The following is a 56331-nucleotide window of genomic DNA, read 5'->3' as shown; positions in this document are numbered from 1 at the left end:
AAACAATAAACAACTCAATATGTGGAAACTCAGGTTGAAAAGAAACTCCATGCAGTATTTTCCCGGTTCAGAATGGAACCTGTGTGCCTAGTTCAGCATATGTGAGTACTCATGTAATGTAATAACATTATGAACTGGGGTGCATGAAGGAAACAGTTACAAACACAGTTAGAACATACAAACTCTATATGTATGGTGTCCGTGGTAGAATAGAAAAGATGTCCCTAGTGGTTATAGTGTCATAAAAAGTGTTTTATAGTTGGAATTACTGTGAGAATGGCAGCTTTTTACATCCTTTCCATTGACATGAATGGGTGAAATATGATTTTCTGTTTGTAGCTCCGCCCACGTGTGCAGGTGGGCCGCGAGACCCCCAGAACATATCACCCCAGGTAGTGAGGGATCAGCATACCAAGTTTAGTTCAAATCGGTCCCACAGCTTTTTACATTTTTCCCATTGACTTGAATGGGTGAAATCTGAAGTTCTGTTTGTAGCTCCACCCACGTGTGCAGTTGGGCCGCGAGACTCCCAGAACATATCATCCCGGGTAGTGAGGGATCCGCATACCAAGTTTCGTTCAAATCGGGCAAGCCGGTTTTGCGGAGGCAGGTTTTACATTTTTTCCATTGACATGAATGGGTGAAATCTGATTTTCTGTTTGTAGCTCCGCCCACGTGTGCAGGTGGGCCGCGAGACCCCCAGAACATATCACCCCAGGTAGTGAGGGATCAGCATACCAAGTTTCGTTCAAATCGGTCAAGCCGTTTTTGAATTACTGTGAGAATGGCAGCTTTTTACATTTTTTCCATTGATATGAATGGGTGAAATCTGATGTTCTGTTTGTAGCTCCGCCCACGTGTGCAGGTGGGCCGCGAGACCCCAGAACATATCACCCCAGGTAGTTGGAATTACTGTGAGAATGGCAGATTTTTACATTTTTTCCATTGACATGAATGGGTGAAATCTGATTTTCTGTTTGTAGCTCCGCCCATGTGTGCAGGTTGGCCGCGATACCCCCAGAACATATCACCCCAGGTAGTGAGGGATCTGCATACCAAGTTTCGTTCAAATCGGGCAAGCCGTTTTTGCGTTGGCAGCTGTTTTACATTTTTTCCATTGACATGAATGGGTGAAATCTGATTTTATGTTTGTAGCTCCGCCCACATGTGCAGGTGGGCCGTGAGACCCCCAGAACATATCACCCCAGGTAGTGAGGGATCCGCATACCAAGTTTCGTTCAAATCGGGCAAGCAGGTTATGCGGAGGCAGTTTTTACATTTTTTCCATTGACATGAATGGGTGAAATCTGATTTTATGTTTGTAGCTCCGCCCACATGTGCAGGTGGGCCGTGAGACCCCCAGAACATATCACCCCAGGTAGTGAGGGATCGGCATACCAAGTTTCGTTCAAATCGGGCAAGCCGTTTTTGCGTTGGCAGCTCTTTACATTTTTTCCATTGACATGAATGGATGAAATCCGATTATCTGTTTGTAGCTCCGCCCACGTGTGCAGGTGGGCCGCGAGACCCCCAGAACATATCATCCCGGGTAGTGAGGGATCTGCATACCAAGTTTCGTTCAAATCGGTCAAGCCGTTTTTGCGTGATCGCGGCACATACATACATACATCCGATTTTATATATATAGATTAGGCTACTCCTCCTTTAATTATATTTCTTTTTCTTCTTTTATATGTACTGGTTCACTGCTGGAGTGCCCATTAACTTTTATTTTCAAGGCAAGGACTGTCTCCAGTACTTTTTTTTTTTTGCCTATTTCATTATTAAGCCTAATAGATAATATCCTATCTAAAAGGATTAAGCCTAATAGTTAATATCCCATCTAAAAGGATTAAGCCTAATGGAGGGGGACCCTTTACAATCTGTGTGCCATGAATTAAAGTTAAGAGGAGTGCAAATTTGGCCACAGGTGTTGCGCCTCTGAGGTAAACTTGCAGCTCCAAAACACCAGGGGCTGCTACATTTGGAGCTTAGATATTGGCTGCAATTCAAATTCCTGATTTTCTGCTGAAACTCCTGGGTTGTTCCTTTGGCCAGGGTTACGTAGAAATGTCTGGTGCACTTGAACCCTTCAAGAATGCATTTGAAGGTTAAGTAACAGTAGATCTCAGCTAATCCCATGTAATCTGCTATTACTAAATGAATGTCTGCAGTCTTCTCCCAGCACAAGGTGCCAGAGGGCCTGGGAATACAAGATGTGATATTTTTTGCTGAAATAAAATACATGATGCATTTATTTACTTTTTTATATGTCATAATTAGCCTTGCTGGTAAACTTTACAGTTTCTGTCCTTCGCAATGCACCTGCATTTACCATGGAAGAAGTGATGGCACAGGGACCAGGTATGTGATTTTCAGTTTATATACAGTAGGTACAGGCACCAAATACAATACAAATTTCTCCTCCCTGGATACAATGAAGGAGCTTGTTCGATATTAGGAATGCTGAGCACCCACTGCACTCACATATCTAGGTCCTTGGTACTATTACTTCTGCTTATCATTTCTATAGCGCTGCCAGACCTACGCAGCACTGCACATTAAACATGTAAGAGACAATCCCTCTCGATAGAGCTTACAATCTAATCAGAACAGATAGGGGGTTAGGAATAGTGTTACCATATGACTCCAGAAAAAGGAGGACGGATTAAGACATCTGGGTTTTACTTCTACTGAAAGCAATGGAAATAAGGAGGATAGAGACATCTGGGCTTTACTTCTGTTGAAAACAATGGAAGTAAAACCCGGATGTCTCAATCCGTCCTCCTTTTTCTGGAGCCATATGGTAACCCTATTTAGGGAATCCCCCTCCAGCCATTAAAGTGGAGGGGACCAGAGCCCCACTGGCAACATCCCTGATCCCTGGGCTCCATTGGTGCCACAATAGGTGACTGTTATTCACTTTGTGCGCTGCCTTTCAAAGACTATTTCTGCAGGCACAGCAAGGGAGAGTGTTTCTATGGATTTTCCATGCCAGTCAACTCTGGAGAGCAGCAAAGTTCTTTAGACTTAGGTAAACAATGTTTTCACAATGTTACCAGACCATTTTACTATCTCCATCTGTTAGAATGAAGAGCCCAAACACGAGACTAGGGTTACCAGACGTCCGGATTTAGACTTGTCCAAATGGCTTTCTAAATTGTCAGTGTTTGGGGTATGGCTCTCCCCTCCTACCTCCTCCACCAAAACTTAATCTTCAGGCTGGCCTCAGCAAGGTGAGCCTGCTGCCATCAGCCTGCCCTGGAAGCCTTCTCTTGGCAGTGTTGCACCTAGGCAAGAATAAGAAGTTGCTGCAGGGGGGAGGGGGTTGGAGGGAGAAAGAGAAGCACTGAAAGGGTGGGTGGGAAGGGAGACTATGGAAATGAGTGAAAAGTGGGGTGCAGGGCAGGGGCAAAACTGGTGAGAGGCAGAGGTGGGGGGTGGGGAAGGGGTCATGTGTCCTTTTTTTGACTTCACAAATATGATAACTCTACAAGAGACAAATGAGAAAAACATACAATGCCTGTCTTTCCACTACTTGTTTTCACACCCCAGAGCCAGAGAAACAGGGGTGTTTTGCTGAAGGCAGTCTGCAGGGAAGAAAGGGAGGTAATGAACCTAAAGCAGAGCAGCCCCCTCTTCTGTTGCTCATGTCTGCTCCCCTCCCTCCACAAGCCCACCCACTTCCTTTTTGGCTACAAATTAAGCCCTAATTAATCATCCAGGGCACTTATGGTTGGGTTAAACAAGCTCTTTGATTTTTCTCTTTCTGATCCCTATAGCAGAGTTAATCAGGTACTAAATGTTTGTACACATTAAGCAAAGAACTGGGTACTTCCAAAATATTTTCTTGAATGGTGCTTGTTTAATGGATCGCCTCCATGCTGATGACTTGCAGATCCATCTCTCTACACCTGAAATCTCAGCAGACATTCAGTCCTAGGTTTCAACCTTGTTTGACATCGCTACCTGGATGTCTCGCCGCCATCTAATATTAAACTGAGCTCCGATACATAGATGAAAGCGCACGGGACAATTGCTAGAGGACAAAGGAGCTCAGACAAATGTGCGCAGGACAACAGCGTGCCGGATTAAAAGTTAAATTTAAAGCGCTCCAAGGGTGTGTGTGGGGGGACCCCCTCAGTTTACCTAGAAGTGTTGGCGCTGCCGTTGGGTGGTTCGGCGCAGAACCCCCTCATTACAGAAGAAAGTATAATTTTTCCCTGTTTTAGGGAAAAAATAGTTTCTTCTCTAAGTGTGTGTGTGTGGGGGGGTTCCCCCCACCCCCAACCTCAGTGCCAACACTTCTAAGTAAACTAGGGAGTTTCCCCCCACACCCCCTCGGAGCGCTTTAAATTTAACTTTTAATCCGCCGCGCTGACGTCCTGCACATATTTGTCTGAGCTCCTTTGTCTGCGTGCGCGCTTTAGTCCCGTCACCCTAAGCTCCTTATCTTTCCACCTAAACCTGTCTCTCCTCTTCCCCTGACACACCCAGAGTGCTTGCTTAATCCTGGGGGTGCTCAGAACCCACAGAACTCAGCTCAATCAAAACAATGAAAGTTGTATTTATTTCTGCTTTTTGCCACGCACAACAGGTCTGTCCTCTGTAATGATCCAGATATGTATGAAATCCCTGTTAATGTACCTGTTGACACTTGGAAGCTCCGAGTAGAAAAAACTGTAATCCGAAGGATCCCCACAGAGGTGTTTTACTATCTGACAGAGCTGAAGTACCTGTGGCTGACCTACAACTCCATTAGCAGCGTTGATTCCAGCAGTTTTTATAACTTAAAAGTACTTCATGAGTTGCGTTTGGCTGGAAATTTGCTCTCAGTCTTCCCATGGGAGTCTCTGGCTGAAATGCCTAGTTTACGAACCCTTGACTTGCACAACAACAAGTTGACAAGTATCGCTCCAGAGGCTGCCCGGTTCCTGAGAAACATCAGGTTCCTGGACATATCCAGCAATAAGCTGGCCACATTACCATCAGACGTTATGGATATTTGGATCCCTATTTTGGAGACTACAATATCCAAAGGCACAGATTCAATCACACAAAGTATCGTATTAGGTAAGTTTGTTTATACTGTATATTTATATCACTTATAGCAAGTACTCAAACATTTTTCCCTGTCTGTCCTGGTGGGCTCACACTCTATCTAATGTACCTAGGGTAATGGGGGATTAAGTGACATGCCCGGGGTCACAGGGAGCAGTGTGGGATTTGAACCCCCCAACTAGAGAATGACACGGGGACAAATTTTTCTCCGTCCCCGTAGGAACTAATTTCCCTGTCCCGTCCCAGTGAGTTCTTTTCCTGGTTCCATTCCTGCAAGCTCTGTCCTCATCTGTACAAGTTTCAAACACTTTATAATCATAAGTGTCCAAGGCTTGGCAGTTAAGGCAGAGCTTACAGGAATGGGACAGGGCCAGTGACAAAACACGCGGGGATGGGAACAAATTTGTCCACGTGTCATTCTCGACCCCCAAACTCTAACCACTGCGCCAAACTTTTATTTTTCTATTAATATTTATTAACTGCCTTTATGAAGAGATATCCAGGGCAGTGGGTTATGAGGGTATTGACATCCCTGAAGGTTTTAATTATTGTCCTTTTTCTTAAAGTAATTTTTGCACTTTTTTTTTTTTGTCACAGATGCCTTACGAAGAACCTAAGAACATAGAACATAAGAATGGGTCAGACCAATGGTCCATCAAGCCCAGTAGCCCATTCTCACGGTGGCCAATCCAGGTCACTAGCACCTGGCCAAAACCCAAGGAGTAGCAATATTCCATGCTACTGATACAGGGCAATAAGTGGCTTTCCCCATGTCTTTCTCACTAACAGACTATGGACTTTTCCTTCAGGAAATTGTCCAGACCCTTCTTAAAACAAGCTACGCTATCTGCTTTTACCACATCCTCTGGCAACGCGTTTCAGAGCTTAACTATTCTCCGAGTGAAAAAAAAATTCATCCTATTGGTTTTAAAAGTATTTCCCTGTAACTTCATCGAGTGTCCCCTAGTCTTTGTAATTTTTGATGAAGTGAAAAATCGATCCACTTGTACCTGTTCTACTCCACTCAGAAATAGTAGGAATGAAAATAATGGCACTGTCTAGTCTAGTGTGTAGCGTCAAACAGATGCATCATCCAGCGCAAAAATGTGTTACTATTAAAAGTATAATCCAAAGCTCTACAGTCAGTGACGAGCTCTAATAATAGCACCAGGAAAGTATTAAGCCATCATATGACAGAGCTTATGAAAAGGAGGCAGTTGAGCAGATGACAGGCTGGTAAGAATATACTCAGTCACAAAGCGTTTCTTTAGGTTGAATCAGTCCTCACAGATTCAGCCTACAGAAACACTGTTCCCCCCCCCCAATATTTAAACAGCATCTGGAAGTTTCACCCTCCAAATTTCACCCCAGGTACTTTTTTTTTTTTTTTTGGGGGGAGAGGGGGGTTGAAACTGCCTATAACCATTTACTCAACACACTCAGGACTGACTTCAAACACTGACTGTGGTGTTTAAATTCATACCAAATATTCAGTGCTGGGCCATATAAGACAGCCTGGGAAGAAGTAGAGGTGGATGATACCACTAGCAAAATAGACGAATAAAGAATCTACACAGCACACCTGCTCGAGTCCCTAGAAAATGCTTCTTTCTTTATACAGAAAGCAATAATTGAGTAAGAGAAGAAAAGGATCTCAGAAACCTGCTCAGCACTAGTAGAAAATATAATAGTCTGAGACTTTTCAATTCCAGATTTCAATCATCGATCCTAAAAAAAAAAAACCTCTTGCATCAAGTCCAAAATATTACAAACTTTAGGTGCACTTGCTTATTTATAATTAAAGGTATTCCACCTTCCACCCAACCTTTTTTTTTAATAGAATCATTTTAATTTTGAAAATTTTTACAGTGCAGTAAATCATACAATGAGCACAACAATACTCAACGTACCACAAGACCAAACAGACAAGAAAGTCTACCATGTGGTTTCTTCACGGAGGCTCAAAGATTTCAACAATAGCAAACCAAGAATCCACCTCCCTTCCACCCACCCACCCCCTCCCAAGCAATCCAGTGCCAAAAATTCAATAGAGCACTTTGAGCTCTAGGGGTCAAGGTGTTCCATACTGGAGCCCAAATAGCCCTAAATTTACACCACCGTCACCCAAACTTTTAACACACCTTAGTAAAACAGGGGGTTAGTAAAAGACCCCCTTAGTTTTCTTGGTGAGAGAGTATTGATTTTTCCTGATGTAGCAAGGTCTACTCAGACCAGACGTAAGCAGGTCCTAAGCCTTCAACATTGAGGTGCTAAATTTCAATTAAGATATCCTTGTAAATGTGTTATTCAACTTGATAACCATAAATTTCTTTTATTTATTTAGATTTAGGCCCTCTTTTACAAAGGCGCGCTAAGCGTTTTAGCACGGATTTAGCGCGCGCTAAATTAACACGTGCACTAACCGCTAACGAACCCATAGAATAACATGCACGTGTTAGCGTTTAGCGTGCGCTAAAAAGCTTAGTGCACCTTTGTAAACGAAGGGGTTAGATTTATATCCCGCCCTCCCCAAAGAGCTCAGAATGGGTTACAGTTTATATTCACGGTGTTACAATATAGGGTTGCGATATATCTTCGTATAGGATTACTTACTGATGCTGGTGAAGGGTTGAGGGAGTGACTAGGCAGAAAGGTTTGTACAGCTTTTCTTGTATATCTTTTATGATGTTTCTCAATTGCAGTTTTTCCTGGAGGTCAAGGGAGTTGCTGCTAAAGATAAATGAGTTATCTCTAAGTTGATCTAATGTTTAGATGACCCTCTAATCTTGCTGTTCTTAATTTCCTTTTATTATCTGCTTTCTCAAGACTGTTTAGATTTTTGACTCTCCCCGTTTGGGGATTATATAGATTCAAAGACTACTTTTTCTTTTGTTAACTATAATTAATAGGACATTTGTGCATTTGTCTATTCTGTATCAAAGGTTTTTTTAAAACGTATAAATATAACTGCAATTAAAAAATTTAATCATGATTAATAACACAATTAAAGGTATTTTATTTATATATTTCTCACTGCGGCATCTTGTGATTCTGTGTAGTCACAACCAATGTTCCCTCTAAGCTGTGCGCGCACACACAACTTGCCAAACCCGCGCACACAAATTAAAATAGCGCGCTCAAAAAAAAAAGTTTTTCCCTAAAATGATTTTCACTGCTAAAATGAAATGTTGCAGAAGACCAGCTCTTCCGATTTCCCATTTATCACATTTATTGAAGCACTATAATATAAATTTTAAGTGATTCACTTGATTCCGTTATCTTTGGCAGTTGAACTTGGCACGTCACGTGCCCCATAGGGCCATAGCCTATGGCCCATAGGATATGAAACACTTCCGATTCTTTGACTTCCTGAAGTTCCGCCATATTGTTTATTTCGTGGAATCGTAGTGTGCAGCGTGATACTGCGGTTGTATAACTGTATTCGTTTATTAAATTGCAACCAGATATAAGCCAGCTAAGAAGCCAACCCGGGGAGGTGGGTGGGACGCAAGAATATCTGCCTGGTGTCCCTGGATAACACCTGTTATGGTAAGTAACTGTGCTTTATCCCAGGACAAGCAGGCAGCATATTCTTGACTGATGGGTGACCTCCAAGCTAACAAAAAGAGGGATGGAGGGAAGGTTGGCCATTAGGAAAACAAATTTTGTAAAACAGATTGGCCGAAGTGTCCATCCCGTCTAGAGAATGCATCCAGACAATAATGAGATGTAAAAGTATGAACTGAGGACCAAGTAGCAGCCTTGTAGATTTCCTCAATAGGAGTGGAACGGAGGAAAGCCATAGCTCGAACTCTATGGGCCGTGACAGAACCTTCCAGTGCAGTGGCGTACCTAGGGGGGGGCGGGGGGGGGCGGGCCGCCCCGGGTACCAGCCCTAAGGGGGTGTTCCCGGCCTTGCCGTTCAGTCCCCCGCCACCCCCGAAGGACCGCTCGCCCCCCTGGCCTCCCCGCACCCCCTATGAACCGCCGCAGCAGGATCGCGAAGTCAGCGTCAGCATCCCTGCGCTGCTTCCTACGACGCGATCCCGCCCCTCCTCTGACGTCAGAGGAGGGGCGGGACCGTGGCGCAGGAAGCAGCAGGGATCGCTGACGCTGACTTCGCGATCCTGCTGCGGCTGTTCATAGGTGGTGCGGGGAGGCCAGGGGGGCGAGCGGTCCTTCGGGGGTGGCGGGGGACTGAACGGCAAGGCCGGGAACACCCCCTTAGGGCTGGTACCCGACGCTGACTTCGCGATCCTGCTGCGGCTGTTCATAGGTGGTGCGGGGAGGCCAGGGGGGCGAGCGGTCCTTCGGGGTGGGTCGGGGCATCAGGCCTTCAGGGTGGGGCGGGCGGGCAGGCAAGCAGGCTTTCAAGGGGGAGGGGGTGACAGGCAGGCAGGCAGGCCTTCAAGGGGGGACAGGCCTTCGTGGGGGGGTGCAGACATTCAAGGGGTGCAGGCCTTCAAGGGGGGCAGGCAGGCCTTCAGGGGGGTGCAGACCTTCGGGGGGGGGGTGTAGGCCTTGGGGGGGGTGCAGACCTTCAAGGGGTGCAGGCCTTCAAGGGGGGCAGGCAGGCCTTCAGGGGGGTGCAGACCTTCGGGGGGGGGTGTAGGCCTTTGGGGGGGTGCAGACCTTCAAGGGGGTGCAGGCCTTCAAGGGGGGAAAGGCAGGCAGGCCTTCAAGGGGGGGACAGGCCTACAAGGGGGGGGGACAGGCCTACAAGGGGGGGGGACAGGCCTTCAAGGGGGGGTGCAGGCCTTCAAGGGGGGGTGCAGGCCTTCAAGGGGGGTGCAGGCCTTCAAGGGGGGAAAGGCAGGCAGGCCTTCAAGGGGGGGACAGGCCTTCAAGGGGGGGTGCAGGCCTTCAAGGGGGGGTGCAGGCCTTCAAGGGGGAGACAGGCCTTCAAGGGGGGGAAAGGCAGGCAGGCAGGCCTTAAAGGGGGGACAGGCCTACAAGGGGGTGGGACAGGCCTTCAAGGGGGGGACAGGCCTTCGGGGGGGTGCAGACCTTCAAGGGAGTGCAGGCCTTCGGGGGGGGGTGCAGTCCTTCAGGGGTGGGGTTTAGGCCTTCAGAGGGGGACAGACCTTCGGGTGGGAGGTAAAGTCCTTCGGGGGGTGCAGGTCTTCAGGGGTGGGGTGTAGCCCTTCGGAGGGGGGACAGACCTTCGGGGGAGGGGGGGTCCTGGTGTAAAAGTACACAGAGGGAGAGAGGGAAGGGGGGGTTCAAAGATACATGCATATGCCAGACTTTGGGGGTTAGAAATAATGGGTCTAAAAACAGAGGAGTGGGAGAGAGATGGTGCATAATGGGATTTAGGGAGGGAAGGAACAGAAAGGGAGAGAACTTGGAAACAGGGGATGGTGTGGAGGGGGGATAGAGATACTGGATAGGAGGATAGTTGGGAACAGAAAGGGAGAGATGGTGGATCCTGGGGTGGTGGGGAGTTGAGAAAAGGTGAATCTGTGGATGGAGACAAAAAAAAGGAAAGATGCCAGATCTCCGGGAGAGGGAAGGGAAACGGAAGGGGAGAACAGAGATGGCAGACGGATGGTTAGCACGGAGAAAGGAGACCCTGGCAAGCAAGACAACAAGAGCCTGGGACCAACAAGATTTGAATATTGATCAGAGAACAAAAGGTAGAAAAAATAATTTTATTTTCTGTTTTGTGATTACAATATGTTAGATTTGAAAAGTGTACATGAGACAGCTTGAAATGGGAACTTTTCTATTTTTGTGAATGGCAAGGCTGAGTTCAGTTAAAATATATGCTTTATAAGAAAATATAATAATGTGTTTTATAAAGTTTATAAGCATTGCTGGCATACTCGGTGAGGTGTTCCTAGTGTTGGTGGTGGTGGTAGCATGTCAGTGTGTTGAGAGGAAGAGGTAGTCTGGGAAATTCTGCTGAGCAAACTCTGGGCCCATTTCCACCCCCAGTTAGTCCACTCCACTCAACTGGTTCACACACTGAGTGGGTCTTTGGGTGTTATTTCTGGGTAGTTGTTTTAGAATCTCTTCCAGTGGTTTGTCAGTATCTCCTTCTGGTCCAAGGAAGGAAACTTTGTCAACCTTAGCATTGACCTTCAGAATATGTTTGTAACAGCGCTGCTTGTGTGGCATTAGGCTATGTAGTGATCGAAAAAAAAAAACAGACCTTTGCACATTTTTGCACTATATGGTGGGTGTATGAGGAGATTCATTTCCTGCACAGTTAAGTCCATTTTTTCTACTGAATAATAGTATAGGTACAATGAAAGTAAATAGCAAAAATGTTTGAGTAGATAATTAAGGAAATCTTTTTCATATTGCTTGCTTATGGACTGGGAAAAAAGACTGTTCAAGCAAATGTCTCCAGAACTGCTTTAATGGAAAAATGTGATTTTTTTTTTTTTTAAGTACTTTGTGAAATTTATTGTTGTTGTGAAATTTATTGTTATACTTTGTTTAAACTTAAAAAGCGGTGTCATTAACAGTGAATCTAATCGAAAAATCGATTCAACAGGGTGAATCGGATCGAATGAAATATTTTTCTCTGAATCGGGCAGCACTATTGGCTACCATGAGAATGGGCTACTGGGCATGATGGACCATTGGTGTGACCCAGTTAGGCTATTCTTATGTTATGTTCTCATCTGTAGGGGCCTTTGTTTTCACTTCTTATTTTAATGTATTTTTTTCCTGGGAACTTATCAGTGTTTTTTTATAATGGGAACAAAAATGGAAGAGAATTAATGTGTGTGGAATGGGGGGGGTAACTAATTTCTTCAGCTAAATAATTCAATCCACTTCAAACAGACATAGGAGAACTCACGCACCATTCACACACCCTCCAACCAAAAACGTCAAAAGAAAAAAACTGTTCGACAACCTCCTAGCCATTCGAGCTGCAACACTTGACCCCCAACTCTACAACCTATTGACCTCGACCACAAACTACAAAACCTTAAAAAAAGAAATAAAAACCCTTCTATTAAAAAAACACATAAAACCAAACTAACATAATCAGAACTGTCCCAAGCATCACCTGCAACTACTCCATATGTACTTCTGATGTCATGACAATTCAGACATAATTTATGTTATGTTATGTTTGGAATAATGGTTACATAAATGAGGTTCAATAAAAGAAAATTTTCTGTGGGAGCATTTGTTGGAACTTCTGTTATCCTGATTTCTTCTATCTGTGGGCTTTCTTTAGCTAACCTACTTATCTGGGGCTTTCCACTTCTGCAGCTGCCCTTTTCACGGTCCACTTTGCGCTTGCACTCTCTGGGGAGGGGGGGTTGGGTCTGGGCTTGGTGGGGTAGGTGTGTCTGGTAGTTTTGTCTGGGTGGTGGCTGGGTGTTTCTTGGGTGCTTGTTGTGCGGATTGGTGTGTCTGGTGAGCGGTCTGGGTGTTGTTGCTTGTGGGGATTTTTTTCATTATAAAATATGGCTGAGGGTCTAGTCCAGCTTATTATTCTTGTGGGTTCTGGGGTGGGATTTGTTTGCTTGCCCCAAGTTTTGGCCTTTTGTTGTGTATTGCTATGCCTCTCATTGGCAATTTTCTCTTGGGAGAGGCTTGTTCATGCTTGTTGTTGCTGTTACTCTCATTCTGTGTTCTTTTTGATAATGTATAAGTTTCTGTACAGACCATGGTTGCTTGTCTGGACCTTTTGCCATTCTCAATAAAAATACTTTGGAAAAAAAAAAAAAGAAAATTTTCACTGCCTGTTTCTATTCTGACCATTTATTCCATTTCATGGTTATTGCAAAAAAAAAAAAAAAAAAAAAAAAAAAAATTTTACATGAGGGGGGGGGGGTGTCAAAAAATGATGGGCCCCGGGTGCCACATACCCTAGGTACGCCACTGTTCCAGTGTCAGTCCGGACTGAGCATAACAGAATGAAATGCACGCTGCAAGCCAATTGGACAACGTACGTTTAGAAACAGGACGTCCCAATTTATTCGGATCAAAGGACAGAAAGAGTTGGGGAGATGATCTGTGGGGCTTAGTACGGTCTAAATAATAATAATAATAATAATAATAACTTTATTTTTCTATACCGCCATAGTCAGGCGACTTCTAGGCGGTTAACATGGTAAGAAGGCTGGACATTCAGCGAATTACAAGAGGTCTTAATGCAATACAATAATTCTGCATACTATACAATACAATGAGTCTGAATACAGTACAATACAATACAATGAGTCTAAATACAATACAATGAGTCTAAGTACAATACCATTCAATGAGTCTAAATATTTTACAATAAACTAAATGGGAAACTTACGTTCTACGGGTTAGGAATACCTGAATACTTTAGTATTAACATATTAATTGGAGTTCTATGGGTAGAGAGTACCTAATACGTGGAAGGGAACTTCTTAAGAGAAAGAAAGGTGGTTACAGGGGGGAAGTTCTAGAGAGGAAGGGGACTGTTTTAGTCAATGAATTTGGCGTAAAGGGCGGCTTTGATCGATTTTCGGAATGCACTGTACGTCAGATTGGGTTCGTTTATGTAATTTTTCAGTCAAGCTTGCTGTCTGTTCGCTTGGAACTTAAAGGTTCTGTCCAGGAATGATTTATATCTGCAGCCTGTAATTTTTGGGTAAGTAAAGAAGTATTTGTTTCTGGTTGCTCGCGTGGGGTTATGTAGGATGAAGTGAGTTTGCAGGTAAGAAGGTGCTGGTCCCCAGACTTGCCTGAAACAGGTGCACGCAAATTTGAATAATATCCGCGCTTCCATTGGCAGCCAATGCAGCTTTTTATAGTAGGGGCTGATGTGGTCATTTTTTTTCAGTCCGAAAATTAGGCGAACGGCGGTGTTTTGTATTAATCTCAGTTTTTTTATTGTTTTTTGTGGGATGCCCAGGTAGATGATGTTGCAGTAGTCAAGAATGGATAGGATCAGCGCCTGTACCAGCAATCTGAAAAATGTAGGGTCAAAGTATTTTTTTATGGTCCTTAGTTTCCATAGCGTGTAAAAACATTTTTTCACTATCAAGTTCGTGTGGTCAGTCATAGTTAGGTGTGTGTCTAGAGTGATACCGAGTATTTTTATGTTTTTGGATATTAGGTATTCGTGATTGTTTATTTTTATCGAAGTTCTCGTAATTTTGTCATTAGGACTGGCCAGAAAGACTTTTGTTTTCTCTGCGTTTAGTTTCAATTTGAAATTGGTGGTCCATTTATTGATTTCGGTCATTATGTTTGAGAGGTTGTCTACAATTTCATTTGTGATGTCGTCTAGGGGGATTAGAATGGATATTTTGTCTGCATAAATGTAGTGTATTAAGTTTAGTTTTTGTAGGAGGTGACCTAAGGAGGCTATATAGATATTGAACAGGGTGGGCGATAGGGGGGATCCTTGGGGCACGCCTGACGGGTTTTTCCATGGTTTGGAGTAGTTTCCATTGCTGATTACTCGGTAGGATCTGTTTGTTAGGAATTCTTGGAACCATTTCTTTGCCTTACTAGAAATTCCCATTACTTCAAGGCACAGTAGCATGATTTCATGGTCTACCAGGTCGAATGCACTGCTGAGGTCTAATTGTAGAATCAGTGCGCTTTTGCCTTTGCTAAAGAGATCATAGAGGTGGTTCAATAAGGAGGCTAAGACAGTTTCAGAGTTGTATCCTTTCCTGAATCCTGATTGGTGTTCACTAAGGATGTTAAATTTGTCCAGGTAGTTTACTAGTTGAAGGTTGACCAATCCTTCCTGTATCTTTGTGAAAAGGGGAATGCTTGCTTACAGTCCAAAATATGCAGAGCCTGTTCTCCAGAATGAGAGGCACAGGCGGAATAGAAATCACAAATGTAAATGTAAATGTAAGACAGGCAGAACAATGGATTGGTTGAGATGGAATTCAGAGACAACCTTAGGGAGAAACTTTGGATGTGTACGCAGAACCACTTGTTATGATGAAAGACTGTAAAAGGTGGATCCGCAACTAGTGCATGTAGCTCACTGACCCTCCTGGCAGAGGTAAGAGCAATAAGGAAGAGCGCTTTCCAAGTAAGGAACTTGAAAGGAGCTGTAGCCAAAGGTTCAAACGGAGGCTTCATTAAGGCGGAGAGAACCACATTGAGATCCCAGACTACAGGAGGAGGCTTAAGAGGTGGTTTCACATTGACCCCGCATGAATCTGGAAACCAAAGGATGAGCTGAGAGAAGTTTACCATGAACTGGCTCATGAAAAGCAGCAATAGCGCTGAGGTGAACTCTGATGGAAGTAGACTTGAGACCAGAGTCAGACAAAGAAAGAAGATAATCTAACAAGGTCTCCACTGCTAGGGAAGTGGGATCATGATGATGAAGCAAACACCAGGAAGAAAACCGTGTCCACTTTTGATGGTAACATTGCAGAGTGGCCAGTTTCCTGGAGGCATCCAGAATAGAACGAACGGGCTGAGACAGAAGAGGATCAGTTGAATTCAACCCGAGAGATGCCAAGCTGTCAGGTGCAGAGACTGGAGGTTGGGATGCAGAAGGGTCTCCTGATGCTGTGTAAGCAGAGAAGGAAACAGTGGAAGAAGATTAGGCTCCCTGGAACTGAGTTGAAGTAGAAGGGAGAACCAATGTTGCCTGGGCCACCGTGGAGCGATGAGAATCATGGTGGCTTGTTCCCTCTTGAGCTTGAATAAGGTTCATAACATGAGAGGCAGAGGAGGGAAAGCATACAGGAACAGATTGGACCAATCTAGGAGAAATGCATCCGCTGCCAGACGGTGAGGGGAATATAGTCTGGAGCAGAAGAGGGGCAGCTGGTGATTGTGAGGAGCTGCAAAGAGGACTTTAATAGATGGCTCAGAACCTGGTGTCATCAAGAAGGCTTCAGGTACATAGGAGGATGGGGAAATACATGGAAGGACAAGAAGCTATATTGCACTGATGGGTTACATATTACTACAGCAGGAAAAAGAAACCTTGCAGAGAAATTTAGACAATATTTTTCTAGGCATTTAAACTAGAAGGTGGGGGTGCTGTATGTACGAAGGACAATTATAGAGACCACCCCCGGCAAAAGAAAAGATGTGATAGTAGTAAAGGCTGCAACATAAGCAATATCAGCAACTCATTTCTTAGTATTGCAACGGAAAGTGAAACGACACAAAAATCCATACGAAAAAGGAGATTATCGCTGAAAAATAGCTGGAAAGCGATGACCACAAATGCTCGCAGTCTAAGCAACAAAGTTCATGATCTGCAAGCCCTGATATTAGAGGCAGATCTAGATATTGTTGCTATCACAGAGACATGGTTCAGAGAATCACATGGATGGGATGCAAACATACCGGGATATAATCTTTTTAGGAAGGACAGAGATGGTCATAAAGATGGAGGAGTAGCTCTCTATGTAAAGATCAATATCCAAGCAACCGAAATGCAAGGGACCTGGAGAGAGGAAGAAGCGATATGGATTGCTCTGAAAAGAGAAGATGGAACTTCTATCTACGTGGGTGTAGTCTACAGACCTCCGACTCAATCGTAGCAAATTGATAAGGATCTGATTGTGAATATCCAAAAGTTTGGAAGGAAAGAGGAGGTTCTGCTGTTGGGAGATTTCAACCTGTCGGATGCGGACTGGAATGTTCCGTCTGCGGAATCGGAAAGAAGTAGGGAGATTGTGGATGCCTTTCAAGAGGCTCTGCTCAGACAAATGGTGACGGAACCCACAAGGGAAAAAGCGATATTGGATCTGGTCCTCACAAATGGAGAGAGTATCTCTAATGTTCGAGTGGGTGCTCACCTGGGTAGTAGCGATCATCAAACGGTTTGGTTTGATATAACGGCTAAAGTAGAGAGCGGCCGCACGATACTTAAAGTCCTAGATTTCAAACGTACGGACTTTAATGCAATGGGAAAGTACCTGAAGAAAGAGCTGTTAGGATGGGAGGCCATAAGAGAAGTGGAAAGACAGTGGTCTAAGCTGAAAGGAGCGATAAAAATGGCTACAGACCTTTATGTGAAGAAAATCAATAAAAACAAGAGAAAAAGGAAGCCGATATGGTTCTCCAACCTAGTGGCTGAGAAAATAAAGGCGAAAGAGTTGGCGTTCATGAAATATAAAAAAACCCAAGAGGAGAGCAGAAAGGACTACAGGGTGAAACTGAAAGAAGCCAAGAGAGAGATACGTTTGGCGAAGGCACAGGCGGAAGAACAAATGGCTAAAAATGTAAAAAAGGGAGATAAAAATTTTTTCAGATATATTAGTGAAAGGAGGAAGATAAAAAATGGAATTGCTAGGCTAAAAGATGCTGGGAACAAATATGTGGAGAGTGATGAGGAGAAAGCAAATGTGCTAAACAAATACTTCTGTTCTGTGTTCACAGAAGAAAATCCTGGAGAAGGACTGAGATTGTCTGGCAAAGTTACACGAGAAAATGGAGTAGATTCTGCGCCGTTCACGGAGGAGGGTGTTTATGAGCAAATTGAAAAACTGAAGGTGGACAAAGCGATGGGACCAGACGGGATCCATCCCAGGATACTAAGGGAGCTCAGAGAGGTTCTGGCGAGTCCTATTAAAGACTTGTTCAACAAATCTCTGGAGACGGGAGTGATTCCTGGGGATTGGAGGAGAGCGGATGTGGTCCCTATTCATAAAAGTGGTCACAGGGATGAAGCAGGAAACTACAGGCCGGTGAGCCTCACTTCAGTTGTTGGAAAAATAATGGAAGTGTTGCTGAAAGAAAGGATAGTGTATTTCCTTGAATCTAATGGGTTACAGGATCCGAGGCAACATGGCTTTACAAAAGGTAAATCGTGCCAAACGAACCTGATTGAATTTTTTGATTGGGTGACCAGAGAGCTGGATCGAGGACATATGCTAGATGTAATTTACTTGGATTTCAGCAAAGCCTTTGATACAGTTCCTCATAGGAGGCTGTTGAACAAACTTGAAGGGCTGAAGTTAGGACCCAAAGTGGTGAACTGGGTCAGAAACTGGCTGTCGGACAGACGCCAGAGGGTGGTGGTTAATGGAAGTCGCTCGAAGGAAGGAAAGGTGACTAGTGGAGTCCCTCAGGGTTCGGTGCTGGGGCCAATCCTGTTCAATATGTATGTAAGTGACATTGCTGAAGGGTTAGAAGGAAAAGTGTGCCTTTTTGCAGATGATACCAAGATTTGTAACAGAGTAAACACCGAAGAGGGAGTGGAAAATATGAAAAAGGATCTGCAAAAGTTAGAGGAATGGTCTAATGCCTGGCAACTAAAATTCAATGCAAAGAAATGCAGAGTAATGCATTTGGGGATTAATAATAGGAAGGAACCGTATATGCTGGGAGGAGAGAAGCTGATATGCACGGAAGGGGAGAGGGACCTTGGGGTGATAGTGTCCGAAGATCTAAAGGCGAAAAAACAGTGTGACAAGGCAGTGGCTGCTGCCAGAAGGATTCTGGGCTGTATAAAGAGAGGCGTAGTCAGTAGAAGGAAGAAGGTGTTGATGCCCCTGTACAGGTCATTGGTGAGGCCCCACTTGGAGTATTGTGTTCAGTTTTGGAGACCGTATCTGGCGAAAGACGTAAGAAGACTTGAGGCGGTCCAGAGGAGGGCGACGAAAATGATAGGAGGCTTGTGCCAGAAGACGTATGAGGAGAGACTGGAAGCCCTGAATATGTATACCCTAGAGGAAAGGAGAGACAGGGGAGATATGATTCAGACGTTCAAATACTTGAAGGGTATTAACGTAGAACAAAATCTTTTCCAGAGAAAGGAAAATGGTAAAACCAGAGGACATAATTTGAGGTTGAGGGGTGGTAGATTCAGGGGCAATGTTAGGAAATTCTACTTTACGGAGAGGGTGGTGGATGCCTGGAATGCGCTCCCGAGAGAGGTGGTGGAGAGTAAAACTGTGACTGAGTTCAAAGAAGCGTGGGATGAACACAGAAGATTTAGAATCAGAAAATAATATTAAAGATTGAACTAGGCCAGTTACTGGGCAGACTTGTACGGTCTGTGTCTGTGTATGGCCGTTTGGAGGAGGATGGGCAGGGGAGGGCTTCAATGGCTGGGAGGGTGTAGATGGGCTGGAGTAAGTCTTAACAGAGATTTCGGCAGTTGGAACCCAAGCACAGTACCGGGTAAAGCTTTGGATTCTCGCCCAGAAATAGCTAAGAAGATTAAAAAAAAAAATTTAAATTGAATCAGGTTGGGCAGACTGGATGGACCATTCGGGTCTTTATCTGCCGTCATCTACTATGTTACTATGTCTATCTGAGGAGTGCCCCATTGAACGAAGATGGACTGTAGAGTTAAAGGATCGAGAGTCCACTCGTGAAGCTGGTGAATTCGGCTGAGATTGTCCGCTAAGGAATTCTGTTCTCCCTGAATGTAGATAGCTTTCAGGAATAATTGGTGATCTGTGGCCCAAGCCCAAATCTTCTGGGCTTCCTGGCACAAGAGGTGAGAGCCTGTTCCACCCTGCTTGTTGATGTAGTACATCGCAACTTGATTGTCTGTGCACAGTAGTAGGACTTGAGGAAAGAGAAGATGTTGGAAGGCCTTGAGGGCATAAAACATCGCTCTGAGTTCCAGGAAATTGATATGATGCTTCTTTTCTTGGGATGTCCAAAGGCCTTGAGTTTGGAACTCGTTCAAATGAGCTCCCCAGGCATAAGGGGAGGCGTCGGTGGTGATGACAAGTTGATGAGGAGGTAGATGGAATAGAAGACCTCTGGAGAGAGGTGAGGATATCAACCACCATTGTAGAGATTGACGCAGAGATGATGTCACAAATGTGTGTCATGAGCAAGGATCCGTCGCTTGGGACCACTGGGTAGCTAGGGTCCATTGAGGAGTGCGCAGGTGAAGACGTGCGAAGGGTGTGACATGAACTGTCGAGGCCATGTGACCCAAAAGTATCATCATTTGCTTGGCAGGGATGGAACGTTGTGTAAGCACCTGCTGACATAGAGATTGAAGACGGTTGGACGGCAGGAACGCTCTCATGAGGACTGTGTCCAGCACCGCTCCAATGAATTGAAGTCTCTGAGTGGGGATGAGATGAGATTTGGGTAGATTGATCTCGAACCCCAGAAGTTGTAGAAACAGGATGGTTTGGTTGGTGGCCAGGAGCACTGTCTGAGAGGAAGTGGCCTTGATTAACCAGTCGTCCAGGTAAGGAAAGACCTGAAGGTGGTGAGAGCGTAGAAAGGCAACCACCATAATCAGACATTTGGTGAACACTCTTGGAAAGGAGGCAAGACCGAAGGGCAGCACCTTGTATTGGTAATGACAATGATTGATCATGAAGCGGAGGTACTGTTTGGAGGCCAGATTGACCGGTATATGAGCATATGCCTCTTTGAGATCGAGGGAGCATAGCCAGTCGCCCTGATTGAGAAGAGGGTAAAGAGTGGCCAAAGAGAGCATCCTGAATTTCTCTTTGACCAAGCATTTGTTGAGATCGCGAAGATCTAGGATCTGTCTGAGATCTCCTGTTTTTTTTGGGGACCAGAAAATAACGGGAGTAGAATCCCTGCCCCTTTTGATCTAGAGGAACTTCCTCTATGGCGTTCAGAAGGAGGAGGGATTAAACCTCTTGAAGAAGGAGGGAAGACTGAGGAGTGTTCAAAGCAGACTCTCTTGGCAAACTTTGGGTAGTGTGATCAGCCAGGCATTCTCTCTGCCAAGGTCCCAGTTAGGGAAGGGGAAAAAGTTAAAATGAAATCCCGGGGTGGAATCAGGAAGGTACAGGTAGTTCCTGAGACTGACAATATCTCCTTTGACCACCAGATGGAGCCTGAATTGCCTGAGGAAGAATTAGGTGATCTATACCCTAGTCACCACCGGGGGAACCCAAGAGGCCCCTGGAACACTGCTGACTCACCTAGAGTAGGGTGTTGCCCCAGAGTATTTAAACCAGCAGTAGAGAACAGACAGGCAGGCCAGCTAGGGAGAAGGTTTAAACCTTTTTCCCTAGGGAGTCCCCGGGGCCAAGCAGGAGCAATTCCCATGGAGCTGTTAGAAGCTGGCAAGCTGAGGAGCTGCCGGTTCCAGAGGAGGAACAGCCCATGGATTGTGAAGAAAGTCTTGTAGATTGTGCGCCTGGCTTTCCTGAGGCCATGCAGGTGGACTGGGCCTCAACCTGCATACAGTGAGTTTTGATTTTTCACTTGACTGTTTGGGACTATTTTTGTTTTTTGTAAGCTAGGAGTGTGAATTGTGGGGAGAGGTTTTGCTAACACCCAGGGAGGGAATTTTGAAAGCCTGTCTTGAGGCCTTTCTTTGCAAAACCTGTGACACTCTCCTTTCCTGGCAGTGGTCTGAATCTGCCAGAGGCTTTATTGGAACTTTGGGCACTGTGGTTTGATGAACAAGTGCCATGAACTTTATTTTTGTTTATTGAAACTACCTGCTTGGGAGCAGACAGTGATAGTTCTGAGGAGAGCTGAATCCTCAGGTGCAGCTGGGACTAAATTAATACTGAGAGCAAGTTTGGACTTTATTTTGTGCTGTTTATGTTCTTGTTTCTTTTGGCATTTTTGTTTTGCTGCTGTTTGAAGTTCTGACAATTTTTCAGCTGTATTGATGAACTACTTACCTTTATGAAGGAAGGAATAAAATTGAATTATTCTTCTATGAACTACAATTGTTGTAGCATTAATTTGTGGTTCCTGACATTAGTCCAGTCCTGCAGGGTGACTCCATTTCAGGTCACACGCTGGTGTGCTATTTTGAGGTAACCACTTGGAGTGCTGTAGAGCTCTGGTCTGGGCTACAGTGTGGGTTACAGTAGGAAGAGTCTGAAAGTTGAGAGAGTAGCCGTGGCGGATGATGTTGAGGACCCACTGATCCGAGGTGATGATTTCCCAACGGCTGATGTAAAAAGCAAGACGTCCTCCTATGGGTCGTGGAAGATTGGCAGATGGTAGAACACTGGCTATGCCCTGGAGAACCAAGTCAAAAGGGCTGGGTAGACTTTTGTAGTGGAGGAGGAGGCTTCACCTGTTGTTGCTGTGCTGGCCTAGGAGTTTGCCGTTGTTGCTGACGTTGACGCCTAGGTTGTTGGGGAGCCGATGGTAAAGGGCGAGCCACATAACGGCGTTGATAGGCCGATTGTTGTCTGAAAGGCCGGGCAGGTGGAGTCTTCTTCTTGGTTTTTAGAAGAGTATCCCATCGAGTCTCATGGGCGGAGTTTTTGGGTGGTAGAGTCCATGGATTCGCCAAAGAGTTCATCCCCTAGGCATGGAGCATTAGCCAGGCGATCTTGATGGCTGACATCAAGCTCCGACACTCTGAGCCAAGCAAGGCGACGCATGGCTACAGACATGGCCGTTGCTCTGGTGGCAAGTTCAAACGTGTCATAAATTGAATGAACCAGGAACTTACGCAGCTGGAAGAGAGAGGACAAACACTGGTGGAAAGCTGGTCGTTTGCGATCAGGGAGGTATTTCTCAAAGGAAGCCATGGTGGTTATGAGATGCTTGAGGTAAAAAGAAAAATGAAAAGCATAATTACTAGACCTGTTAGCCAGCATGGCATTCTGGTATAACCTCTTACCAAACTTATCCATGGCCTTTCCTTCTCTGCCAGGAGGGACAGAAGCTTACACACTAGCTCCGGCAGACTTTAAGCGTAGATTCCACTAGAAGAGATTCGTGTGGAAGCTGCGGCTTATCAAATCCAGGTATAGGGATCATTTTATACAAGGAGTCTAATTTACGAGGGGCTCCTGGAATGGTTAAAGGAGTCTCCAGATTCTTATAAAAGGTTTCCCTCAAGATATCATGAAGGGGTAATTTGAGAAATTCCTTTGGAGGCTGGTCAAAATCCAGTGCATCAAGGAACGCTTTGGACTTTTTAGACTCAGCCTCCAAAGGAATAGAAAGAGATTCACACATTTCTTTCAGGAAGGAAGTGAAAGATGTAGAATCTGGCTTTGAGGACGGGTCAGGAGCAGAAGGATCCTCATCAGCCGATGAACACTCACCCTCAGAGAGAAAAGGCTCTTCGGAGTCACCCCACAGATCAGGATCCCTAATTTGGGAGCTACGGTCTCGAGACTCCGGTGTGGAGGGTTCCAGGTGTCGGGTTTTGTGTGCCGACTTACCCGACCTCACAGAAACGGTACCAGGAGACGTTAAAGGCTGCAACGGTGCCGAAGTTTGAACAGCCTGGTGTTGAGCTCTCTGTTCCGGTGCCAGGACCGTAATGGAGACCGAGGAAGCAGAATGTACCGGTACCGACAAAGTGGACGCAGATAATAGAGGCTGCTCCACTGTCGGTACCGGTTGCTCAGACCGGACCGGGACTGGAAGGCTCGGTGCCAATAGAGCAGGAAGGAGCTGTTGCAACTGCTCTTTAAGCACCTGTAGGACGGCTGCAATGCGCTCGTCCAGAGAAGGCACCGGTACCGCTTTTTTCTTCTGCGGTACCTGTGGTGCCGCTCGACGCCCCGAGGATGAGGAGCCCGATGTCGAGGAACTCGCCTCAATAGGGGCGGAGCGCTTCCGCGGGCGCCTCGTGGTCGGCAGGACTGGGCTCGCTGCTACCGAGACCAGAGGACGCTCCAGCGGGGAAGGCTTCTTAGCCGGCTTACCTGGGTGCTGTGACGCTGGTGCGGTGTCGACGAAGTGGGTGCCGACTGAGATGGGGCCAATACCGGTGTCGATGCCGCAGGGTCAAACATATCGGCACCGAAAAGCAACCGTTGCTGAATTTGACGGTTTTTTAAAGTACGTTTTTTAATGTGGCACAGTGAGTGCAGGTGGAGGCCTTATGCTCAGGACCCAGGCACTGTAAGCACCAGTTGTGCGGGTCGGTGAGTGAAATGGGCCGTGCACACCGCTGGCACTTTTTAAACCCTGGCTGGGGGGGCATGAAAGTAAAAACGGCTTCTGCCAAATCGAAGGCCGAGGCCTCGATGGTGGCAACAGGCCCCGCCGGGGCGAAACCGAAAGAAATAAAAAAAAGAAAGGAAAATTTTTTTTTTTTTTTAAAGAAAATAAGAAAGAAAAGAAAGGAAATAATATTTCCTCAGAGGTTTTCGCGAGCGGGAAGGCGATACAAAAAAAATATTTCAACAGCCGTTGAAAGGAACGCGTCTTCTTAGCTCCGCGGAAACTAAGAAATTGGGGACCGCGTGCCTCCGTCGGGCGGGAAGGCACTCGCACGGTGCGGCCTGCTAGAACTTTCCAAGTTCTTAGAGTGCAATCACTCTAAAATTGTCCGTACCGGGGCTCCGTCGGTGCCGTCACCCATCAGTCAAGAATATGCTGCCTGCTTGTCCTGGGATAATAGGAAACTCAGAATTAAAAATCTGAATTTAAGAGGGGGACTGGTTAACATGTTGCTTGAAAGCCCAACCAAAAAAGAAAACAGGCAAATTAGTAATGAACGGAAGCGTTCCAGTCCTGATGAAATTAAGGTTCTTGTCGACAGTGTTGTGCTGGCCATTAAGATGAATATCTCAATGCTCTCTGTTCAAGATATCAATGAGCACATGGCGAAGTATGTTAGTATACCTGAGGCTCCCGGGCCTATTCTGATTGGCCCAGGCGCCTCAGGTCCCACCTGTGGAAGGGGTTTCTTCCGCCTGGGCCAATCCTGCCCCATTCTGGACCCAGCTAGCCTGCCGGACGGGCGGGCTTGGCAGCCGTCCGTCTGGCCAACGTACAGGTACGGGGAAGGGGTGGGGGTGTCGTGGAGTAGGCCGGGGGGTCCGATCAGGGGTTCTGGGGGCGGTCGTTGGGGGGAGGGGGGTTGTGTCGAGGGCAGGAGGGCCTGGGATCCCTCCTGCCCGTATTGTAGTTGGGGGTGGGGGGGTCGCTGGGGCCAGGGGGGCTTGGGCTCCCTCCTGGCCTGCTCGTACTCGGTGGGGTAAGATCGCCAGGGCAAGAGGGCTTGGGCTCCCTCTTGCCCCGATGTTGTATGTGTGTGGGGGGTGATGCATCGCGGCAGGAGATGCCTCATCTCCCCTACCACGATGCCATCACTCCTCTACCCGAGCTGCCGCGACCCGCGGCAGGAGAGATAGGGCATCTCTCCTGCCGAGGGTCGCGGCAGTTCAGGTAGAGGAGTGATGGCATCGTGGTAGGGGAGATGAGGCATCTCTCCTGCCGCGATGCTTGAGGTTGGTAGGTTGCCAGGCCGCTGAACTGATGGCACCAGCGGCCATCAGCTCAGCGGCCCCTTTTTCGGCACTTAGACCTGGTTTGACTTCGTCCAAGTCAAAAAGGTCTAAGTGCCGACTAGGCAACCTGTAAATGTTTTGGTTATACCTGTTGTACGCCTAGGTGTAGGTCGGCCCACCTCCCGCCCACTGCCCACCCTTTCCCCTCCTCTAAACACACCTCTTCTCTCTGTGCGTCTAGAGGCAGGGGAAAGGCCTAAGCTGTTTTTAGATACATCTAAAAACCAGCTTTGGTTATGGGTACTTGGATGATCAGGCTTTTTGATCGTCCAAGTAGCCATTTAGGACACTTTTTAGACGTTTTGGTTTTTTTGATTATGAACCCCTTTGCACTTAAAGCAATTATTCAAAATTATGATCCCCTGTTAAAATTTTTGAAGACAAAGATAATGATCTTATTGCAAAGTACTGCTATAAGAAGCTGAACAGTGAACAATTTCATATTACACTTGAAGTTTTGAATGATGTCTTATCAGAAGTGGCTTCCTTAACCATGGCATTTCAAAAACGTGGTTTGACACCATTGGAAGCTTATCTTGCACAGGGTAAATTGAGCAAACTTCGAATGCAATACTTAGGTGACAAGGTTAAGTGGAGTGATAAAGTCAACAGTCTTCTTGACAACAGGATGAGGTCTGGAGAAAAAGTTTCAGTGGATACTAATTCTATATTAACCTTCATCAACATCCTATGTTTGCATCTGGGTGAAAGATTTCCTGAAAATGAAGTTGAGGAATGGTCTGCTTTTGACTGTACAGCAATATCACAATGCGACTTTGACTTCGGAAATGGACGTATCATATCTCTTTGTTTAAAGTATAAACAATTTCTTCCGGAGGAAAATGTTATTATTCAGCAATACAATGACTTTAAATTCCTTGTTGCAGAAAAAATCAAAAGCAATCTGATAAACAGCTTTCCAGATATGACGAAATTTGCATTTCAGATTGATCAATTTGCAGATTTAGCAAAATTGATGGACATTGGTGCCGATTGTGAGCGTGGTTTTAGTCTAATGAACAATTTGAAGACTAAACAAAGGAATCGTTTACATTTAGAGCATTTGGAAATGCTGATGCGTGTGAAGAGTCACCTTCAAGATGGAGGCTCAACAGATCTTGACAGAATTTATTCGGACTGGATAAATATGAAAGATTGCAGGGAAAAACTTTGAAAACTAAATTGCTGTTATTTTCTAAATTTTAAGTATAAAGTACAATGATACCTTGTTTATAGGTAGCGCTCAATGAAACATAATTTATGTTTATTGAAATGAGACTTTGTTACATAAAGTGTAACTAACATAAAGTGCAACTAAAATTACATTGTGTTTTCGTTAATTCAGACTAAACTCAAAGACTTGCCCATAAATGCTCATAACTGAACTCCTAGCCCTCTGCCAATCATTTTTATAGCGCACCCAAATTTAGTTTTTCTTTAAAATGCACACAGATTAAATTTTTTGCGCACACAGCCTATGAAAAATTAGAGGGAACATTGGTCACAACCTTCCATTGCCCCAGATACAAAATAAGTGCCTGTATATTGATTGTAACCAGAGAAAGATGGTATATCAAATCCCATCCCCCTTCCCTTCCCTAAAGGACTGATAATCTCCCACCCCCAGATCCAACATCTTTTATTTTCTCTTCCTTTCCTCCCTCTCCTCTTAGTCTCTCTTGTTGATTTTTTTTCTGTACCCATTATCTCGTTCTCTTTTCCCTTCCTCCTTCCCCATTAGTAGCAACACAAACTTGGTGATGACCAGCCCCAAGCTCTTCTCATGACTGCTGAATCTCACCACCTCAGCCATAGCTTCCATTCTTGGTCCCTCCAGTTCTGCTTGTGGGTCTGTAGTTCACTCCCTTCCCACCACATGGAGTTTAGCATCTGCCCCCTCTTAATCCCCCCTGCCTGCCTAACTTAAAGTGGTCATCTTATGGTCTGCAGCAGTAGCAGCATTGCACATATGCTGCCTGCAATTTGCTCCAAAGCTTTCCCTCTGGCCTGTCCCACCTCCTCCAACAAATATTTTATATTTCACAAATAGTGGTATAAATACTAGAAATCTAAGAAACATTCAATCTTCCACTATATAACAAAAGAATGATACCAAAATGCCAGAATATCAGAACAAGGTCTAGTAATGGTGGAAAAAAGCCTCATACATGGAGTATAGCACCATCTGGTGCCAGTATACAGTATTCATCTTACTCCCATTTTAATCACAGGCAAAAAACCACCAAACTACCTTTTAATCTATCTTTTCTTTTCTTTTCTCTTCTTATTTTTATAATCTTTTTTCTATAATCATCCAGTGCAAAAAATTTCCTTAAATATAATATTCACTCGATAATATATATAAGATGGAACGTACATCAGGGATATTATAAGAAGTTTCTGATGATTTGGGAGCCATTGACAAAATTTTTAAAAGAGTGATTCAAGTTTCAAGTTTAATAATTGTTTTGATTAATCGCTTAATCATATTTCAAAGCGATGAACAAATTAAAATTACAATTTATGGGAAACAATACATAATGACATTTGAAATTAAAAATTTAACATTACAAACTTATATACACAAGGAAGGGGGGGAGATGAAATACAAAATCAATATAGAAAAGTAAAACAAAAAGGGAAAGATACAAAATGAGCAACAGAAAGACAATATAATATAGTACAATAAAATAATCTGAGCTGCGGAGAGTTTTGTTAATTATCAAAAGCATCTTTAAAGAGAAATGTTTTTAAATTACTTTTGAATTTCTCAAGATTCTGCTCTTCCCTTAAATAAATTGGAAGGGTGTTCCACAGCTGAGGTGCAGTAATGGAGAAAATGAATTGTCGTCTTGTATTGATAACCTTAAGGGATGGAATAGTTAGTAAGTTCTGTTCGTTGGATCTCAAGAGTTCTGTTTGGAGAATATGGAATTAATAGTTTATAAATAAATGCTGGGGTCATAAACGTCCAGGGTGGGAGGGCGGGTTGGAATGTATTATTCAATTCTCAATCTGAGTGTAGTTCTTAGATATAATTATGGGGGGGATGATAATCTTTTTGTCATAGATTATAATTGTAATTGTATTTAAGTGATTTTATAGAATTATATGATTGTATTTTATTTTGCACTTATTTATGGCTTTAAAATGAATAAAGAAATAATAAAAAAAAAAACTATTACAGTTTCAATAGTAGCCAGATTGGTAACATTCAAAACAAGGAGAAACACTGTCCATTGTGCAACAGCAAAAATATTATTCAAAAAAGTTTGTTAGTTAATTATCTTATATGCTGCATTTGTTACACAAACTGTCAGCTGTTTCTCCTTACGCCAACGTGGCCAGCGTTTCGCGGTATTGTATTACAGAACACTGCTGCTTCAGGGCTTATTGTCATAGATCGGCATACTTCACTGCAAACTTAGTCATATTTTTCAAACTCCAGAGTTTCCCCCCATTTTAAGTTAAACGGGCCCTCCTGTGTTGCTATCTATACATACAAGTGGAGTACTTTCTAAAATTACTGCTTTAAGGAGGGAAATTCATCAATGAGCTCTCTCCATGTTAGTGCACACTAACTACATTAGTGTGCTAACGATTAGCATGCTGATTATATTCCTATGGGCATCTTTAATGTTTAACATGCGTTAATGTGGTAGCGTCCATTGATGAATTCCCCCCTCTATGTACTGAGTTACACACATTAATCCATTTTTATTAGTTTGCATGATAACTAGGGCTTCTAAAATTCACTTCTAACTTTACAGGATACTAATTGGGTATAATTTTTCCATTTCAGGAGTGCAAGATAATCCATGGTTCTGCGACTGTCGGATTTCAAAGCTAATTGAGCTTGCCAAGATAGAAAATCCATCAGTTGTGCTCCTGGACTCCCTGGTAGCCTGTAGCGGGCCAGAGATTTTGGCAGGTATCTTTTTTCAAAGAGCTGAGCTGGAACAGTGTTTAAAACCATCAGTGATGACTTCTGCAACCAGAATTACATCACCCTTAGGAAGCAATGTTTTACTGCGTTGCGATTCTACTGGATACCCAACTCCACAACTACTCTGGACCAGGGGAGACAATACAGCTGTGAACTACACAGGTATCTCAATTTATATGCTATAATTATAGAGATGGAAAGCATCTTAGGTAATAGCTAAGTATTAGTAGGTGTTAGTGTAATAATAATAATAATAACAACATTATTTTTGTATACCGCAAATACCACAAGCAGTTCAGAGCGATGTTACTGAAAATATTTTCAAATTACATTGGTAAGTCATGAGAGGTTAGGTATATCCAGAAGAATATCAGGGATACAACAAGTATTTCAGAGGTACAACAAGGCAGGAAGGAGTCAGAGAAATTTATCAAAGAAATAGGTTTTAATTGATTTCCTAAAGGATTGGTAGGAGGGTGTATTTGAAATGAGGGTGGTTAGGCATTTATTCCATTTGCCTGTCAAGGAATCTCTTATAGATACAGCCCTTCAGGGAGAGGAAGGCAAACAGATAGGCATTGCATGTGCGAGTGGTGCTTGGAAATACAAAGTGGTGTGACATGTAGATTGGGGATAAGCCTGTTATGGTTTTGAAGCAAAGGCAGGCAAACTTGAAGATGACCCTTGCCTCCATCAGCAACCAATGAAGTTTTCTGTAGAACGGGCTTACATGATCTGACTTTCTGAGACCATAAATGAGAAGGACAGCAGTGTTCTGGATGATTCTCAGGCGTTTGATGGTCTTCTTAGAGGATCCCAGGTAAATGATATTACAGTAATCTAAGGTGCTTAAGATTAAAGACTGAACCAGCAAGCGAAAGGAGAGGAAGTCGAAATAGTGTTTGATGGTACAGAGTTTCCAGAGGGTGCTAAAGCATTTTTTAACCTGAGCATTGGTATGGTCTTCAAAAGTCAGGCATCGGTCCAGGATTGATTGGGTAAATTAGTCTGTTTAATTTCAAAGAGGTATTCATTAGCTTGTGGTTAGGGCTTGCCAGGAAGAGCTTGGTTTTTTCAGGGTTCAATTTTAGTTTGAATTGTGTGGTCCATTGCTCTACCTTACTGAGAACAGATGAGGTGAATTGTTCAGTTTCTTGTGTCAGTGAGATTATGGGGATGATAATTATAATGTTATCTGCATATATGAATGATTTCAGTTTTAAGTCAGATAGCATGTGTCCCAATGATGCCATGTAGACGTTGAATAGAGAAGGAGAGAGAGGGGAGCCCTGTGGAACTCCGCTGGGATTGCACCATGATTGGGAGAAGGTTCCATTGCTATGGACCTTGTAGGTGTGGTTTTTTAAAAAAACCTGTGAACCAGGTTAGTACTTGTCCAGAAATGCCAATAGAATCGAGGCATCTGAACAGAATGTCATGGTCGACAAGGTCAAAGGCACTGCTTAAGTCAAACTGGAGCATCAATGCACTTTCTCCCAGAGAAAACAGATTGAAGAGGTGATCAGTCAGTGACGCTAAGACGGTTTCCATACTGTAGTTTGTGCAAAATCCTGACAGAGTCGTATAGAATGTTGAACTTCTCTAACTCAATTTATCAAACATATGCAGTTAATATTTTACAACAAATTCAGTACAGTGTAGGTTTTACCATCCAGCCAACCTTATTTCTTCTTCAATCATTCCAAATCAATGTATCAGGTGGTATCAACCAATTCCCCTGACATGAAACATTAACTTTGCTAGGGACCATCTGTTATCATTCTGTTATCCAACTCCTTAAACAGCAACTACGTCACTCAGAACATCAGTGGCAGAAATATCACTTTCCTTGCTATCTGTCCTTATTTAAGTCATCTGCTAATCACTATAAAAAGTCCATTCAATCAGCTATAAGAAGTTATTTTCCTCTCTACTCAAGAAGGACCCTAATCCTCTCATTTATTTAAAATTCTGCAACAGGTCACTAACTCTTCACAGGTTCAATGGTCAATATGATACATGCAAATGACTTCGCAGATGCTTTTCAAAAGAATGTTTCAGATGTTCAGTTTTCTCTTGCTTGTTCTCCCTTCCCCCCCCCCATCATAGGGTTAGATGTGATCGTTCATTCTTCAATTCTGGTATGCAAATGAAGTCAATATTAAAATGATCCATCCGATTGATGGCCTAACATTGCATGCCAGAATCGGATTGGTAATACTGACCCCAAAAAATATCTGGCCCATTAAAAAAAAGTCAAGGCCCCCCCCTCAACCAAAAAATTGGCAGGAGGGATGCACAAGGAGGAGCCAAAGATCCTGACTGGCTCAGACACCCAAGGCCTCGCCCCTGGAGGAGTAGCCAGCTGCTTCATCTGCCTCAGAATCCTGAGATTGAGAGTTCAATTCCTACTGCAGCTCCCTTTGACTCTGGGCAGGTCACTTGACACAGTCATTAACCCAGGTCCAAATTAAGTACCTGTCTAAAATATGTAAACTGCTTTGATTGTAACCACACAGAAAAAGCAGTAAATCTTTAGGCAATCAGGGCCTTAGGCACCTCCCTGCACATCCTAGAATGCACCGGGAAGTGGAAGACCCACCATTTTGGAGTGGCGGGCCTGTGAGAAGGAAGGAATGGGCATCCCTCCTGCTGTCATCCTAATGTAGAGGTACGAGGAGGTTCAGGGTGGGTATCCAGTGGCAGGAGGGAGTGGGCATCCCTCCTGCTGATTTTTGGTAAAGTGAGTAGGTAAAGGGGAAGGGAGGGAAGAGATCGGTTTGAGGTGAAACCACACCATGTTGTGGTCACTGGAGGCCAACAGAAATCCATGCAGAACTTACACCCTAAATGGTGAGACCTTAGCAAGAACTACAGCAGAACGGGACTTGGGAGTAATCATTAGCGAAGACATGAAGTCTGCCAATCAAGTGGAGAAAGCTTCATCCAAGGCTAGACAAATAATGGGTTGTATCCGAAGACCGAAGTTATAATGCTGTTGTACAGATCCATGGTGAGACCTCATCTGGAATATTGTATACAATTCTGGAGACCGCATTATCAAAAAGATGTGCAGAGAATGGAGTTGGTTCAGCGAATGGCCACCAGGATGGTCTCAGGACTCAAGGATCTCCCGTATAAGGAAAGGCTGGGTAAGTTGCAGCTATACTCACTCGAGGGGCGTAGAGAGAGGGGAGACATGATTGAGACATTCAAATATGTCACAGGCCGTATTGAGGTAGAAGAGGATATCTTTTTTCTTAAAGAACCTACGACGACAAGAGGACATCCGTTGAAACTCTGGGGTGGGAGATTTCATAGTGACACCAGGAAGTACTTCACCAAAAGGGTGGTTGATTATTGGAATAGTCTTCCACTGCAGGTAATTCAGGCCAGAAGCATGCTGGACTTTAAGAGAAAATGGGATAAGCATGTGGGATCACTTCAGGGAAGAATTACAGTGGGCAGACTTGTTGGGCCGTGACCCTTTTCTGCCGTCATCTTCTATGTTTCTATGAGGAGAAGAAGAAAGATGAGGCAGGGTAAATTGGTGGGGATGAGTTGCATTTGGGGTTGGGAAGGGAGACTGGTGGGAAATCCAGTGCTTCTTTAGTTATTCTTTTCGCTGTGGGTCCTTCCAGTGTGTGCACTACCTGCTATGCTCTACTCTTAAGTACAGCCTGTGACCCTGCCATACTTTGTTTTCCTTTTTACAGACACGGTAATGTGTGTTGAGTTGAGCACCCTCAATCATTTTGAAAAGTTGGCTCCTATGAGTATAGGGGATTCCTTTTTATTAAACTAATCTGTTGCTTTTCTAACTAATGCTGAATTTTACAAAGCCGCAGTAGAGGTTTCTACCGGAGGCCAGTGAGGCAAATGCTCCAACGCTCATAGAATTCCTATGAGCATCGGAGCATTTACCTTGCCAGCCCGTGGAAGAAACCTCTACTGCGGCTTTGTAAAAGGAGCCCTAATTTGGGGGGCATATGCGCGTTACTTCTTCTATCAGGCTACATCAAATTGTTTTGCATTAACTTAATGAAGGAAGCATAGTTATAATCAAATAACCACACGTGTATTGTTGGACCAATAGAAAAGGGATCACATACAAATAATCTGCTGACGGAGGGTTACTAGATTTTACTTTAGTAAAATCCGAACCCCTAGACCTGCCCCCAGATCTGCCCAGTTCCACGCATCCCCGCCCCGTTACATCCCTCCAGTCCCGTCCCCAATCCTGCCCTAGCCCTGCTCCCATCGGGCAGGGGGGGTATCCGCGCATGAGCAGATGCAATGCGATGACATCACGCGCACATGATATCATTGCGTGGCATCTGTGCATGTGCAGATGCCCTCCTGCCCAATGTGATTTTGAAAAGCTGTCCAGATCCCCAGACATGTCCGGGGAAATCTGGACATCTGGTAATCCTATGCTGGCACTTATTTCAGTGTGTTAAATGGATCAACAGGGAAAACTCATTAATTTTTTTGTAACTGTAATTTAAACTTTATAGACTGCCTTTAATATATACTTGCCTCTTTCTCTCAGTTATTCAAGATACTCCTGCTGATGGTGTCAGATGGTCCGTCTTAAGTTTGTCTGGGATTTCCTACAAGGATTCTGGGGATTATAGATGCAAGGCCAAAAACTTAGCAGGGATGTCAGAAGCCTCAATAACCGTCAGTGTGGTTGGTATTATTACCACTACAGTATCACCACAAGAATCTGGAATGAGGTTTGGAACACAGCAAATGACTCCTCGGGTGATGACAGTGGAAGAATCTGCAACAGTACCAACCATATCACACCCAGTACCACTATCAGTAACATCAGTAGCAATTACAACAGGAGTTCTATCTGAAACACTAACTGCTGTGATAAATGCAGAGACAAAGCCATCAAAAGTGCCTTTAGAGGGAAATCAGAATGTCAAGCCACAAATGTCAGCTGCAAACAAAAAGACACAAGTAGACATGAGCAAAAAGGAAGTAGATGCCTCCCTAAATTCTACAAGATTGAGTGGGCAGACCACTAGCATTAGAAATTTAAAAGTTGTTAGTGAAACAGAGGAAAGAGTCACTTTGGCTTGGAAGATCTTGAATGCCAACAGGAATTCTGCCCTAGCAGTGCTGTACTCCAAGTTTGGGGACAAAGACATGCTACCACTCAGCACAGATCCCAGCAAAAGCCGAATCACAATTGATGGCCTGCAACCTGGTACAAAATACATAGCATGCGTCTGTCCTAAAGGAACTCCACCCAAGAAAAAACAATGTATTGTATTCTCCACAGATGGTGTAAGCATGGAAAGCAGCTCCCAGGTTTCTATTCTGTTTGTACTTAGTGCTGCAGCCTGTGTGATCCTTACTCCTTTGGTTTTCATCTTACTGTATAAGGTAGTAAAGTTGCAATGCAAGCCACATGCTCCCAGGGAAGATGAACTGTTAAAAGAGACTTATGTTAAGTTTGAGACTCTCTCCCTTCGACCACGCTCTGTTGATACTGGAGGAGAGCTCTGGACACGGAGAGAAACCACCGACTCTGAAAGACTTTTGCTTTGCTCATGGTCAAGTGCAGACTCTCAGTTCACCTGCAAAACTGAGAGTTCAAAGCCTGAGTACTTCTGCTAGTACCTTACTGTTGGCTCTAATTGAAGTAAAGTATGATTGTGAATAATAAATCCAGTGGCGTGTTAATGGGGGGATGGGCGGACCAACCTGGGCGCCATCTTGGTGGGGGTGCCGGCATCTATTTGCTCCCCTATGCCTCACTTGCACCCTTCCCTCCCTTCCCCCATACCTCTTTATATCTTTGCCAGTGTGAACAACTTCTCTGGCCTGCTGCTCATGCTGGCATGGCTCCTCTTAAATCATTTCCAGGTTGCAGGGCCAGGAAGTGACATCAGAGGGAAAACCAACGCCGTCACGAACAGCAGCCTGGAGAAGCTGCTCGCACTGGCAAAGATTTAAAGAGGTACAGGAGTAAGGGAAGGTGCGAGTGTGGTGTGGGGGTGGGGGTGGGGGAAAAAGTGGGAGGGGGATGCATCACCGCCCCAGGTACCTCCTACCCTCGCTATGCTACTGGTTAAATCACCAACCTCTCTGATGCATATTTAACAATCTGTCTGTATTGTGACTGCAAATTTAAAAAAACATCAGTCAGACTATCTGATTATAAAAATAAGTCATGTCCATTTGTTCTGGATAAAAATTCATCCAATACTATACCATGTGACTCTTGTTCAAAAGGATAGGAAAAACATAATTTAGGAATGCATTTGCATAGCAACACCAAACAGCATATGCCTCTGACATGCATTTCCTCTCCACTGTACAATCGAGTGACAAATGCCCAACAGTGCCGCAATTATAGTCCTGATCACAATCTCTAGCAAAATGTCCTTCCCCACCACATCTCCTACAAGTCTTGGGCTGACCAACATAAAACACATGTCCCTGGCAGGCCACGATCTGGATCTGACATGGAATGTGAAACCAGTCCTTTGCCACTTGGTCATATCTCAATTGTACATGAAACTTTCTTGCCCCACTCTTTACTCCCATCTACATCTCGAACATCAAAACCATGAATGACTTGACAGTACTGTCGTAGCCATGTAGCCACATCCTCATAATGTACAACTTTGCTGTACATGATAACAGTCACCACCCTTCGCTCAGGTCGGGTCAAAGTAGTAAAAACAAAGTTTTTTAATACCTTGCTCTCTGTCATACTCCTCAACCTTGCCACAAAATGCTCCAACACTTGAAATGTTGTGAAGAGATAGTCCAGATGACGAGGTTCAAAACCAAGCTCTTTCTGCAGCAGCAAACAACTAAACAGCTGGTTGGGAAAGAAAAATTAAAAAACAAAACAAAACCAAAAACTTCTAGATGGGGGATAAGCACACGCCTGCTAGAAAAACAGGACGGAAAAGAACACGGTGGGGACTGAATGGAAAAGAAAAAGTGGTGCCCTGCCTGAGAAAAATAAGAAATGAGAGCAAAAAACAAAAACCACACACGCTAAAAAAACAGCTCTGTTTTTCAACTCTTCTCATATTCCATAGGCGGAAGTGCACCGCACCTGGAAGCACTGCAATACCAGGTCGATGCGTGGAGCGGACGAAGCAAGCTCCAATTCCGTCTCCCTGTCCCAAAAATCCATTTTATACAAGGTCCTCAGATAGAGAACATATCAGATATTAAACTGATAAGAACAGATACTCTAGAAAATTTTATTACCAACACCAATATACAACAACACAAAATAACACAAACATACACAAAACCAATACATAAAGGCCCCTCCAACAAACGAGCCCCAAAGCCCAACTCCTACCTCCCCCTAACCAAACCCCCTCCCCCAAATCCCCCTCTGCCAAACAGCAAACCAAACCCCCCCAACACTCAGCAAACCAATCGGCAAAGGGGATAGGAGAAGCCCCATGGAACCAAATCATTCCCAATCAGTTACCTAGTCCAAGCCTGCATCAAAGGCCAACGCCAAACAGCATATGCATCTGCCAGAGACTATTGATGTCCGTCACGCACCACATATGCAAGCAAAAGATGCCTCCCGAGCTGACAAATCATGGCTGTATCCATTGTAACCGATTTCCACAGCTTCAAGCACCGTGCCCTCCACAAGGCATCCTTCAAACAGTTAACACCGATCCAGAGACGGTGCTCTGACCTCCGAGAGGCAAACTGGCCAAACAGCACCCCTTCTGCTGACAACAAGACATCTGGATTCAATCCTCTTTTCCATGAGGCTGTCTTCCGCCACACATCCTGGGCTACACCACAGTGCCAAATGAGATGAGCAGGGGATTCCTCATCCCTACATCCTTCCCAAACGCACTCTGCCGTGTGAACCAATCTCCGTTTGTATAAAAATGCCCTTGTCAGGAGACACTCATGCACAGCATTCCAAGCAAGGTCCTTTTGCGCATTCAAAAGATAAGATGCATTGACCTTCTTCCACACCGTTCTGCAGGTATCCTCATTCAGTTTCCCAATTGGGGACAGTTTCAATTTACCTGTCAAAAGAGCCATTTCTATCCCATTCGCCGATAAGCCAGCCACAGGCAGATCCCGCAACTCATAGTGGCGAATCCAATCTTTAGCTACCTGATACACATAAGGGCAAGAATCTGCATGAGGAACATTATGCTGCCACTGAAGTCCCCACTGAAGACACACAAACCTCTGGAGGTACAACCTCGCAAAGAAGGTCCACAACCTGTCTTCTCGCCTAACCTCCACCGCCGCTCTCACACATACTGACACAAACATACTAAAAAATTTAAGTTCCAAATCAGGCACATTCCTCCCCCCCACTCCGGAGGGCTAAACAGCACCTCCCGTTTAAGTCACTCCATCTTCGCCCCCCAGACAAAACAAAACATCAAATGCTTCAGTACTCGAAGATACACCTTTCCAATAGAAAATACTGGTGCTATATGCTGCACAGTGGGCAACAGTTCATTCTTGACCACCAAGATTCGCCCTGACAAAGTCAACTTCCTGGATTGCCAAAGACGAATCTTGCCTTGTTGTCGCTCCACAGCCTGCTGCCAGTTCAGGCTAACCATATGTTTCCCAAAAAACAACCCCAAGACCTTGATCCCCTCTGTAACCACCCTCAAGCCCCAATTCACCAACCCACCCCTCCAATTCAGGTACAAACATTCACTCTTCCTCATATTTATTTTGGACGAAGAGGCCTTGGCAAATCTACTGCAATGCCACCCCATCCACTTCAAAGAATCGTTATCACGAAAAAAAATAGTAATGTCATCCATGTACAACATAATACGGGCCTCCAAAACCCCTCCCCCCGGAAGAGGCACACCCCATATCCGCTGCTCCTTCCGAATAGCAGCCGCAAAAGGCTCTATAGCCAAAACATAAAACAAGGGGGAAAGAGGACAGCCCTGCCTCACCCCCGTCTCAACCTCAAACTGCGTTGTGACAAACCCATCTACCAGAACCTGGCTATGATCTCCTAATAGTAAGGCCTTCACTCACCCGATAAAGGAACCTCCCAGCCCCATCTGTGCCATAACTGCCCAAAGGAAATACCGATTAACCCTATCATATGCCTTCTCTTGATCTAGAGAGACAACACAGACCGGCTGTGAGCGCTCCTCACAATACAGGAGAACATCCCTAACCAAGGCCTGGTTGTCCACTATGTGTCATCCTGGAATGCCACAAGTTTGAGCTGGCCCTACAAGCCTACCTACCACCCCCTGTAGACGAAAAAACAAACACTTAGCCAACAGTTTATAATCCGTGTTCAGAAGAGTAAGAGTACTTAATCCGAATCAAATGGCAACAAGCCTCACTCATAAATGACAATCTAAAACCGAGAGGTTTGAATACTACTGTAGAATGGGGTTCATTTTTCTAATGGTGTCAAGTCAATTTTTTATGATGTTAATGTTTTCATTTGATTTTTAATACTATTAAGCGTTAGGCTCTTTAAAAGTATATAAATAATTAATGAAGGTTTTTTTTAAAGCGCACGCGCGGCGTTCTTTCACTGCCAACGCCATTTTATTGCTTAAAGCCGACGCAAGTAGAGCTGCTCAGTAAGTAACCTCATTTTTATAGATTTATATATCTTTGGCGTTTTAGTGTCAAAACAATTTTTATTTGCATTGAAAAAGTGCCATACACAATGACAAAGCGGAAACAAAAACAATCCTCCCAAACCCCAAACCTCCCCCCCAAGCCCCCCCCTTCCACAACTATCCACAAAGAACAGAAAGAAAGAAAGAAAGAAGGGCCCGCAGGTCAAGCACAACCAACAACTAGAAAAGTGCCCGAGAATTTGGACTCTGATAATCCCCGGGCCTCATAAACAGCACGGCCCCCCCCATAGGCTCCTAGAGCCGAAAGTAACCCCTCCCAACCCCCCGGTTCCTCCCCCCACCAACATCCACTTCCAGAAGAGGAGAAATTAAAAAAAAAAAAAAAAAAAGAAGAAGAAATATACCACCCAACCTCAACAACAAACCCAAAGAGCTACGAACAGCGCAACTCATTCAAGAGCAGACTGCGCCCCCTGGGATGGAGGAGCTGTAGATAGGGATCCCAGAGTTGCAAATATCTCTGCCCCCCCCCCTTCCTAGAGCCCCTTGCATCTCTGGCTTCCCAACAGGCCAATTGATGCACATCACCCCTCCAAAGCCAAAACCCTGGAGGCTCAGGAGAAATCCAAAATTTCAAAATACCCTTCCGAGCCACCAAGGCTAGCTTCCGGCATAACAATTTACGCATTCCACCCAGCGACCCATAAGCCCCAGCCAAATCCAACACCAGCTGATCCGGTGTGCCCTCCAATGCTAAACCCAGCCCGGTACGCATAAACTGTAAAATCTCCTGCCAATAGGATTGTATGACCGGGCACCCCCAGAACATATGGCCAAAGGTCCCGTCTCCCGACCCACATTTAGTACACAGCTTAGACCCAGCACCCCCAAAATAATAATACTGCCGAGGCGTAAGATAAGCCCTAAAAACCACCTGATAGTAGCATTCCTGCAGGGGCGCACTACGGGTCAGGGTGGGAACATCCCCTATTTGCGCAACAATAACCCACTCCTGTAAAGACAGTTGCAAATCCTTTTCCCAGCCTCTACGATAAACACTCACATCCTTACATGCTTCCACCTTCCCCAAACCCTTATAAAGCATCGACACCGATAAAACCTCCTCATTATCAAATCCAAAAAATTCCCGCAGGCGGATCTTTGGCGTTTTAAAAATATTATAAGTTGAAACTTGGTTTTGTTCTTGTGTTTTATAGATTATATGTCTAATATCAGACCCCTGATGAAGCCGGTATCACGGTGAAACGGGTCCCGTAGGGCACAGGCACTTTAAAAGATAAGTTTACAAGCACAGGCACTTTATAAGAAAAGTTTACACACTGTTGCACTTTTCTCAAAAATTTTGCACACATAGTATAGAGCACGATGAAAGATACTACTAACCTGCTAAGACTGTTGGAACAATCATTATTGATTAGACAGTGCGGGTGTCTGAGAGCTCTATAACTTAAATAAGAGTACATTAAGTTAAAAAACTTTTTGATGTGCAAGCCGTAAGATATATGTCAAGTCTTTCTGGTTTGATTGTCATTTATGAGTGAGGCTTGTTGCTATTTGATTCGGATTGAGTACATTTACTACAATTAATATGGCGAATGAAGGTTGGAAATCTGTGTTCAGCTTTCCTTCAGATAAAGCAGGCAAACTATTAAATGTTGCCACACAATTTGACATAACACCTAGTATGGATGTTCATTCTTCAGCATGGACTGATTTGAACAAGTCCTACAAATCTATTATTAGCATGGAAATCAATAGCGATTTACTTATTGAATACTGCAAGAAAGAGAGAATTCTAAGAGGTCTGCGTATTTTAAAAGCACCTCAGATTTTTAAAGAAGATATTCATTTTTTGGAAACTTGGAACAAGATTTTAAATAAGTGTGCTCTCGATCTCATGCTTTTAATAATTGAAACCAGTAACAATGTGATTAATGAACAAAAGATTAAGCTAGATTCGGACATTGCAGATATGAAATCAAAAGTATCAGAAGTGGAATTTACAGATAATTTCAAATCCTTGAATGATGATATGGATAAGTTTTAAAGAAAATTTGAAGAAAAACATACTACGAAAATTGAAACGTGATGAATATGACTATTTAAACAATAAAGTATATCCATGGATGAACATCAATAACAACCAGGCTGTTAATCACACTGATTTATCTAGTTCTGAGATTTCTACTAATTCTACATCTAGCGGGGATGGACAGGCACGTTTTTTAAGAAGAGACCTAGGAACAAGACGGGGCCATCAGAGAAGCAGAAGAGGAAGTCAACGGATGAGACCCAACACGCGCTTCCAGACACAGAACAATCAGTGGTGATTAATTTATCACAACGTAGTTTGAATCCTATAGAGACTAAAGTATTAACGTATGGATTGTCTTTTGTGCCTTCTAAAAACTTTGATTTATTCCAATTCAATATTGACTTAGAAAAATTGATTAGAAAATTACAATTAAAGATTTATTTTTCATCACAAGTTACTCCTTATGATCGTACAGTAATAGCACCAAAGAGCACTTGGTCACCACTGATTCCTTTAGATCCTTTAGTTAAGGATATCGAAGTTTGGGGACAAACACAGTCTCACCATTTTGATAATTTAAGTAAAGAAGAACGTATAGCTGTAAAAAACTTGAAAGCAGATAAATCCATCACTATAAAGAAAGCTGATAAAGGTGGGGCCATAGTGCTGTTAGAAACAAGTAAATATAATGGTGAGATTGTAAGACAGCTAGACGAAGAAGGAGTTTATGAAAAATTAGTTTTGAATCCAACAAAGAGATTACAAAAACAAATATCAAGGTTAACAGATACAGGTTTAAAAGAAGGTTTTTTGACCAAGAGGGATCATAAGTTTTTAAATAAACAGTTCCCAATGACTCCAATCTTTTACGTATTACCTAAAATACATAAAGGTGATCCTCCTGGGAGACCCACAATGTCATCTAGGGGTTCTCTTTTTGAACCTCTTTCAAAATTTCTGGATGAATTCCTAAAGTATGAGGTCCCAAACATCAAGTCATACATTCAAGATTCGAGAGATCTGATAGTGAAATTACAAGAAATTCCTGGAGAAGAGCTTCCAGTCATATTAGTGACTTTAGATGTACGCTCACTCTACACATCTATACCACAAGATGATGCTTTACAATTATTAAAAAAGATTTTTGATAAAAGAGCCAGGCCACATACTATCCCCACAGAGTTTCTATACAGTTTGGTCTGTTTAACTATGAAAGAGAATTTTTTCATGTACAATAAACAGTATTTTAAACAGAAAAAAGGAGTAGCCATGGGAGCAGTTTTTGCTCCATCAGTAGCCAACTTGTTTATGGCAGATTTTGAATCATCTTGGATAGAAAATTCTCCATTCAGTACCAACATAAAGAGATGGTTTAGATTTTTAGACGACATATTGATGTTATGGAAGGGTACTGAGAAAGATCTAGAAAGTTTTTTATACTGGCTAAATAGTTGCGATACAAATATACAGTTTACAATAGAACATTCTTATACACAAATCAATTTTTTGGATGTGCTTATAACACAAGAGAATGACCATTTTGAATTTGATGTGTATACAAAACCTACCGACAGAAACACCTTCTTAAATTACCATAGTTGCCACCCGGTTAGTCTAAAGAATAATTTACCATTTTCGCAATTCTTGAGATTGAAACGTAATTGTTCAAACTCTAAGAGCTTCAATCATCGTGCGAAATCCCTTATGAAAAAACTGGAAGCTCGGGGTTATCCTAAAAGAATATTGAAAAAAGCTTTTAAAAGGGCTAAATATTACCAATGAGAATGGTTATTGGAGAAAAAGAATCAAAGTAATACTGATCACACTGAAGAAACAATGACATGTGTATTAAAATATTTAAAACAAGGCAACGAGGTGGCTAACATCTTAAAAACTAATTGGAAGATTATGAAAACTAATCCAATTTTTAAGGATATTGATTTGCGCATAGCGTTCTCCAGAGACAAGAATTTGAGAGACGAACTGTCTCCTGCAATGAACAAATTGGATTACAGAACTGAGAGTAAGACACTCCCTTTGGGTTTTTTCAAATGTGGAAAGTGCACCATTTGTTCAATAACAGTCAATATAAAAGAATTCAAGAATCATAAAGATAACAAAAACATATTCAATTAGACATTTTTTAACATGTACTATAGACTACATTATTTATGTAATCGTCTGCCCATGTAATAAGTGGGAAAATCAACACGTCCATTTAAAACAAGGATGATTGAACACAAATACAATTTAAAACATGAGAGGCTTAGTGCTCCTTTGGTGGATCATTGTTTACAAATGAAACATAAATTCAAAGATTTGAAGTGTTTCTGCATAGACAAAGAAATCACTATTGCTCGGGGAGAGGATAGACAAAGACGTCTTCTGCAAAGAGAATCACGCTGGATCTTTAAACTGGGAACTCTAAAACCGAGCGGTTTGAATACTACTGTAGAATGGGGTTCATTTTTCTAATGGTGTCAAGTCAATTTTTCATGATGTTAATGTTTTCATTTGATTTTTAATACTATTAAGCATTAGGCTCTTTAAAAGTATATAAATAATTAATGAAGGTTTTTTTAAAGCGTATGCGCGGCGTTCTTTCACTGCCAGCGCCATTTTGTTGCTTAAAGCCGACGCAAGTAGAGATGCTCAGTAAGTAACCTCATTTTTATAGATTTATATATCTTTGGCATTTTAATAATATTATAAGTTGAAACTTGGTTTTGTTCTTATGTTTTATAGATTATATGCTTAATATCAGACCCCTGATGAAGCCGGAATCACGGTGAAACGGGTCCCGTAGGGCACAGGCACTTTCAAAGATAAGTTTACAAGCACAGGCACTTTATAAGAAAAGTTTACACACTGTTGCACTTTTTTCAAAAATTTTGCACACATAGTATAGAGCTCGATGAAAGATACTACTAACCTGCTAAGATTGTTGGAACAATCATTATTGATTAGACAGTGCGGGTGTCTGAGAGCTCTATAACTTAAATAACAGTACATTAAAGTTAAAAAACTTTTTGATGTGCAAGCCGTAAGATATATGTCAAGTCTTTCTGGTTTGATTGTCAGAAGAGTAAGAGGCCAGAACTCTCTATAAAACTCCAAAGGCAGGCCATCCAAATCTGGAACTTTTCCTCCATTCAAGGTTTGCATCGCCTGGTCAAATTCCCCCTCCTCCAACACCCGTCCCAAATGCACACCATCCACCTGCCGGAGCTCCCCATCCAAATACCCCAAATACTCCTGAGCCACCCCCATCTCCCAATCCCTATGCGCATACAGATTAGAAAAAAACGCAATGCAATTGTCTGAAGTTTCAAGTTTATTTATATTTAATGTATCGCCTATTTTAAATTACTAGGCGATGTACAATACAACTAAACGTATAATTAAAACATGGGTAGTAATGTATAAATTAACTTATGTTGTACTTTTAAAAACAAAAATTAACATACAATAATACATACATGATTAAAAAAAAATATATATATATTAGTTTAGGACAAAAACAAAACAAAACAAAAAAAACATACAAGTTCCCCCCTCCCCCATGTTCCACCCCCTTATCATCCAACAATCCAGAAATGAGAGTTGTTCTCTCCCTCGCTTTTCTGGTGAAGATATCATACTGGAAATTTTTCGACTGCGGAGACATTTAAATGCTGCTGGAATGAATCCCAAAGAAACAAAGGCATGGACAGTTTTGCAATTTCTAGAATTTATTATGAAATGGGATTTTTATGAATCTGTACCAAACTTATCCTTATGTTTAAGACTTTTCCTAACTATTTGTGTATCTGTTGCTTCACGTGAAAGAAACTTTTCAAAATTAAAATTAATAAAAAGTGTTCTTCGATCAACTATGAGCAATGATAGATTGATGAATTTACCTATACTGTCCATTGAATATGAATATGCAAAGAAGATCAATTTTGATGAAATCATTGACAAATTTGCTGAAGCTAAGACTTGAAAACAGAAACTGAAATGCAACACATTACTGTTAAAGACTAATATGAACGTAATGGTTTTCCCGGTATTTTTCAAAAAAAAATACATGGATTAAAAAGTATTAATCCTATTACATTATCCCTTTTTTTTGTACAAACCAAAACCAGAATCCATAGAAAATCTGACAAATGGTTCGACAATGAACTACTCCTACTAAAAAGACAATACAGACAATTAGAAAGAAAATGGAAGAAAAACAGTCAAGATTCCACAACCATGATAAAACAACTACAAACAATACAAAACACAGCCCTAAGACTGGTCTACTCACTGAATAAATTCGACCACATCACAGAGATATACCACAACTCACATTGGCTCCCAATACAAGCGAGAATACACATAAATTTTCCTGCCTACTATTTAAAGCAATAAATGGAGACAGCCCAGCCTATTGGAACAATTGACTAATTAAATCCACCTCAACTAGACATAGGAGAACTCACACACCATTCACACACCCTCCAACCAAAAGCGTCAAAAGAAAAAAACTGTTCGACAACCTCATAGCCATTCGAGCTGCAACTCTTGACCTCCAACTCTACAACCTATTGACTTCGACCACAGACTACAAAACTTTCAAAAAATAAAAACACTTCTATTCAAAACACACATAAAACCGAACACAATCAGAACTGTCCCAAGCATCACCTGCAACTACTCCATATGTACTTCTAATGTCATGACAATTTAGACATAATTTATGTTATGTTATGTTTGGAATAATGGTTACATATCTGAGGTTCAATAAAAGAAAATTTTCACTGCCTGTTTCTATTCTGACCATTTATTCCGTTTCATGGTTATTGCAAAAAAAATATTTTTACATGGGGGGGTGTCAAAAAATGATGGGCCATGGGTGCCACATACCCGCATTGAGGCGGAGGAAGATATCTTCTTTTTCAAGGGTCCCAAGACAACAAGAGGGCATCCGTGGAAAATCAGGGGCGGGAAACTACGAGGTGACACCAGGAAATTATTTTTCACTGAAAGAGTGGTTGATCGCTGGAATAGTCTTCCACTACAGGTGATTGAGGCCAGCAACGTGCCTGATTTTAAGGCCAAATGGGATCGGCACATGGGATATATTCACAGGGCAAACATAGGGGAGGGACATTAGGGTGGGCAGATTAGATGGGCCATGGCCCTTATCTGCCATCTATTTCTATGTTTCTATGTTACCCTAGGTACGCCACTGCACACCCATTCCAGACAGAGCCTGAAATTGACAAACTGCAGTAGGTTCCAAAAAAGGCCTGTTTAGAACTATCAGTAACAACCAGGGGTCCCTCTTCCACCTCCTTCCGCTTATGACAAGCAGCAGAATCCATTAGGGAAACCCCAGAGTCCTCCTGCGAGTCTGCCCCACTCCCACTGTCAGGTGTCCCAATGTTTATCGATCAATCAGATGGTATCTCCAGAAGCTCCTGCAAGGGATCAACAACACTATGTTGCTCCCCCCTCAGGACGTTCCTGCACAGGATGCATACCACCCGTCTGATCCAACTGCACAACTTCCCCATTCCCAACCTCCTGACCAAAAAATGCCACGCTACTTGTGGCCACCACTGAGTCCTCTCCATTCAACGCACTGGACACTGATTGACCAGGCTGCGGCAAGGCCACGCCAATCACTGCCCCATCTCCAGGAGCAGCCGAGAGCTGTGCCTCCCCTTCTTCAAACATAGCATCAACGGGATCCTTCATAGGACTCTTCCAGGCTGGCTCCCTACTCTGCCTGGCCCGATTAGCATAGGAATAAGGGCAATTTTTAAAGACATGCCCAATTTCCCTACACAAATTACATTTCGTCTCCACTGTACAATCGAGCGATGAATGCTCAATATTACCGCAATTACCACAATAGTCCTGATCACAATCTCTAGCAAAATGTCCTTCCCCACCACACCTCCTACAAGTCTTGGGCTGGCCAACATAAAACACGTGTTTCTGGCAGGCACCAATCTGGATCCGACATGGAATATGAAACCTGTCCTTCGCCTCTTGGTCATACCGTAATTACTTTCGTGCCCTACTCTTTACTCCATCTTCATTTCAGACATCAGAACCATGAATAACTTGACAATACTGGCGCAGCCAAGTAACCACATCCTCATAACGCACAAGTTCACTATACATGATAACAGTCACCACCTTTGCTCAGGGCGAGTCAAAAGTGTAAAAACAGTTTTTCAACACCTTGCTCTCTGTCAGACTTCTCAACCTCACCACACAATTCTCCAACGCTTGAAATGTGGTGAAGACAACTTCAAACTTCTTTCCGCCAGAAAAAGCAAAAAGATAGTCCAGATGACGAGGTTCAAACCCAAGCTCTTTCTGCAGCACCAAACGACTGAACAACCACCACTCCATGGTCAAATCTCCTCTCATCTCAAAGCACGCAGCATTCCGGCGCATCCGATTGACCGCCATAACACCCTCCGCTCCAGATAGGGACGACCACCACTGCACAATCCTCCATTCGAACCAGCTAACCAAGCATACTGGGGATTAGGCCGAAGCCAGCATTCCTCCCCCCATGGGTCACTTGATCTTAGTCAAAAGGCTGAGAAGCGATGGCAGGGCTTCTTGCTCTGCCGATCTGCTCTCCTCCCTCTCCTTGGCTGCTCGGGGTGAAAAGCCAGTAGTCCAGAGTGGCGGCGGCATCACAGGTAGATTGAGCTGGCACCGCTGGGCCCATTTTTAGAGCGACGACTGAACAAAAAGAAAGACCTTCCCGAGTGGGCCTACACCTTAGCGACGTTTGCGAGAGAAACTCTGCAGCCGGGCCTCATCTGCATGAGAAAGCCTCCGTGGCCTAGGGGCAACACCATAGCACCTCCGAAGGCCCTGGAGAGAAGCGGAAACTGCCACAGCGAGGGAGATGGGAGGTGGACAAGTGATGCTTTTTTTCCACCCTCCTAAGCCAGCTTTAAAAAAGAAAAGAAAAATATTTGCTCACATCTGCCTGCTACGGGTAGAAAAAGTGTGCAAAATTGTGCCAAGCAGATGGACCCAGAGGTCCTGGGTTCGAATCCCAGCTAGTTGGGAATTAAAGATTAAAAAAAAAACAACCCAAAATCAAAAACTTCTAGATGGGGGATAAGCACACGCCTGCTAGAAAAACAGGAGAGAAAAGAACACGGCGGGGACTGAACGAAAAAGAAGAAAGAATATGAAAAGAAAATGTGGTGCCCTGCCTGAGAAAAATAAGAAATGAGAGCAGAAAACAAAAACCGCACATGCTAGAAAACAGCTCTGTTTGTTTTTCAACTCTTCCTATCTTCCACAGGCAGAAGTGCACCATACCTGGAAGCACTGCAATACCAGATCAATGCGTGGAGCAGATGAAGCAAACTCCAATTCCATCTCCCTGTCCCAAAAATCCATTTTATATAAGGTCCCCGGATAGAGAACATACCAGATATTAAACTGATAAGAACAGATACTTTCTAGAAAAGTTTATTGCCAACACCAATATACAGAAATACAAAAAAAACATCCCAAGCCAATATAAAATCAATGCACACTAACCCCACTAACAAACAATCCCGAAATCCTCTGTCAAACAGCTAAGCCTAACCCCACCCTAGTACTCAGCAAACCAATCGGCAAAGGGGATAGGAGAAGCCCCATGGAACCACAATCATTCCCAGTCAATTAGCTAGTCCACGCCTGCAGTAAAGGCCAACGCCAAACAGCATATGCTGCTGCCATAGAGAAGCTTTGTCCTTCACGCACCACATATGCAAGCAGAAGACGTCTCCCGAGCTGACAAATCATGGCAGTATCCATTGTATCCACAGCTTCAGGCACCGCGCCCTCCACAAGGCATCCTTCAAACAGTTAACACCAATCCAGAGACTTTGCTCTGACCTCCGAGAGGCAAATTGGCCCCACAGCACCCCTTCTGCTGACAACACGACATCTGGATTCAATGCTCTTCTCCATGAAGCTGTCTTCTGCCACACATCTTGTGCAACACCACAGTGCCAAAAGAGATGAGCAGGGACTCCTCATCCCCACATCCTTCCCTTACACACTCCATCATGGGAACCAATCTCCGCTTGAATAAAAATGTCCTTGTCAATAGACACGCATGAACAGCATTCCAGGCAAGGTCCTTTTGCTCATTCAAAAGGTATTTTGCATTGACCTTCTTCCACACCTTTCTGAAAGCAGCCTCATTCAATTTCCTAATCGGGGACAATTTCAATTTACCTGTCAAAAGAGCCATTTCTATCCCCTTCGCCGATAAGCCAGCCAAAGGCAGATCCCCCAAAGCAAATCTACCTGATACACATAAGGGCAAGAATCTGCATGCGGAACAGTATGCTGCCACTGTAGTCCCCACTGAAGACACCCAAACCTCTGGAGGTACAACCTCGCAAAGAAGGTCCACAACCTGTCCTCACGCTTACCCTTCATCGCCGCTCTCACACATACAGACACAAACATACCCATGAATTTAAATTCCAAATCAGGCACACCCCTCCCCACCCACTCCGGAGGGCTACACATCACCTCCCGTTTAAGGCGCTCCATCATCGCCCCCCAGACAAAACAAAACATCAAACGCTTCAACACTCGAAGATATACCTTTCCAATAGGAAAAACTGGGGCTATATGCTGCACAGAAGGCAACAGCTCATTCTTGACAACCAAGATGCGCCCTGACAAAGTCAACTTCCTGGACTGCCATAATCGAATCTTGCCTTGTAGGCGCTCCACAGCCTGCTGCCAATTCAGGCTAATCATAGATTTCCAAAAAAACAACCCCAAGACCCGAATCCCCTCTGGAACCACCCTCAAGCCCCAATCCACCAACCCACTCCTCCAGTTCAAGTAAAAACACTCACTCTTCCCCATATTTATCTTGGACGAGGAAGCCTTGGCAAATCTACTGCAATACCACCCCATCCACTTCAAAAAATCATTATCACGGCAAAAATAGTAATATCATCCATATATAACATAATACGGGCCTCCAAACCCCCTCCCCCCGGAAGAGGTACTCCCCGTATCCGCCGCTTCTTCCGAATAGCAGCTGCAAATGGCTCTATAGCCAATACATACAACAAGGGGGAAAGAGGACAACCCTGCCTCACCCCCGACTCAACCCCAAACTGCGCTGAGACAAACCCATTCACCAAAATCTGACTATGAACTCCTAACAGTAAGGTCTTCATCCACCCAATAAAGGAATGGCCCAACCATACTGCCCAAAGAAAATCCCTATTAACCCTATCATATGCCTTCTCCTGGTCAAGAGACACAACACAGACCGGCTGCGAGCGTTCCTCACAATACAGGAGAACATCCCTAACCAAGGCCTGGTTGTCCAATATCTGACAGCCTGGAATACCACAAATCTGAGCTGGCCCTACAAGCCTACCCACCACCCCCTGAGGGCGAAAAAACAAACACTTAGCCAGTAGCTTATAATCCGTGTTCAGAAGGGTAATTGGGCGCCAGTTTTCCATTCTCCACAAATCACCCTTCTTTTTAATCAACACAATTAAACCCTTCTTGAAAGAGGGCGGTAACTGCCCACCAGCCAAGCTCTCCCTAAACACAGCCAACAACACCCCTCGCAAAAGAGGCCAAAACTCCCTATAAAACTCCACTGGCAGACCATCCAAACCAGGGACTTTACCTCCATTCAAGGATTGCAACGCTCGGTCAAATTCCTCCTCCTCCAACTCCCTTCCCAAGTGCTCACCCTCCTCCTGCCGAAGCTCCCCATCCAAATACCCCAAATACTCCTGAGCCACCCCCATCTCCCAATCCCTACACGCATACAGATTAGAAAAAAACCGCAACGCAATTGTCTGAAGTTCCCCCCTCCCCCATTGTTCCACCCCCTTATCATCCAACAATCCAGAAACAAGAGATGTTCTCTCCCTCACCTTACGAAAAAAATATAGAGTGCATCGTTCGTGCTCCTCAATATACTGCACCCGAGCCCTGAACATCACAGACACCTCTCCTCATACCTGTCCCTCAACCGTTGTTTAACCTCCCCAACTTCTTTCTGCACCCCAATCCTGCCGCCATTAACCCATATAACTGTTGCAAAGTGGCTTCATCCTTTTCCATCGCCCTCCTTTCCCTCCAAACCTTCAATCTACTTTGACGCTGAAAAAAAACCCCTGATTTCAACTTCACATCCTCCCACCAGTCCCCTAAAGTAGGAAAAAGGTCCTGCAGGGTACACCAGTCCCGAAACCGCCGCTCATACTGATCCCACACCCTCTTATCTTTCAATATACTCACATTCAGTTTCCACCACCTCTACCAACCTCGTCCAAATCCACAGTCAACAACTGATGATCAGAAAACTACACCGGTGTCAGCCCTGCCCGTTTAGGCCGTACTAAAGGAGACACAAACACATAATCGATCCTTGACCCCACACCCCTACCTTCACTAAACCACGTGAAGCCTGGAGCCGAGGGACAGAGGTGTTTAAACACGTCCACTAACCCCACATCCCCTACAAGATCCTGCAACTTTTGTGAACTACTATCCAGTCCCCCCAGTGCCCAGAATACCCCCTCTTCTTTAGCCAGCACTGCATTAAAATCCCCAGCCATCACCACCACCCTGTGCGTAAGCAACAACTGTTCAATCCTCTCAAAAACTTCCAACCGGTCATGCACACTAGTAGGGCCATAGACGGTCAGCAATCTCACCGCTGTAGTCCTCCAACTTCCATCCACACACAAGACCCTCCCCTTCACACACTCAAATGTTCTTTCCACAACAAACTGTCGATTGTGTCACTATCCCCACTCCAGAACACTTGGTACCATTATCCCCAGACCACACAGACAATCCCTGACCCCATCTGGCCACCATCTCTTGGTCCATAACAGAGGCCAGGAGCCCAAACTCCTGCAAGAAACAAAGATCACACCCTGTATCCTGCAAATATTGCAGCACCTTCCCACATCTATTTTTATCTTTAATACTTATAACATTCAAAGAACAGTCTTGAAGTATCAAAGAAAGAAAACCAACCTCACCACACTCATAAAACTACCAGCCCTCATTTCTTCTTTTTCTTAACCCTTTCCCTCCCTTCCACATCCATTCCAGTCAGGGCCTGAAATTGACACGCAGCAGTAGGTTCCAAAAAGGCCTGTTTAGAATTATCAGAAATGACTTGAGGTCCCTCATCCACCTCCTTCCGCTTATGACAAGCAGAAGAATCCATCGGGGAAACCCCAAAATTCTCCTGCGAGTCAGCCCTACTCCCACTGTCAGGCGTCCCAATGTCTATCGACTAATCTGATGGTATCTCCAGCAGCTCCTGTAACGGATCACCAACACTATGTTGGCTCTCCTCAGGAGGGTCCTGCACAGGCAGCATACCACCCGTCTGATCCAACTGCACCACTACCCCATTCCCCTCCCCCTCCTCCCGACCCACCACCACCACACTACTTGTGGTCACTACCATCTCCTCTCCATTCAACGCACAAGACCCAGCTTGCACCGGCTGCTGCAAGGCCACGCCAATCACCACCCTCTCTCCAGGAGCAGCTGAGAGCTGTGTCTCCCCTTCTTTAAGCACTGAATCAACAGAATCCTTCAAAGGGCTCTTCCAGGGCGGCTCCCTACTCTGCCTAGCCCGATTAGCATAGGAATACAGGCAATTTTTAAAGACATGCCCAATTTCCCTACACAAATTACATTTCCTCTCCAATGTACAATCGAGCAATGAATGCCCAACAGTACCGCAATTACCACAATAGTCCTGGTCACAGTCTCTAGCAAAATGTCCTTCTCCACCACACCACTCCTCCACCTTGGGCTGGCCAACATAAAACACATGTCCCTGACAGACACCAATTTGGATCCGACACGAAATATGAAACCAGTCCTTTGCTTCCTGATCATACCGTAATTGCACTTGGAACTTTCTTGCCCCACTCTTTATTCCATCTTGTGATGTGCAAGGTGTGCCTGCTAGGACTGTCCCTAGCATAAAGCCCATTGCCAGAGCAGATGGTTTACAAGCTGTTCAGCTAAATCCCCAAGGTAACCTTTTGCCTGCCATTACTCCTGGGTCCAGCAGAGGGAGTGCTAGTGCCAAACTGCAGGTTTCCCTTCCCCCACTTAGTCAGGGAAGGAAAATCAGGATATCCGGCACACCCGAGCGTTTGGGGCATGGTCCCCAACTGCTAAACCTTAGGTCTGCTTGGCTAGAGGGGGAGAAGGAGAGCTGGAGGCAAGCGAAGCAGTCGCAAGGCTCAGGGCTGGGAGCTCTGCCTAGCTGTTCAGTTCCTGAATCCATGGAACTGGTTGAGGCTGGAGAAGAATCACCGTTAGGCCCTTTGGAAGAAGTCCAGGGTATGGAACTGGATTTGGAGCCGGAGCCAGTGACAGTGGCAAGTGTTTAAAGCCTCTAAACTGTGGATTATAAATATCCGGGTGGTTGCTGAATGGACTATTTTTGTTTGCATTGCAACTGTTTTGTTTCACTGTGAATTACAAGTGTCCAGGTTTTCCTGGAAGGCTTATTGTTTGAGCAGGTCAGACTGTTTTTGTAGTCAAGGTGTGTGGGGTTAGCCTCATGTTATATGTGGTGGGATAGCGGGCCAATATTTGGCAAAACTTCATCACGTGATGCACACCACCTTGCCCAGCACATCAGATGCTGGAAGAAATCAGTGCCGTAGCACTGGTCTAAGATAAGTCTGCTTAGGAGGAAAATAAGGACTTGCGCTGCACCTATTTCCTTTTTCCTGCACACTTTACTGTGTGGAATTCTGTCTTAACAGAAAAGAACTCCTTTTGGACGTGGAGAGTTCAGGATAAAGATTTTGGAGTTTGTTTTCCTCTTTTCTGTTTTGGCTGTGGTTTTTGGGGTTTTTTTTGTTTTTTTTTGGAACTCTCTGGTGGGAGAGATTATAAGCCTAATGAATTTGCCTCTTTTGAACTTTACAAGACTTTCCTATTAATGGTCATTTCCAAGTTTAGTTTGTGATAACTTTGTTTTGAGAACTGATATTCCAGCTGGAGAGTGAAGCAACTATTTTGTTTTTGAATATTTCACATTAAATCCAGTCCAGATTTTGGTTTTCTTACCTGTTTGCAGTGTGTTTTTCCTTTTTGTGCTAATTCGGACTTATTTATCCTTGTGTCGCCAGCCGCAGCACACAAGAGCCAAAATTTCTGTGTCCCAGCGGCTCGGGACCCATTGCCCTGACCCCGCTGGTGACAATCTTCATCTCGGACATCAGAACCATGAATAACTTGACAGAACTGTCGCAGCCAGGTAGCCACATCGTCATAACGCACAAGTTCACTATACATGAGAACAGTCACCACCCTTTGCTCAGGGCGAGTTAAAGGCATAAAAACAAAGTTCTTCAATACCTTTCTCTCTGGCTTACTCCTAAACCTTGCCACACAAGTCTTGAAATATTGTGAAGACAACTTCAAACTTCTTTCCACCAGGAAAAGAAAAAAGATAATCCAGCTGACGAGGTTCAAACCCAAGCTCCTTCTGCAGCACCAAACGACTGAACAACAACCGCTCCATGGTCAAATCTCCTCTCATCTCAAAGCACGCAGCATTCCGGCGCATCCGATTGACCGCCATAACCCCCTCCGCTCCAGATAGGAACAACCACTACGACACGATCCTCTTCTCGAACCAGCTAAGCAAGCAAGCAAGCATACTGGGGGTTAAGCAGAAGCCAGTACATGATAACACCAAAGTATTTTAATGTTGCATAGCTGGCTCTTCAGGGGAAGCTCTATGTTCATGCTAACCTAAAATATTGCTCATTACTTGATAGAGTATGTTCATGTGAGGAGTGTTTGGGTACAGTTGAGATTATGGATCATTTTCTCTGTCATTGTCCCTTTAATGTAGCAGTGAGTAAATTGTTCCAGCACTTGGGTTTTGCTTTGCAGTTCTTTGCTAAGCTTTCCTATGGAGATTGGTTCTAAGGAGCTCCATTATGCTCCCCAACCCTGGATCCACACAAACCTTCTTCAGGACCACGTCTGGAGGGTCACTGCTCACATCAGTCTATGTGCAGTGCCCTCCAGACACATCTTCGAGCTCAACGCTTTTCGAAACCCGGGGCAAACTGCCGGGTTTTGAAAAGCCATCTGGATGCCTGGACAGACCTCTAAAAAGAGATGTCTGGGTAAATCTGGACATCTGGTAACCCTAGTTCATGGGGACACCTTTTTCTTATTTTTTTCATTTTGAAATATTTTTTTTATGGATAGCACATTGCTAAATTTCTCAGCGACAGTAGATTTTGCAACCCCAGAGACAATGGCATGGGATATTGTTCAAGCTTTATGTGAAGCTTTATGCCTGTTAAGGGCTTCAAAAGGTGTAGCCAGTGTACCTGGGTGATTTCACTCACTGACCTGCACCGTTGGTGTATTAAGTGCTTGGGACCTGAACATTGTCCTGAATCCTGCCTGCGCTGTGCCACCCTTCAAAAAAAGAGCTCTCCGGAGCTGTCCAGATCCAGCAGCTCTTTGGTTCCATGGTTCTGCAGAAAAGGCCTCGACCTCAGTGGCGGCCTCGTCGGCCAAGTCCTCGACTCGAGCAAGTCGCCCTTTTCCGTGAAGGCCTCATCTGCTGTGCCTCCTAAGGTCTCGTCCTCAGGCAATTCTGCTCTTCCCTACTAGTGTAACCAGGATTAAAAGTTTAGAAGTTACCTGAGTGAGAAAAACAGGGTTTAAACGTTTTTTAAAGTAAAGAAAATCTGGAATGTAAGACCTGTGGGTTTTTTGCTATTTTGAGAAGTTTGGTTTGTGTATTTTTTTATATTGGTGAAGTTTTGGTATTCTGTTGCTGATTTCCTGCTCAGGTTTGCTGTCCTAGTGCAGAGATCAGCATCAGCTGCTTGAACATTCTAACTGTCAGATTTGAAATTTGGGAGGGTGCCTTTGTTCGGGATAGAGGTTTTTTGTCTGCTCCTGGTGATGAGGTGAATTTGAGTAAGATATGAGATTCTTGATGAAATTTGGGATTTAGTTGATTGATACTGGTAATGAAGTTTAAGGTGTGTTAAGGATTTTTGGCTGAAGTGAAATTTTGGGATTTGCCTGAGAAATTATTTATTCTGTGTCAGCTGCTGGTGAAAAGGATTTTTGGCTGAAGTGAAATTTTGGGATTTGCCTGAGAAATTATTTATTCTGTGTCAGCTGCTGGTGGTGGAAGGAGTTCTGGCTTGATTTGTGATTTATCTGAGAGTTTATCATTTTGTGTAAATAGTGATTACAGATGTGCTGTTTCATATATGATTATTGTATGGGATTATAGGTATTTATGGGAGGGAAATAGTATAGGAAATTCCAATTATCTGTTCTTTTCATAGCATGGAATATTTTAGGTATCTGTGGGATTTTATCAATTTAATTTTTCTTAATCATGTTTGAATAGAGTGAGTGCTGGTGCATAGTTGGAATACAAGGAGCTTGAGCATTGGGCCCATACCCGTCGTTGGTCTTGAGCTTCCCACTCTTATAGGATATAAGGGAGCT

At 44.0% G+C, this 56331-nt stretch overlaps 1 protein-coding gene and 2 pseudogenes across 1 annotated transcript; 1 reads left to right on the top strand and 2 right to left on the bottom strand.

Annotated features, from left to right (window-relative positions):
• Positions 1-2248: 2248 nt before the first annotated feature.
• On the top strand, positions 2249-34755 carry LRIT3 (leucine rich repeat, Ig-like and transmembrane domains 3). The gene is made up of 4 exons (XM_033935336.1): positions 2249-2364; positions 4598-5073; positions 28978-29283; positions 33674-34755. Exons 1-4 carry the CDS (start codon positions 2249-2251, stop codon positions 34753-34755), a joined length of 1980 nt encoding a protein of 659 aa, XP_033791227.1.
• Positions 34756-36195: 1440 nt separating this feature from the next.
• On the bottom strand, positions 36196-36363 carry LOC117352770 (annotated as a pseudogene).
• An 11735-nt stretch (positions 36364-48098) lies between these two features.
• On the bottom strand, positions 48099-48268 carry LOC117352771 (annotated as a pseudogene).
• Between the last annotated feature and the right edge of the window lie 8063 nt (positions 48269-56331).

This window comes from Geotrypetes seraphini, chromosome 1, assembly GCF_902459505.1.
Source record: "Geotrypetes seraphini chromosome 1, aGeoSer1.1, whole genome shotgun sequence".
In the NCBI taxonomy this organism is placed as follows: Eukaryota; Metazoa; Chordata; class Amphibia; order Gymnophiona; family Dermophiidae; genus Geotrypetes; species Geotrypetes seraphini.
The sequence above is the reverse complement of the archived record's forward strand: the minus strand, read 5'-3'. Positions and strand labels throughout refer to the sequence as shown.

What these genes read in the sequence shown, in the direction of transcription:
- LRIT3 (XM_033935336.1), top strand. Translation starts at nt 2,249, where the DNA reads ATGCATTTATTTACTTTTTTATATGTCATAATTAGCCTTGCTGGTAAA. An exon ending in CACACAAAGTATCGTATTAG is followed by an intron (nt 5,074 to 28,977) that starts GTAAGTTTGTTT and finishes TTTCCATTTCAG; the next exon opens with GAGTGCAAGATAATCCATGG. An exon ending in TACAGCTGTGAACTACACAG is followed by an intron (nt 29,284 to 33,673) that starts GTATCTCAATTT and finishes TCTTTCTCTCAG; the next exon opens with TTATTCAAGATACTCCTGCT.